The 69,594-nt window shown below is 36.4% G+C and overlaps 3 protein-coding genes, 4 long non-coding RNA genes and 2 pseudogenes across 8 annotated transcripts; 3 read left to right on the top strand and 6 right to left on the bottom strand.

The window, feature by feature from the left end:
• Positions 1-12,163: 12,163 nt before the first annotated feature.
• LOC147292951 (uncharacterized) lies at positions 12,164-13,009 on the bottom strand. The gene is made up of 3 exons (XR_015120836.1): positions 12,946-13,009; positions 12,498-12,580; positions 12,164-12,382 (listed from the first exon to the last, which is right to left on the bottom strand). It is a non-coding gene; the product is annotated as an uncharacterized LOC147292951 (long non-coding RNA).
• Positions 13,010-17,388: 4,379 nt separating this feature from the next.
• LOC147292948 (uncharacterized) lies at positions 17,389-51,655 on the bottom strand. Of its 2 annotated transcripts, XR_015120805.1 has the most exons (6): positions 51,493-51,655; positions 51,175-51,385; positions 50,069-50,175; positions 18,019-18,212; positions 17,699-17,834; positions 17,389-17,587 (listed from the first exon to the last, which is right to left on the bottom strand). It is a non-coding gene; the product is annotated as an uncharacterized LOC147292948 (long non-coding RNA). The 2 variants fall into 2 exon arrangements; XR_015120806.1 differs by lacking the exons at positions 17,389-17,587; positions 17,699-17,834; positions 18,019-18,212 and adding an exon at positions 49,335-49,369.
• On the bottom strand, positions 23,474-24,267 carry LOC147292950 (uncharacterized). The gene is made up of 3 exons (XR_015120807.1): positions 24,178-24,267; positions 23,954-24,096; positions 23,474-23,686 (listed from the first exon to the last, which is right to left on the bottom strand). It is a non-coding gene; the product is annotated as an uncharacterized LOC147292950 (long non-coding RNA).
• LOC147292949 (uncharacterized) lies at positions 30,515-36,064 on the bottom strand. Its single transcript, XM_086233758.1, has 10 exons — positions 36,012-36,064; positions 35,261-35,914; positions 35,003-35,164; positions 34,275-34,799; positions 33,954-34,139; positions 33,380-33,866; positions 32,707-32,800; positions 31,988-32,123; positions 31,726-31,771; positions 30,515-30,840 (listed from the first exon to the last, which is right to left on the bottom strand). The coding sequence occupies exons 1-6, from the start codon at positions 36,012-36,014 to the stop codon at positions 33,402-33,404; spliced, it is 1,995 nt and encodes a 664-aa protein (XP_086089884.1). The 5' UTR covers positions 36,015-36,064; the 3' UTR covers positions 30,515-30,840; positions 31,726-31,771; positions 31,988-32,123; positions 32,707-32,800; positions 33,380-33,401.
• A 3,287-nt stretch (positions 51,656-54,942) lies between the features above and the next one.
• Positions 54,943-57,144, bottom strand: LOC147292947 (uncharacterized). The gene is made up of 3 exons (XR_015120728.1): positions 56,977-57,144; positions 56,130-56,184; positions 54,943-55,542 (listed from the first exon to the last, which is right to left on the bottom strand). It is a non-coding gene; the product is annotated as an uncharacterized LOC147292947 (long non-coding RNA).
• Positions 57,145-57,395: 251 nt separating this feature from the next.
• LOC147292946 (putative disease resistance protein At5g63020 pseudogene) lies at positions 57,396-60,355 on the top strand (annotated as a pseudogene).
• A 1,263-nt stretch (positions 60,356-61,618) lies between these two features.
• On the top strand, positions 61,619-63,187 carry LOC147292945 (uncharacterized). Its single transcript, XM_086230974.1, has 2 exons — positions 61,619-61,749; positions 62,170-63,187. Exons 1-2 carry the CDS (start codon positions 61,619-61,621, stop codon positions 63,185-63,187), a joined length of 1,149 nt encoding a protein of 382 aa, XP_086087100.1.
• A 1,000-nt stretch (positions 63,188-64,187) lies between these two features.
• On the top strand, positions 64,188-67,171 carry LOC147292944 (bifunctional riboflavin kinase/FMN phosphatase-like). Its single transcript, XM_086230973.1, has 10 exons — positions 64,188-64,328; positions 64,425-64,611; positions 65,037-65,167; positions 65,303-65,372; positions 65,479-65,544; positions 65,981-66,135; positions 66,231-66,326; positions 66,622-66,773; positions 66,850-66,933; positions 67,028-67,171. Exons 1-10 carry the CDS (start codon positions 64,241-64,243, stop codon positions 67,169-67,171), a joined length of 1,173 nt encoding a protein of 390 aa, XP_086087099.1. The 5' UTR covers positions 64,188-64,240.
• A 6-nt stretch (positions 67,172-67,177) lies between these two features.
• LOC147292943 (uncharacterized) lies at positions 67,178-68,911 on the bottom strand (annotated as a pseudogene).
• Between the last annotated feature and the right edge of the window lie 683 nt (positions 68,912-69,594).

The raw sequence follows: 69,594 nt of genomic DNA, 5'->3' as shown, positions 1-69,594 counted from the left end.
ATTCGTTAACAATATATGTGGCCCACATTGCTAAGTGCTAACCCAATTTAGAGGACAGGACCTCTACGTGTAAATGAACAATACATCTAGAGGCTTAGTAAAGGATTTGTTATCATCTTCGAACCAGTCCCTGGCAACTTAAATAATTGGGAAGGTGGTAGATCTGTCATTAATTTGTTAGGTAAATTTTAACCACCATCACAACATTAATAATCATGCAGTTAGCAAGCTGTGCATGGTTGTCATGAAAGCTCACGAAATTTATTATACTGGCAGTGATGGGATTGGTAGGAGAAAAGTCATATAAGGAGGCGATGGTATTGTATTACTATATATATGCACTTATACAGTACTGTAGAATAGAAGAAAGATTTTTAATCTTTCATTTAACTTTTCTTTTCTGTACCAGAGAAAAACTTTTTCTTTTCAATATGAATAAGGATAAATTTTCACATAATTGGATAAAAACTCAAATACAATTATTGATTTTGAATTAAACCCATCATTTTTAGTTATCAAATTCGGCCTTTTTTTTTTTACTTTGACACGTTGAATTTCTATTTGTTATATTTTATTTATTTATTTTGAATGCTCATTTTACTTTTTAGTTGATAAATGACTAATTTTAATACTATATCAATTAATTTTTTATATTAAATAATATTTAATTATAGTTTTTCTAATAATTATATTATATTTTAAGTTAATTTCGTATATCATGTAATTGATAATTAATTTATTATTATAAATATTGATTAACTAGTCTTTATCCTTAATAGATGAGAGGGACTAGTAATAGCTACTCTACAACTCTGTATTCATGTCATCAAACTTTTGGAAATAAAAACATTGAAATTCAAAATTATGAGTAATAAATGTCTAAAATTAGGGATTTTTAATTTATTTCCATTGTTATATCAAGGGGCTAAATGGACATCTAAAAATAAAAAATGGGTTAAAATTCAAAGATAAAAATATATCCTTGGGTTATTGCCCAAATGGGCTTTATCTAAAACCCTCATAAATTTTTACAGATTTGGATTTTTTGCTTTTTTTTTTTTTTAATTAATATCATATAAATTTTAAGATTTATGTAATCTAAATACATAAAAAAACAAACTACTAACAAATTTATTTCATTTTGCAAACTGACTGAATTACAGCCTCAAAATTAAAGTCGGGACAAGTTTCCGGGTGAGCCCCACCACCTTTATTTTTGTGCAGTGTTTCATTTTATTTTTTGTTTACTTTTATATCAATTGGCAATTGCTCATTGATCATAAGTTCATAACAATATAATACTGTAATATGAAATTTTCTAGGTTGAAAATTTGAAATATGATAATATATCAAAAAAATCACAAAAAGAAAAATTAGTATGAGTATGTGAAAAAAATGGCTCTATTTTAAATTTTGACATATGGCACCTTAAATCTGTACTGGCTGTGGGGCTCATGAGTTGGATGAATCTCATAAGCTTAGGGTAGTACTGGCAGTAGTGGTTAGAACTCAGAAAAAGTAACTTGATTGAAACATTTGAAGCAAAATAAAAACAGAATCCTCAACTAAAATTAAGAATAGCGTTATAGTTTTTTTACTAAATTTTTTTTATAAATTAATTAAGTTTAAATAACAACACCCATTTATTTTATTATAGAGGGTGGCGTTATATATACCGTGAGAAACGTTAATTAGGTTCCAGCACTGAAGAAGCTGGCACCAAATTAAATTTATCACTATTATTGTTGTGCACCTCTTCATCTATTTTTTTAATGGAAAAACGTTAATGTTATAGAACTCAACTCTTGGGTAGATGGTCCGCATCAAACTTCGTTAACAATATATGTGGCCCACATTGCTAAGTGCTAACCCAATTCAGAGGACAAGACCTGTACGTGTAAATGAACAATACATCTAGGCTCCGTTTGTTTCACCGTGCTAGCTAGTGCTAGCTAGGATTGTGTTAAATAACACCCTTATACTGTGTTTGGTATCACCCGTGCTAATTTAAGTGGGATTGCATAGCACCAGTTTTTCTTAAAACACTGGCTTAGACATCCTTACATAGCACGGTCTGTTGAGACCTCGTTGCATAGCACGGCCTGCCTTAGAGCAGCATGAAAGCCAAGATACTATACCCATCCATATTAATTCCTGATTTCCTGCCATCTACACAGTGAATAAACAGCCCATGGTTTGCAGGAAGAACAAACATCCATATTTCATACTGCATAAATATTAAATTCATTTCAATCAAACTTTGTAATCCAAACAAAAAAGAACACATCAAAAAAAGGAAGGAAAAGAACCCCCACTAATAGAACATGTTATTGCAGGAAGCCAAAAACACGATCGCCGGCGAGGTGACTTTCAAATTTCTCATCCTTTTTCCACCGTCGGTGACTGGATGGACAATCGGAGTCCATGGTTGGACTCGCCAAGGTGAGGAGGTGAGGAACCAGGTGGTCCGGAGCGGCGATGTGGCCGGAAAACACAGATCGCCGGCGGAGTGGCTCGGCTCTGTTCTGCGTCGGCAATGATGAGATGGGTCAACAAAGACCAGAGGAAGAGAGAGAGGGGGAGGAGGCGAGCAAAGCCCGGCAAGAACCACCGACGTTGACCTCCCGACGGCGCCACACGCGCCGGTGCAGGCGAGCGGTGGAGAGAGTGCAGAGAGGGGTGTCGTGGAGAGAGGGAGAGAGTGTGCGTGAGTTGTTAATGAAAAAAAAAAATTTTGGTCCAATTTAATGAAATCAAAATGATAAATCTGACTTTATGTGTGTTTTTTTTTTTTTTTTGTGAAAATCTGATTTTGGGTTTGGGTTTTAAAATTTGTGAAAATTTAATGAAATGGCAAAATTAAAAACTCATGATTTTATGAAAATTTAATGGAATGGCAAAATTTTTAAAATTGTTTATTAATTTAAAAATTAAAATAATTATAGCTTAGTCCGATCATGCACCAAACACAGAACAGTGTTATTTAGCTTATCCAGCTTCATAGTCCGACACAGCACCAAACACAGAATAACATTAGTCCAGCTTACTCCAGTCCAACACAATCCAACATAATCCATAAAAATAGTCCAGTCCAACACAATCCAGCATGTCAAACGCAGCCCTAGAGGCTTAGTAAAGGATTTGTTATCAGCTTCGAACCAGTCCCTGGCAACTTAAATAATTGTGAAGGTTGTAGATCTGTCATTAATTTGTTAGGCAAATTTTTAGCTAGCCCCAATCTCATTTTTAATCAATTTCAACCCATCAACTAAAGAAATTTTTTGTTCAGCCCACCTTAAATCCTACACATGCATTCTTTCTTTTTTAGACCCAATTAATGCTCCAATCCACCCAATTTTTTTAGGTTGAAGACATTCTTAAGTTTAATCTGCAGACAAAATAATATTTAAGGCCTATTTGTAGTCTGAATAGATACGTCAGCAGGCATGCTATTAGCCTATTCCCTATTTGTAAGAGGTCTTCCAAGAAGCTGTGGCACTTAGGGCTGCAGGTCATTTGCTGCTTTTATGGTTGCATATCTTGCTTATATGCTTCTAGACTACATAAATAACTAGCTTCTAACTTTATAATTGTCATTGCTGAAACAGAGTTTGATCGGCTTTGAGCACTTGGAAGGCCTAATTAATTATATCAGGGACTCATGGGTTAGTAATAGTATTGTTCATTACAAGATCTTTTTAATTGCATGATTAATTAGTATTAGAGTTAATAAAATTTGAAGTTGCAGATGGGTCTTTTAAGTATTTGTAAATATAAAAAAAAGAAAAAGGAAAAGTATAAACTTGCCCAGTGCGGAGAATATAGATAGAATTAGGATAGTGTTATTGGGATTTTCAAAAGTTATTCTGACTCCAGTATATACAAATTTATTTATATATATATTTTTTTAAATTGAAGTGCAAGATAACTGTTTTGAAGTGCCAATAATATTATCCTAGTATTATTGCATGTTATAAAAGTTTTAGTAATGTTGGGGTGAGTCATGAGCCCAATCACCAACATAAGAGATTTTTTGGTGTAATCGATATCCAACACATAATAAAATTAATATATGTATCATAATATGAGTTAATGTTATTAATATTAGAGATAATTAGTTTAGATCCTTTAGAAAAATAGTTTTAAAATAAAAATCAGAAGTGTTTTAAAATTTCTAAAATTTTTTTTTTAATTCATAATAAAGTTCTTTTAATTTATAAGAAATTTTTTTTAATTTATAATAAAGTCTTTCTCCAATTTGAAGGATATTTTCTCCTATTTGAAAAGTATTTCCCCTCCTAAAGTATAGAATGAGCTTTATAATTAAAATTTTGGAGTTAAAACCTAACATAAAGCCGTAAAAAAAAAATAAAAGGACTTAATTAAAAACCTTAAATTATTACTAGTCTTAATATAAAAAAGACTCGTAAAATAACTTAGACTTTAAGTCTCTCTTAATATTATATCGTATAAAAATATAGAAAGGACCTCTACGTGTAAATGAACAATACATCTAGAGGCTTAGTAAAGGATTTGTTATCATCTTCGAACCAGTCCCTGGCAACTTAAATAATTGGGAAGGTGGTAGATCTGTCATTAATTTGTTAGGTAAATTTTAACCACCATCACAACATTAATAATCATGCAGTTAGCAAGCTGTGCATGGTTGTCATAAAAGCTCACGAAATTTATTATACTGGCAGTGATGGGATTGGTAGGAGAAAAGTCATATAAAGGAGGCGATGGTACTGTATTACTATATATATACACTTGTACAGTACTGAAGAATAGAAGAAAGATTTTTAATCTTTCATTTAACTTTTCTTTTCTGTACCAGAAAAAAACTTTTTCTTTTCAATATGAATAAGGATAAATTTTCACATAATTTGACAAAAACTCAAATACAATTGTTGATTTTGAATTAAACCCATCATTTTTTAGTTATCAAATTTGGCCTTTTTTTTTACTTTGACACGTTAAATTTCTATTTTTGTTATATTTTATTTATTTATTTTGAATGTTCATTTTGTCCTTTAGTTGACAAATAACTAGTTTTAATGTTGTGTCAATTAATTCCTTATATTAAACAATCTTTAATTATCATTTTTCTAATAATTATATTCCATTTTAAATTAATTTCATATATCATGTAATTAATAATTAATTTATTATTATAAATATTGATTAACTAGTCTTTATCCTTAATAGATGAGAGGGACTAGTAATAGCTACTCTACAACTCTGTATTCATGTCATCAAACTTTTGGAAATAAAAACATTAAAATTCAAAATTATGAGTAATAAATATCAAAAATTAGGGATTTTTAATTTATTTAGAAAATTAGGATTAAATATCAAATCCTAATAATTTTTTGGTATAGCATGAAGACCATATAATATTTCAATTGAACTACTAAATTTAAATATAGTTTTTTAGATTGGGTCACAAACATATTAGCCCTTTGATTTGAGCCTTTTCCATTTGACATTTTTGTCCTTTGCCCCACATATGATGAATGTTAGTTAAAATTTATAAAGTTTTGACAAAATTGCCCTTGAGGCTTTTATATTATCTTGAAAATTTGCTAATGTAGTCTCAAATTCACATTTAGTTGTGACTGTACGACACTCAACTTCAAATCTAAGTTGTAAGACAGTCACAATTAAGTTGTGACTTAATTAAATTTTTTTTAGAGAAATTATACTATAATATAGTATAAATAAAGGTCAAAACAATATTTTTACTCAAAATAATACATAGTATAATGGTGTGAGTTGTCTCTTTCAATTTACCAAGACAGTCACAGTTAAGTTGTGACTTAATTGATTTTTTTTTTAAATACAATATAGTATAAATTAATGTAATATTTATGATGTAATATTTTATTTTTTTTATTGTAGTGGCATGTGATGTAATATTTGTAAATTATAATACTTTTTACTTTATTTATTTGTTTGACTTTTCAACTAGTACTTAATCTAAAATGCTATTTAATTTTGGTACCTAAACTAAAAAATTATTGAAATTTAGTAGTTAAAATCAATGAACCTTAATTTATTTCCATTGTTATATCAAGGAGCTAAATCGACATCCAAAAATAAAAAATAGGTTAAAATTCAAAGATAAAAATATATCCTTGGGTTATTGCCCAAATGGGCTTTATCTAAAAACCTCATAAATTTTTACAGATTTGGACTTTTTGCTCTTTTTTTTTTAATTAATATCATATAAATTTTAAGATTTATGTAATCTAAATACATAAAAAAAAACAAACTACTAACAAATTTATTTCATTTTGCAAACTGACTGAATTACAGCCTCAAAATTAAAGTCGGGTCAAATTTCCGGGTGAGCCCCACCACCCACCAGCTCCTCACTCCACAGTGCACCAAGGAGAATCCAAGGAGGGCCAATATTACCTCTCAGTGCATCAATCCTTTCTCCACATTATTACTTCTCTCTCTCTCTCTCTCTCTCTCTCTCCCCTGTATGTGTGTGTGCTTGCCTTGCCTAGCTACGCACACTAATTCCTCTATCTCAAAAATATTTAGAAATCTTTTATTTCTTTCGATCCATTTTCGATCCATCTGCAAGCAATGGGCAACATCTTCTCAGTCTCATGTTTAGGCGATGGCATTGTTTCTCGCTGCTGGGATTCCATTAAGCGACGAGCAGAATATGTTCATAAGCTCCAAGAAAACCATGAAGCTCTGCAAACTTCTCTGCGAGAATTAACAACTATAAAGAATGGTGTGAAGAGAAGGGTTGAGGTCGAGGAGCAGCAGCCATTCATGAAGCGGTCAGAGCATGTAGAGTGGTGGATTTCAAGTGTGGAAACTATGGAGGCTCAAACCCGAGCTTTCAGCCCACACCCACATCGAACAGTTGATTCCCCCTTCATACACTGATTCGAGTAACTTTGGTTGCTCCGGTAGCTTCGGTTGCTCATCTTCAACCACTTTGACAACAGATTTAGTAAAGCTTTGAGTTTTATGGTGGAATGGGTTTTATGGGTCAGGTTTTTATACACTGGGAAATGGAGAGAACTAACATAGCAGGAGGAGAATGGAGGGAAAATCAAGAAAAAAGGAGGGAAATGCTTGGATTGGCTCATCCATGGCCAACTGGACGCCAACGTGGCACTTTGGGGCCCATAATGGATGAGTAGACCCTCATGCAGTACTAATGTGGCTGAAAAGACGATATTACCCACGCCACCTCAGCATTTCAGACGGAGATAAGGATGAAGTTGACGGAATAGGGCAATTTGGGACACGAACTTAACGTTTAGGTGGTCATGTGAGACAAAAACATGGAAGAGGGTAAATTGAGACAAAACCTTAAAGTCAGGTGTCAAATGTGCAAATAAGCCTATATTAAATTTGAGAAGGTTTCATCTAAAGATTTGTGTTGCCTCTGTCATGTATGTGCATGACTACCTACAAAATTGTATAATACATTAATGCATCTTTTATTTGGCTTTTTTACATTTTACCCACTTGAACTTTAGGCTCAATTTCAATTCACCACCTAAAAAAAAAATTTGTCTCAATTTACCATCTGAATTAAAAATTTGTTATAATGTACCGCCTCTAGCTAATTTTGTCTAAATTTTTGTTAAAAATAAGAGTGTTTTAGTATTTTTGTTAAATTATCTCAATTTGTTTTTTAGGTGGTGAAGTGAGATTGAACTCAAAATTTAGGTGGATAAAATGTAATAAAGCCCTTTTGTTTTAGTGGTAGCAGAGTAGCTAGTCCATAAAAATTAAAATTGAGTTTGTATATATTTTTAGATCAGGAATAGGTCTAATAATGCAACTCCAAAACAATTCAAAAGATAAAAATATTATGCAAATACGACTAGTATATGAAAATGACAAAACAATATATTACGTATGATTAATAATTAGGTAGGTCTTAAACTGTGATTAAAGCTTCAGCTTAATAAGGAGGAATGGTTACTTATATAGGATAAGGAGCCCAAGCAATTTTCTTCTCAATTACCACCTTTCCAAAAGTCAATTACAATTAAATCAATTTGTATAAATGATCTTCTTTTCCAATTATTGTGGAAACATATTATTATGATATAGCATTATTGTTTAGCATTTAAAAGTGTTATGCTCCTGTTCATGCTGTCCATTGTAACAAAATGTTCTAAACAAAATTGTATAATACTATATCTTTTGTTTTAGTGGTAGGCTAGCAGAGTAGCAGAAGAAGCTGAGGAGCTTCTAGCTACTTGCTGCCAAATCTTGATGTGTGACATGTGTCTCTACTTTAAGAGTTTTCTAAATTTATTTTTTCTAACTAAATTTTGATCAAATACACGGGGTTTGAACCCCGGTGATTTTAAAGCCTACTTCTCATTGTTGAAACAGAGCTTAACCTTGAACAGTGGAGGGCCTAAATTCAATTATGTCATGGATTACAGGATTCGTAGTTTTCTATATTCTCTGATCCTTTTAAAAGATTAGTATTTTGTGGATGCAAATGGATCTTTATTTGTAACCACATTACTCCATTGAGGATGACACACTAAACAAGTTGTGGCGGTCATGACAATGAAACCTCCACCATACTTATTGTACCACAACTGATGGGACCCACACCAGCTCCATTACAGCCTTTAAATAAAAGTCGGATCAATCCTATATGCGTGTGTGCTTGCCTTGCCTAGCTACTCTATCTCAAAAATATTTACAAATCTTTTTGTTCTTTCGATCCATCTGCAAGCAATGGGCAACATCTTCTCAGTCTCATTTTCAGGCGATGGCATTGTTTCTCGCTGCTGGGATTCCATTAAGCGACGAGCAGAATATGTTCATAAGCTCCAAGAAAACCATGAAGCTCTGCAAACTTCTCTGCGATAATTAACAGCTATAAACAATGGGGGAGCTTCTATAATGACTGCAGGCATAGAATGCCTGCACCAAAAAAAAAAAAAAAAAAAATATAGAACCTGCTGAACTGGTAAACAAGTTTTACCATTTTTTTGATGCATCCCTCAAGATAATGGTAACTCTTGATCAAGATGTGGTAACTTACCATATTCTTGATCCAAGTTACCATTTTCTTGAACCAAACATCAAGAAAATGGTAACCAAAACCTTGCCTCAAACCAAGTTACCACTTTTTTGATCGTTCGATCAAGAAAATGGTAACTTGGTTCAAGAATGTGGTAACCAAGCCCAATCATGACCAAAATTACCATTTTTTTGATTTTTTTCCTCAAGAAATGGTTACTTGTTCTCAAGAAATGGTAAGTTACCATTTTCTTGATCAAAGTTACCATATTCTTGAACCAAACATCAAGAAAATGGTAACAAATTAGTGAGGCAAAAAACGTTACCACTTTCTTGATCGTTCGATCAAGAAAATGGTAACTTGGTTCAAGAATATGGTAACCAAGCCCAATCTTGACCAAATTTACCATTTTCTTGATTTTTTTCCTCAAGAAATGGTAACTTTTTCTCAAGAAATGGTAAGTTACCATTTTCTTGATCCAAGTTACCATTTTCTTGAACCAATCCTCAAGAAATGGTAACCAAATCAGTGGGGCAAAAAACGTTACCACTTTCTTGATCATTCGATCAAGAAAATGGTAACTTGGTTCAAGAATGTGGTAACGAAGCCCAATCTTGACCAAAGTTACCACTTTCATGATTTTTTTCCTCAAAAAATGGTAAATTTTTCTCAAGAAATGGTAAGTTACCATTTTCTTGATTCAAGTTACCATTTTCTTGAACCAATCCTCAAGAAAATGGTAACCAAATCAGCCAAGCAAAAAACGTTACCACTTTCTTGATCGTTTGATCAAGAAAATGGTAACTTGGTTCAAGAATGTGGTAACCAATCCCAACCTTGACCAAAGTTACCATTTTCTTGATTTTTTTCCTCAAGAAATGGTAATTTTTTCTCAAGAAATGGTAAGTTACCATTTTCTTGGTCCAAGTTACCATTTTCTTGAACCAATCCTCAAGAAAATGGTAACCAAATCAGCCAAGAAAAAATCGTTACCACTTTCTTGATTGTTCGATCAAGAAAATGGTAACTTTGATCAAGAAAGTGGTAACCAAGCCCAACCTTGACCAAAGTTACCATTTTCTTGATTTTTTTTCTCAAGAAATGGTAACTTTTTCTCAAGAAATGGTAAGTTACCATTTTCTTGATCCAAGTTACCATTTTCTTGAACCAAACATCAAGAAAATGGTAACCAAATCAGTGGGGCAAAAAATGTTACCACTTTCTTGATCATTCGATCAAGAAAATGGTAACCTCAGTCAAGAATATGGTAACGAAGCCAAATCTTGACCAAAGTTATCATTTTCTTGATTATTTTTCTCAAGAAATGGTAACTTTTTCTCAAGAAATGGTAAGTTACTATTTTGTTGATCCAAGTTACCATTTTCTTGAACCAAACATCAAGAGAATGGTAACTTCATCACTGGGCCAAAAATCGTTTCGCACTGCAACTGTGTATAGACGAAAGGGCAATTGCATTCGTAGACTACTAAATACAAGCTCATGTTTGACAATCAGGTTTTGACATGCAATCCAAAATTCTGAACAAAATTGCTTCTATAGTTATATACCAAATTACCAACTATGAAATATAGTCTTAAGGTATAGGGTATTGGGTAAGTTATAGGATTTAAAATTTTAAAAAAACACAATAGGATTTAGGATATATAATATAGGGTTTAAGTTTAAGTTTCTAATTTAACCAAAACCCAAACCACTCATATTTATACATTTAGACAGTAACTGTGGTTCCTACTAATATATTTTGGCGGAAGCCTTTTAGCTCATTTCTCTTACAATTTGATTCCCTACATGTACTTAACTTTTTCGTGGAGATGTGAGTTTGTCTAGTTTCATAAAGACTATAAATTTAATTGATCCCCTTGTAATAGTTTTGACTTAATAAACAAGCAATGTTAGAATCAAGCATTTACATGTTGCTGAATATCACTGGGCCAAAAAAAGGTTTCGTACTGCAACTGTGTATACACGAAAGGACAATTGCATTCTCAGAGTGCGAAATACGAGCTCCTGTTTGACAATCAGGTTTTGACATGCAATCCCAAATTACACAGTTTGACTAGTCTGGAAACGCGCCAGAGGCAGCATCTGTTGAAGAATCTGCCTCCTTCTTGGACACATGGAACTCTGCATGGGATTGAATGATAGGTCTACTGCATCCTCGTGCACAACTAGGGTTCCTATAAGGCATATTATTACAGAGGCAAGCCCCTGCCCATGACATTATGTTTTTCAGCATCTCTTCTTAAATGAATGTATTTGTCTAGTCTAACATACCCAATTATCCTCTGCTAGTTTAAATTGGAGTGCCTGAATATTTACTAACGAACATGAACTTATTAACGTCTCAATAACTTAATTGTCATAATTTTCAGGATGCACACCGATACGTCATTTATTTACCAAACAATGTAGCCACATATTCATATATACACAGTCACATTACTCACATCCATAAACAACAGAACGAACAAAATGCATAAAATAAAATGGCCAAGCATACACTTCATCCATAGTACTTAGATTGAGTCTTAGTACAACAATAACCAAGCAGATACCCAAGAAGCAATTCTCACAACATGAAAACTGCTAAATTAATCAAGAGTAACAGCAATCTTCCTGATTGTAGCCTGCCAAGTTTAGTGACGTCACAACCAGTTTTGCACATTATAATTACATTTGTTAATACGGGGAGTAAATTTCATCAGGATCAGGTGACCACGATGAGTCAGATGGCCACCATGGACGCTAATTGGCAGGGGTACAGTCTGGCGATGACTCTGAATGATAGTCGTTCCCAGGTTCTTCATCCACCAAATCCAGGGGTCTGGACTGTTGAGATAAATCAGGGGCAGCTGACCCTTGTGATGAATCTGCGACATTTGACACTCCGGTATCTTTGGGTGGTTGTGATGCCGAAACATTGGTGAATCCACAGTTCTTGTACTCATCTACCCATATCCAGCCATGGCAGTCAGCCTTACCCTAATACAAAACACATGCATTATGACATTTCAATGTTTTGGTTGCACAAATGGTCGGCCAAACTTAACAAAAACGTTCACTTACATTAGTCCCTTTCCATCCCCAAGCTGGGCGTTGATTTACCTTCAAAATTGGCAATATATTGCATCGAACCATTGTTGTCACAGTACAAAAACATGACTTTAATTTCTGAACTTGAGCTATTTAGACATCAATGCATTACTAGATTTATTTCCTATTACAGTGAAATTGAAAAACAACAACAAAAAATACCAAGACGTTAATTTCTCTTACCTTCACAACTTTTGACACCATCACCTTTAAACCCAGCAGGACACTTGTATTTGACCTCTCCATCATCATGTTTAGAGAAATAATAGGAATTTAAAATAAATATATTTTCCAAGAGCAGAATGTTTTGTTTAAAAAAAAAAAAAAAAAAAGGGAACACATAAAGATCACTTACCGTACAAGCAGAATATGCATGTCCATCTTGAGCTTCATGCCAACCACCTCCATTGTTTACCTTGCACCTCCCAGGCCCACTCGCTGGAAGCCAATGGTAATATTAATATATTGAAATACAATGTGCAACAAAAGGAAAACTTTTGCAAAGTGGAAGTATTCTAGCTATAATTTGATTAACATGAAGAAGAATATAAGAATTGAAATTTCAGTGTAGATTTCCATTGATCTGTAACCCATACATATTTATTTTTAGAACTAAGTCTGCAATATGTAGATATAAACAACTAGGATCATTAAATCTTGATCAAACCTTTTGACCATCTTGAATGCAAAACCAGGAGCATTAAAAAAATCCACAATTTTTTTTAACCACACTTTTGCCTTCTCTATTTAATTTTCATGTCTTTTTTGACATAAACAAAAAATATATAGTTTTTTCGTTTTACCTTCACAGCTAGTGTAACCATCTCCTTTGAACTACACACCATCAACTAGGGGGCACTCAAAAACCCTCCCACGAAATGTATCCTGAGTGTGCGAGCTGAAGTCCCAAAGAAGAGGAGTTAAAATACACGATTTTCTGATTTGTCAAAAAGCATGTGATGAGCTAGTAAGTTATGATCTATACCTTGCAGGCTGTGAGGTTGGCTGCTTTATTTTGCCAGCAACCACCATTGTTATCTAAGCACGCATTCGTCTCAACATCTACCATGAATAAATAGTGAACACAACATTCAAGCCCAGAATGAAAAAATAACAAACAGATAATAAAACACCATACTAACAAGAGGGGCTTACCAGTACTCAAACAAACAGCTGGCTCAGTTGTCACAGTACAAAAGCAGCAATAAAAGTTATCAATTTTTCCTTCTTATGATGACATTTACATAGAAAACAAATTAAACAAAATAGATAAGAAAGTAAACATACCAGTATTCTCATCCTCAAATGCTCCTTCAACTGCAGAGTATGTTAATCAAAATATCAATCTTCCTAGCTTTGTGGAACTCATTATAGTCCAATATGTATTAACACAATTCCTTGTAACTCATTACAGGCCAATCTGCATGACATGTTTGAAAATCTTTCCAATAATTCACACGCAACTACAAAAAAACTAATAAACCCCAATGCAGAGTACGTACTAACTACCCTTGACATACAAACCTACAAAAGAAAACCATAACAAGTGATAAATTTAGTTGAAAGCTACAAATTGATCTGAACCAGCATCATCTAAGGAAAAGAAAAGGCTAAACATTTCTCAAGTATTATTCATATAAATTTCATCAAGTGTCCAATTACATCTGCTCTATTGCAAGTCAAAACCAACATATTCCCTTACTCATTGCAGTTCACTTAAAACATGCATCAAGACCTTACATAGCTTTATTAATTTCCAACTCCACAATTTACAATGATCCCAACCCAAAACATGTTCCTAAAAAAGAAAAATAGAAAATACTTCAACCATTAAAAGGAAAACCGCCAAAGTGATACAAGAGGTTCATACAAACAAGAAAAGTAGAAAGAAATACAACAAACCAAAACAACTACAAAGTAGAAACCCAATCCAGTAGACTTCTCATGTGAATTGGGTAGCCTAGGTAAACAAACACTTCAAAATTCCAAAAGCAAGCTAGTAACTCATTACCATACCTGCATATTCTCAGGAGAAGCCAACTGACAAAGAAATTCAGGGTTTTGCATCATTCCTCTTAAATGAGAAATGCAATCATTGATGCTATTTAATTGGGGGTTGGAGGCAAAAATCTGTTGTTGGCCGGGTAATGTTAAGAACAAGAATTTCACCATCAAGAGCCCATGTAAACAAAGTTCGAGTATCCTGTTTCAAAATCTCACCTCAATATATACACTTGGATATCTAATTATATTAGGAAAAAGGGAAGAAATAATTTTAGAACTAAGGATTAAGGAAGCATATCAAAAACTGGAACTTCAGGCCAGATTTTTTTGATTTTATTCTTGCCTCAGAACATCCAGCGGAATTAAGTGTTGATCTATAATACCAAATCATAAAGAAATTTATAAAACCAACACCAGATTCACATAGATACAGAGAACTACCAAAAACCTACAACAAAATTCAACCAAATATACTTTGATTGACAACATAAATAGATTTAAAAAAGAAAAAAATACAAAAACAAAAACAAAGATTGAATTGAGAGAGAAAGGCCGAGCACTTGATAGCGCCAGTGAGATCTACAAATTCAGTAGTACATAAAAGAACTGTTTTAGGGCTACGGTTTCTCACTCATATGTCCATAAATTTGCTGGAGGAGTTGGATATAGCAGCAACCAACCCATATCTCAATATTTGAGGATGCGAGTGGGTACGTCGATGATGGTGAGGTAAACAGGGCCACTGCCAGTAGGTAAGGACAAGGCTATTTCCTTGTCTTAGTCTTTTTTTGCACTCTCTGTGAGATGCAAAACCCAAATGCAGAGCCGAACATGCCCAAAAACCAAACTTGTAACTATCCCAAATGCAGAAGGAAAATAAAAACCTCAAAATGAAAAAAATCCTTGATAAGCAGAAAATGGGAGACTCCAGTGTCGGACGAAGGTGTAGTTAATTTGAAGAAACAAACAAACCTAAGAAAACCCCTAATTTGAAGAAAAACATAAACCCCAAAAAACCCCTAATTTGAAACCCTATTTCATAAAGAAGAAACCCAAGAGGATGAGGTAGAGAGAATGCTACAAAGCGAAAGAGAGGAGGCCGGGATAGCTTACCGAGAGAGTGAGAGACTGAGAGGGCGAGGGCGGCGAGAGAGGGTCTGGGTGAGGCTAGGTTATTTATTTTGAATGGAGAGTGAGATGAGCGGAAATTCTATGTGATTTGGGTTTTACCATTTTTTTTATGCATCCCTCAAGAAAGTGGTAACTCAGTCAAGATTTGGTAACTTATCAAATCTTGACTAAGAGTTACCACTTTCTTGAGGGATGCATCAAAAAAGTGGTAACTTCAGAAAACTTTCTAAAACCCAAGTTACTAGTTTCTTGATCTTATATTCAAGAATATGGTAACTTCAAATCAAGAATGTGGTAACCACCTACGCATGCAACTGTCTATAGATGAAAAGGCAATTGCATTCTCAGAGTATTAAATACAAGCTCCTGTTTGTCAATCAGGTTTGAACATACAATCACAAAATTATATCTTGACCAAACTTACTATTTTCTTGATTTTTTTCTCAAGAAATGGTAAGTTACCATTTTCTTAATTGAAATTACCATTTTCTTCAACCAAACATCAAGAAAATGGTAACCAAATCAGTGGGGTAAACAACGTTACCACTTTCTTGATCGTTCAACCAAGAAAATGGTAACTTGATTCAAGAATGTGGTAACCATGCCCAATCTTGACCAAACTTACCATTTTCTTGATCTTTTTTCTCAAGAAATGGTAAAATTTTCTCAAGAAATGGTAAGTTACCACATTCTTGATCAAAGTTACCATTTTCTTGAACCAATCATGAAGAAAATGGTAACCAAATCAGTCAAGCAAAACACGTTACCACTTTCTTGATCGTTCGATCAAGAAAATGGTAACTTGGTTCAAGTATGTGGTAACCAAGGCCAATCTTGACCAAATTTACCAATTTCTTGATTTTTTTCCTCAAGAAATGGTAACATTTTCTCAAGAAATGGTAAGTTACCACATTCTTAATCGAAGTTACCATTTTGTTGAACCAAACATCAAGAAAATAGTAACCAAATCAGCCAAGCAAAACACGTTACCACTTTCTTGATCGATCGATCAAGAAAATGGTAATTTGGTTCAAGAATGTGGTAACCCAGCCCAAGCTTCACCAAACTTACCATTTTCTTGATTTCTTCCCTCAAGAAATGTTAACATTGGCTCAAGAAATGGTAAGTTACCATTTTGTTGATCCAAGTTACCATTTTCTTGATCCAATCCTCAAGAAAATGGTAACCAAATCAGCCAAGCAAAAAACGTTACCACTTTCTTGATTGTTCAATCAAGAAAATGGTAACTTTGATCAAAAAAGTGGTAACCAAGCCCAACCTTGTCCAAAGTTACCATTTTTTTGATTTTTTTTCTCAAGAAATGGTAACTTTTTTTCAAAAAATGGTAAGTTATCATTTTCTTGATCCAAGTTACCATTTTCTTGAACCAAACATCAAGAAAATGGTAACATCATCAGTGGGCCAAAAATTGTTTCACACTGCAACTGTGTATAGACGAAAGAGCAATTGCAGTATCAGACTACTAAACATAAGCTCGTGTTTGACAATCAGGTTTTGACATGCAATCCCAAATTCTCAACAAAATTGCTTCTATAGTTATATACCAAGTTACCAACTATGAATTATAGTCTTAAGGTATAGTGTATTGGGTAAGTTATAGGATTTACAATTTGAAAAAAACACAGTAGGATTTAGGATATAGAATATAGGGTTTAAGTTTAAGTTTCTAAATTGACCGAAACCCAAACCAAGTGACTAAAGCCTATTAGTGAGGAACAAAAAATATTCATCACTAAAACCTATACTTTTTAGTGACCAAAGTCTTTCCTCACTAAAAAAATTGATTTATTGATGAACTATTCCATCCCAAAAATACCAAAATTTTGGTCACTAAAGGCCTATGTTTCATCACCATAGATGATGGTTTAGTGAGGAACATAAATATATTCATCCCTAAAATATGATGAGGTGGATCTGGTGGTTACATGAAATAGTGACCAAAATCTTCATTACTAAAACCTACCATTCCTTCACTAAAATATTGTAGATACATTTAGTGATAGAATTTGGTCACAAATTCGATTTTAATTACTATTTTAAACTCATTTTTTCAAAATTACAACATTAAATACATCCTGCTTTGTTTTCAATATAAGTAGCAACAGTAGATGTTAATACATTTCATTTCAAAATGACAAGTGACTAGTATTCGGATATCAAAGTTTATCCATCAAAACATGTACATCTCTCTCACAACTTAGATTTTAATAAAAAACCCAACAATGCAAATCTCTAGATACAAGATGTCCATTCCGAAGGCTTGTAATCTGTCCTTGAAATCTCAACAGCCTGCAAAGACGACAAATTTCAAATTGAATAACAAGGGTATATTATACAGATACATATCACCCATGTCACCACAAATAAGTCCTCAAGTCAAAGATCATTTCTGAAGCTTACCTGCATTCCTTCCATGCCATTGATTCCTACTCCAATATCAGCCTCTTGAATCATGCCAACATCATTTGCCCCATCTCCAATTGCCAAGGTTGTCCTTCCTGTATGTTTTTTTTTTTTTTTAAACCAAACGAGTAATCTGCAAAAATATAAGATTGATTTCAGGACACTCGTACGTATTTTGAAATGAAAAGATGGAATCGGCTTGTTTTTCTTAATTACAGAAGTTGGTAAGATGATAAAATTCAGTACAGAATATAAAAGAAGAAGAAGCCTTCTGTTTGCCTAACTTCTGAAATGAAGATTATATATAATAGACCTACCAAATCCTTCTGTTTTGGAGAGACCCTGCAGCATATAACAGAGGCACAATTAACAGCCAAAGGAAAGCACTGGTTCTTCACATCACTTCTCAGAGCAATTTGAAGGCCAGGGGTGCATCTTTACTGCCTTCTTCAAACTTGAATTTGTGAAAACTTTCGAGTTGGTTTAAATGTCTTCTTTCATATCCTGGAAACTAGAATAAACAAAATATGTGATTACCAACTCAACTTTTATTGAAGTTGGATGTTTAAGAAAATTGAAACTTACTATAGTCTCCTTAAAACTCAAAGTCAATTAATCCCATAACACATCTAAGTTTAAATGTTAAGTGTCTTAGAAACAAGTTCAAAAGGCCATTGCAAAATAGTTTTTACTTGTGTGCAAGTTAGTTACTGGGATGCATGTGAAAGGAAACAAGAATCCATAGCGCATATTTGCACAGCAGAACATGATTATGTTTCTTTGTTCCATTGAAACCTATGGGTATTCTCAAGCACACAACAGTAGAACGAAAACAAACCAAGAAACTAGAAGAGTACCATCGACAACTACTGATTTGAGCATGTTCTTTCTACTTTTCTCTGTTGTGCAAAAGAGATGACCACTAAAATGACATTAGGTGTGGATTGCCTCTTACAAGGAGAGAATCGATGAGAAGGAAACAGCGAAAGAGATCGAGCAGGAAATTAAGGGAGAAAGAGATTCAGTGAGAGTTTCGGACTGGGGATCTATACAAGAAATTTGACTATTTGAGTTTCTGAAACAATAATATATTAATTCATTTTCCTGCTCTCAACAAACAAACAAATTGTTGGCCAAAAACCAATAACAAAAGGAACTAAACAAAACTTTATGGACTTCTACAAAGCACAGAGGTCCAGCTATATGAAACTGATTCATTCCTAGCTACAAAGAAAGTATCATGCTACAATGAGTCCCTGCAGAGTTTTCAAAAGCCAATCTACTTCCCAGTGAAGCATCTCATTAATTCCCCCACAGTAACTTACCACCCATACTTGGAAGGTTGTCCATTGCTCACTCTCCACTACCATTGTTATTGCTGGCAGCTTTGTTTTTCCTTAGACCTTTCCTCTTCTCTTCCCTGCAGAAGTTGAAAGAGATCAAGTTGTTGCCCATAACAAGACCCATGTCATTCGACTCATTCCAAACAAGACAAGGACAAGAAAGAACCATAGTTATATCAACTTGTTGGATGTGGCCTCATCAATATTAACTTACAAGCTACATTGGTTTTTAGGAAAGGCAAAGATGCATTTAATTTATTCTAATGATGAAAAGAGAATGGTCAACCATGGTGATAAATGAGAATGCATAATAAGTAAAAAAAATTAATGGAGATGTACCAGCAAGGAAACCCCTGATAGATTAATGGCCTTCAAGGAAAGAAGACCAAGAGTATTATAATAGCGTAGTTTTGCACAATACCAACTACATTTAAATTTTTGAGATCTCCAAAAGTGTCAATAACAAGAAAACCAAAGCATAGAGAGAAACAAGACCAAGAGTTAAAAAACTGGAGCTCAGTTCTGACGGTTTCTTTTACTGTCGCACTAACCTTGAAAGTCCCACAAAAAATCTTCAAAAAAATGGAAGGTAGAGAACCAGGTGAAGCTACTTCGCCATCGGTTAGTCTAAAAACTATTGATAGCAGGTCTCTTTAACCCCATTAATATACTATGCCCTCCCCCTAGTGTGTAGATGAATCCATGTACTCCTATTTCTGGGTTTCTAGGTTTCGAAACTCAGTGAGAGAGAGGGTCTGAGTTTTCTGGGATGCTGGGCGATGGACGTGCTAGGATGGGTTTCTGAGTTTTCTGCGTTTTTGGTGAGAGGATGGCGATAGGGTGGCGAGAGGGCGATGATTCAACTAGAGGGCGAGGATTCAACGAGAGGGCGAGGACGGCGAGAGAGAGTCTGATCTTTCTGGGATGGGTTTCTGAGTTTTTGGTGAGAGGATGGCGAGATCGAGGATGGCGAGAGGGCGAGGATTCAGTGAGAGAGTGAGAGACCAAGAGGGCGAGGATTCAGTGAGAAAGTGAGAGACTGAGAGGGCGAGGGCGGCGAGAGAGAGTCTGGGTGAGGCTACGTTATTTATTTTGAATGGAGAGTGAAATGAGAGTGTGATTTGGGTTTTACCACTTTTTTGATGCATGCCTCAAGAAAGTGGTAACTCTCAGTCTTACCAAATCTTGACTAAGAGTTACCACTTTCTTGAGAGTTGTTTCAATGAGTGGTAACTTCACAAATGCTTAAAACCCAAGTTATCACTTTCTTGATCTTTTATTCAAGAAAATGGTAACTTCACATCAAGAATGTGGTAACCACCTACGCATGCAACTGTATATAGACGAAAAGGCAACTGCATTCTCCGAGTATTATATACAAGCTCCTGTTTGGCAATCGGGTTTGGACATGCAATCACAAAATTACATCTTGAACAAACTTACCATTTTTTTGATTTTGTTTTCAAGAATTGGTAACTTAATCTCAAGAAATGGTAAGTTACTAGTTTCTTGATCGAAGTTACCATTTTCTTGAACCAAACATCAAGAAAATGGTAACCAAATCAGTGGGGCAAAAAACGTTACCACTTTCTTGATCATTCGTTTTTAAAATGGTAACTTGGTTCAAGAATGTGGTAACCAAGCCCAATGTTGACCAAAGTTACCATTTTCTTGATGTTTTTCCTTAAGAATTGGTTACATTTTCTCAATAAATGGTCAGTTACCACATTCTTGATTGAAGTTACCATTTTCTTGAACCAAACATCAAGAAAATGGTAACCAAATCAGCCAACCAAAACACGTTACAACTTTCGTGATGGTTTGATCAAAAAAATGGTAACTTGGTTCAAGAATGTGGTAACCAAGCCTAAAATGTTATGATAATTGGTAACTTATACTAATTAATAGATTAAGCATAAAGATCAGCAGTCAAAAGCAATTTTGCACAGTAGTACAAATTTACTGATTTGTAAAAATGTTTTTAAATGCAAATTTTGAGAACAAAGGAAGAACCTCTAACTTACTGAGCAATACAGAAGTATCATCTACTAATTCAAAATGATCAGAATATTTTAATCAAAGTGTTTGATTAATCAGAGTGTTTTAATCATGAATCGATACCTACTAAAATCATAATCTATATAAGAAGGCAAAAAAGTGGAACCACTTTTCCACAGCACCCCTCGCCAAAGAAAAAAAAGAAAACCAGAAAGCCTAATCTCTTTTTTAAGAGACTCACAGTCGTGGCCCAAATGACTGCATGTCCATTTTACGTTGGACAATTGAATTGAGAAACCTCATGAATTAGCTTTCAAAATCAATTAAGCGACGTCTGTAGCCAGCTAAGTAGCTATATCTATACATAGTCAATATTCACCATTAAACCATCTTATTCTTGGGCATGTCATCAACTATTTAAGAAACCTGAAGATAAAATAAATGATTTCACAACATGTTTATGTGTTTATTAACATTATTGTTTAGGTAGAAACTTGCCAAAAGCAGACATAATATACAATGGATTTATAAAATTTTGGGGTCCTAAATATTCGACGGCCTGAGATATGTAAGTATCTCATTCATTTGCCTACTTTCAAGACCAGCCTTAGACATAACCAACCTTTCAAGGGTTGCAAACGAAATGAAATCAAGTCCATAACGAAAATCAAAGACTGCCATCTTTGCCAACATAAAGGGAAAAAATTAGCAGGCTTAAATTCACATGCATTAAGTGGGGGGAATTTGATAACAATGCCACCCCCAAAACAAACTCACAGGCTCGAGGACCTTGCAGGTCAATGCAGACGACCAAGCAAACGAAACCCAGGAAGAAAAACAGAAGGCAAGCAAGCAAACGCAAAGAAAAGGCAAACAAAAAATATTTGATGCCGCGGACAAATATTGTAATGGATGAAAAGGTAAAATGTTATAATATTGTAATTAGATGAAAATGATGACATAAAATAGGCTGTGATTAAAATTGAAAAAATTAAACGAGCAAGTTAAAGTATTGAAACGTTATATCTAAAATATTATTTGGGATGCTTCAATAAAGATGACTTTGTTATCAAATTGCATACAATAAAAAACTGCATTTATGAATCACGTTTTTCATATCATTAAGAAAAGAGAGTGGTTGAGATTTGAATATATGCATAAATTAAATTTGAAATTTGAAGTGGAATAAAAGAACATAGCAATTATTTTCTTAATCCAGAAACATAATTGCAACAATACCTTGTCTTGCAGATCAAACACCTTCAGATTTACTTCTTTGAATGTGAATGTTGGTTTGCTTAACCCAGGAGTCCTTCATGGAAAAAAATAAATAAATAAATAAAAGGGTCAAGCGAATGGGGAGCAGAGTCATAAACTTGTGGGCATACTTGTAATGAATTAATTAAGGAGACCGGGGTAAAAATGAGTGGGTATCCAAATATAATTAGCAGCAAATCAAGAACTGAGTGAAATTATGCACTTAAGCTACTGCTGACTTGAGGTTTCGTAATGGAAATATCTCAAAAATACCTTCTAGCTCGAGAGAAGCCCATAGTTTCACCTTTGAGAGAAAATATAAAAAACATTCATTTTCACCATTAGTATCCCTGTTTCTTTTTTCCATAACTTGTACAAAATTGAAGTCATGCTAAGTTTCAAAAAATTATTGAGAACAAAAAAAAAAAAAAAAACAATATACTAAGCTATAATCCTCTAGCTACAACTTTAGGTTGAATATACATTCACATCCAAAAGAAAAAAGGTGGAGCATCAAAAGAACAACTGAAGGCTTACTGCATCATGAATGAATGTAGTTGCACAACATATGGATAGCTACAAATTTCTGCCTGCAGTATCCATTGTTTGAACATGACAGAAAATAAAGAATACACCTGCTCCTCCTCAACATATAAAACACTCATACAAAAATTATAAATAAATAAAAGAAAAAAGCAACATTACCTCTGGGTGAGGAATCAAGAATTAAATAACCAATACCCACTTATTACAAACACTAAAAAATAACAGAAAACTACAATGAGAGAAACTAAAAGTATATTGAAAGTAAATTAGAATGACCTGTAGGCTTCTATGCCAAGTAAATTAACAATTAAGGGTACTTTCTTCTTTAAGAAAAGTTGAGACTATATTCTTCTTGTTGAATTGTTGAATCCTTGTTTTTCTTTCTTTAATAACTATTTTCTAGAGGGGAGGGGTAAACTGATAATGGATTCCCAATATTGCTTTAAGACATGTAGTTGATTTGATAATGGAGTCATGATTGTGTTAAGACATCTAGATGCTCCTTGCAAAAAAAATTTCCGTTTTTTATCTCCAACATTCTGATACTAGTGATAATGAAGCAAAATGAATCAATTATCACCATTCGGATTGCATAAATCACATACAGTAAGGCTTCATAAAATTGCCCTTCACTTACGCCATCCCTGATCAGAAATATTTGCCATTCAAATAAGAACAGAGCAACCTAGTTGAAGGGTAACCCAAGTATTTTTTACAAACATGCAGTGCCAATGTTAATTTTTGTTGCACAGACTGACCTAGGAATACAAACATGTACCTGTAAAATATAATCCTTAGTGGCTTCTGCCCTGTTACCTTCCTACACGAAACCAGAAGATCCCTGGACAAAATAGAATATGATATTGAGATAGAATATTAACACCTTACAAACAGATAAAATGGCAACAATTTCTATCAGGGAGTAGCATTATAGGCAAGCAGAATATCGAGGGAACAAATTGAAGGGTCTGTATGAGTTTAGACTTTGGGGAATATTGGTGTGCTTGCCTATGGGCAAGAGAAGGTTGGTACAAGCAAATGGGAGTGAACCAATGAAGTACTGACTATTTGAGAAAGTTCAAAAGAAGTGATTCTAGAGCTCTCATACCTCCTCATGCCACCACTGACTGTGCCACGAACAGGGTCTTCCCATGTTTTATATAAATCTTGAATGAGTTCCTGTCTTTGAGCTTCAGCACAAACTAATCCAACATATTTGGTCACTTCAGACCAATCCTGGGAAGCTACTACCTACAGTAGTACAAACATCCATTAGCAACAAGGTCTCAACTTACATTGCCGAAAGAAGTTCCTGATGGTAAAGAATTTTACAGCAGCAATGGAGGGGCTGGAAGCTTCTCCATTCTCAGGGTGAGTCAAATCTGCTCCGATGGGACTTGGGGGACGAGTGTGCTATTTTTCAAAACAAGAAAAAGCTAACCTGTGTAACAGAGATTTACAGGTTAACAGCTAAATATCTATAAAAAAAAGACATGTGCAACGCACATGTGACAGCAGGCAACCCTTTGGCTTAGCTTATAAGCTTCCTCTGTCTTTCTCTCTCCCTTATCTTTCAATTTCTGAAGTTTTCAAACAACTTCAACGTACCACAGACACTCTCTTCGCGCGCACTCTCCCTCCCACTCTCTCTTCGCGCGCACTCTCTCTTCAGCTTCCTCCTTTGCCGTTGTCGTCTTCTCAGCGCCCAAAGTTGGCAGGCATCTTCACCCACACTGAAGCGTACCTCATCCCTCGCCCTCCTTTGCCGTCGTCGTGGTCATCCTCTGTTCTGCCTTCTGCAATCAACATTTCAAGGTAATGGTCTTGTGCTATTCGCTGATTGTCTTGTGGGCTTGTGGTATTGCTTGATTGTCTTGTGGTCTTGTGGTATTGCTTGATTGTCTTGTGGGATCACTTATGCACATACATGAAACCCTGTGAATATCATTTTTGTTGGGTTAGCTCATTTGCGATGGTTTTGTCTGAAGTCTTGATTGGAGGTTACAATTTTGTTAGGATAGAAATGCAATTGCAATATTAAAATGGCAGAAAGGACCTACTGTTTGACAATTACGAATGAACTGCAACTATGAAGTTAAATTTTGCAAAACCTACTTTGTTCAACTGTTATGCTCATTAATTTGCCTAGAAGGCCTGTGTCTTGCCAACTGATATTTTTTTTTTTCACATGAACATAAAGCCACATAGAACTTGATATGACCTTAAATATTAATGCCATTGTTTCCATGGTCATTGTGTGAAATTATTTGTTCACTAATTATATTCGCATATAGCTAGCTAGACTAAGCATGCACTTCAATTACCAATAAATTATTGTTTTCAAATTTTTGGTTGTAACAGTGTTCTTATCTTATTTGAAGGAACGCATCTCCAATTCGATGTCCAACGAAATACCAATCCCCTCCAATCAAATCCCCGTACTAACGGGAGACAAGGACACCACCATGCCATCGGTTGCGCATGGTGTCTTTTTCCGATATCTGTATGTGATCATGTATTTTTCGTTTTAAATGACATTTGAAATACAGTGTGACTGGTAAATGATTGTTGTTTCATTGGTCAATGGTTTAGGCAAGTCCAGTCGGAGAGACTTAAACAAGCTGGCAAGCTATTCAAGAACGACAAAAAGGTTGTTTTATTTAATTTTTTGTTGAGTTTATGGCCTATTGAATTTAAATGAACTGCCTATTTTCTATTATATTTGATGACTTAGCACTCAATTTTGACAGTGGAAGCAAGAAATGTCCACTCAATGGAAGGCACTGGATGCGAAGACCAAAGCAGAGTATTGTTTGAAGCCAAAGTTTAGTGAGGTTATTGGGGAAGCGAGCGGCGCCACAATCAAGACTAGATGCGCCCCGGATCGGTTTGCCCAAGTTGTGGGTCGGTTTAATAATGATAAAATCACAGCTATAAATGAGATGGGGTTCGGTGTGCTTGCCCGGATGAAGTGCCATAGCTTGCGTCGCCGTCTATGTCGATTTCTCGTGGATCGCTTTCAACCAGACACATGTTCTATTGAGATACATGGCAAGACTTCCATCATCACGCCTCAAGATTTCATGGTCTTAATGGGTGTTCCGGAGGGTGGAATGGAAATTTCGACTGCGGACTCCGTGAACAAGACCGAAGTCCAGACGTTGGCCAGTATCCATTGCACCAGTGATGGGAAGATCAAGATTGGTGACTTACAAAAAAGGCTTGGTGAGGCAGATATAATTGACGACAACTTTCGAGTGACTTTTATGTTGTTCGCCTTGGGCACTATTCTTTGCCCAACTTCTAGCCTACTAGTAAGTAGAAAATTTCTGGAAGCACTCAAAGAACCGAATACCATACGACTTGGTAAATGGGCAAGTTATTCCCTAAAGCATCTGGTTGATGGAATCAAGGCCTTCAAGTCTAACGAAGGAAGCTACCTATGCGGCTGTGTTCTGTTCTTACAATTGTACTATATGGATGCTCTTCAACATGGCAGAACAATGGTAGACCGTTCTTTGCCAGCTGTGGTTTCATGGGATGACCAAAAGATTAGTAGGCTGCTCAAATGGGTGAAAGAGAGAGGGGGATTTGTAAGCACAGAAATTGAACTAGGCGATCGTTGTTTCCCAGTTCACCAACATACGGATGTGACTTCCTTGAAGGGAGAGGTGGCCACATTGTCCCATACTGTGTATGTCCTCCAGAAGTCTGTGGCTGATGCTTGCTCATCAATTTCTGCCTTCCAGAAATCCCAAGTTGAAATGAATGCAAATGTTTCTGCTATCCAGAAATGCATCGCCGACGGCAATGAAGTAATGTCGCACAGATTTATGCAATTTCAAGAAGAATTTTTTAACAAAGTGAGCGGAAAAATTGCTAGTATGGTGGCGGTTTCGCAAAATGCACATGTCCATAATGTGCCTAAGGAGGGTGAAACAACTCGACACCGATTACCTCCAATTAATGAAGTGCAACCCCCGCCACGAATTGAACCCATAATAACCCGGCAGAAATCTTTGTCTTTGGAGGAGCTACCCCGCAAAGAGGTATGAATGAGCTTTGAATAACGAGTATTGACCATATTTCATGAGTGTTCAAGTATAATTAATGTTTAATGTAGAACAAATTGTCTAGATTTGTAATATTAAATAATAAGTGTTTCCCATGTTTTTTGAAACAAGTATAGGTACCATTAAAATGTAATGGTTGATTGGTTGGCTTTAATTTGCATGTGTTATTGTTTCTAATCTTGAATAGCAAGTATTCATGTGTTGATTGGCTTTTGTGCATATTGTTGTTTTTTTGGTCGGAATATTGAATTAGCAAGTATTGATGTGTTGCTTGGTTTTTTTTCATGCATGTTATGTTCGTGTTGGTTGATTGGTTTATTATTCAAAGCACAATGAGTCCACCAGCATGACCAGCACCAGCAATGTGGCCATGGGTCTTAAGAGACCATTTGTTCCTGATAAAGTGATGAAATCCTCTATATTGGAAAAAAAATTTGATAAAATCTGCGAGAGGCAAGGATGCGGACCTTTCAAGGGTCCTCTTCCCGGCCATCTATCCCATGATGATATCTCAATGTGTGCCTTCATTTTTATGGCGGATAGGTTTGACAGGTAAGATTGTTACTTAATAAAAGTTTATGAATGTACAGTACATAATCAATGTTCCAGAGTTACTTATATGACATCCCCTCAAATCATGTAGATATGCCATTGTGACTCTTGACAAAGGATACGGACTTACATTGTATCGGCAGAATTTTGAAACTTTGTGGCCTGAACAGCACATCAGCACGGACCTGATAGATGTGGTAGGAAAATACCAAAGGCATCCGGGTTCTACGGATTGGTTCTTCCCCTTTTTCTTCTCGGTACCTTACCCTAATAACCTTACTATAGTGACAAATATTGATGTTGAATGCAACTATTTATGATTTTTCTAAATGTTTGTAGGAAAAGGCACACATGCTACCTCCCGATAAGGCCAAGTGTGAAAAGCAAGTGAAAGGGTGGAAGGAGAATGCACTCGTCGAGGCAACAGATACTTGCCCTTTCAAGAACTGTGAGCGGGTATATTTCATTCTCTACTTTCTTAGTCAATAAATCAATAAATTTGTGAATCGATCAATTTGTGAATAAACAAAGTTACTTAATATATGTGCAAGCATGACACCATGGGTATATTGTTGCAGATGTTTTTCACTATACGGGATGCCGAAACACCCCATCTATTTTTATTAGTTGTTAAGCCTAAAAAAAAAGAGGCTGAGATATGGGATTCACTGAGGACGCCTAATCGTGAGTTACACCGTCAAGGGATGGTTTCCGGTTTGGTGAGTTTACTTGTCTGACGTATACAACATGCATGTATCTTATTTCTAGTTTAGTTGTACTAATTGTTAATATTTTCGTTTCAATTGAATTTACCTCAGTTGCATCTACTCGATTTTTTGTTTTGTAACAAGCGGGTAGAAGAAATGTTGGAATTCAGGAGTTTCAAACTCATTTACCCCAAGGGCGTCCCGCAACAACCTAATGGCTACGACTGTGGGTTATTTGTGATGAGGTGGATGATGGATTTTGAAAATGCCTTAGATTTTGGCAAAGATGTGAGTTTTTTTAATATCTTATGCATTATTGGTTGTTTGAGTGTTTGTGTTTCAGTATTGTGAATATTATTGGGTTTCATGCAGCCTTTTGATTCTGTGGGTGAGCGGATGAAAATCGCCCTTGAAATTGTCAGACATCCACGAAACCTTAGGCTTCATGCGATTTTGAAGGACATTGAGACAGGATCGCAGCCCAACTCCGAGGCGCCGAAGGACTCATTTGATGAATTGATGTCAGGAGTGCCTCCATCTACCAAAGTGCCAAAGCAAAAAGGAAAAGAGACCAAAAGAGGAAGGGGTCGAACGAAAAAGATTATCAACCTTATTTAGGCGACTCGGTTGTTTTTGTACATGGTTCGGACTCCATTTTTTTGTACATGGTTCGGATTCCTTTTTTTTTTTTTGTACATGGTTTGGCTTCCTTTTGTACATAGTTGGGATTCTTTTTTAACATTGTTCAGATTCCTTTTGTACATGATGCGGAGTCCTTTTGTACATGGTTCTGATTTATTTTGTACATGGTTCGAATTCTTTTTGTAAAGTGCACATGACATACTAAAATATTTTCAGAATATTTTGCATAATCGAAGCACTAATTTCTGAAATTTCTTTTTTGGCCACTGCACCCATTTCTTAACTTCCCTTCATTTATATAACACAATCTTTAATGTTGAAAAAAATTAAAATGTCTATACGTGTTTCATATACCACGCATGCAACTGTATGCAGACAAAGACGTAATTGCATTATCGGGCTATTACAAACAAGCTCCTGTGTACCAATCCGGTTTGGAAATGCAATCACAATATTAAATTTTGCAGAACAACTAAAAAAATTACCCATGTTGTAAGTGACCATTTTCTTGATCCACAGTTACCATTTTCTTGAGATTTGGATCAAGAAAATGATAACCAAATCCATGCCTCAAACCAAGTTATCACTTTCTTGATCATTATAATTGGTTCAAGAAAATGGTAAATTGGACCAAGAAAGTGGTAACCAAGCCCAAGATTGACCAAAGTTACCATGTTCGTGATTTTTTCCCTCAAGAAATCATAACTGTTTCTCTAGTAATGGTAAGTTCCCATTTTCTTTCTTCAAGTTACCATTTGCTTGAACCAATTCTCAAGAAAATGGTAACCAAATAAGTGGGGCAAAAAACGTTACCACTTTCTTGGTCCAATTATCAAGAAAATTGTAACTTGAATCAACAAAGTGGTAAACAATCTCAAGCTTGACCAATGTTACCATTTTCTTGATGTTGTTCGTCAAGAAATGGTAACTTTTTCTCAAGAATAGGTAAGTTAAGATTTTCTTGATCCAAGTTACCATTTTATTTAACCAATCCTCAAGAGAATGGTAACTTCATCACTGGGCCAAAAAACGATTCGCACTGCAATTGGGTACAAACGAAAGGGCAATTGCATTCTCAGAGTACTCAATACAAGCTCCTGTTTGCCAATCACGTTTTGACATGCAATCCAAAATTACACAGTTTGACTAGTCTTGAAACGCGCCAGAGGCAGCATCTGTTCAACAATCTGCCTCCTTCTTGGACACATTTACTCTGCATGGGATTGAATGAAAGGTCTACTGCATCCTCGTGCACAACTCGGGTTCCTATTAGGCATATTTTTACGGAGGCAAGCCCCTGACCAAGTCATTATGTTTTCAGCATATCTTCTTCGTAGAATGTAGATGTTTAGTTTCATACCTCATTTTTGGGAGGGGAAGCAAATTTGGTTTCAATTTCAATATTTTTTTAGGGGGTGGGAATGAATTTTGATTTCCATTTCAACAAACTAGGGTGGGAAAAAGTAAATTTCATTGGAAGCCTCAGTCATCGCACTATCTACCATATCAAGTAGCTCTTACGAAAAATAACTGAGACAATGTATTAGAGGTCAATATTGGTACTGCATAACACTGAAGTTGGAACATTTTTTCGTCTATCACAAAAGCTTTCACTAGTAAAACAAATTAGCCCTGTAATGGATATGGACTTGTTGCAATCATTTAATTTAAAATACAAGAAACAGCAGTAGATACAGTAACACTCGTTTAAAACAAAAAACTGGGAAACAAGGGAGCCAACTATAATTACTTTCTTGCTGAAGGCCATTACTCACATTTGTATTCAGCATTCACTATACCCGTACACTTCGGAACTTAAACTCACCCCAGACAGTATCAAAGAGGTTTCAGACTTGACTCAATAATTGACAACAGCACAAATCAATTGACATCAATTCACATGAAACATAATTCAATGAAAACAAAAGAAATTATAAAAGCAACAACGTTTCTCTCCAATATAATCCTATGCAAAAGGATTCCCTCCAATAGATGCAACAGGTCCATGCGTTGGGACACTCCTGCAAAATAAGCAACTCCACATTGGTTTCAGGAAAAGTTACAAGCATAAAAAATAACAGAATGCAACAGCAGTATGTCAAGCATCAATCTCTTCTCTAACACCAGGCAACTTGAGTTGCCAAACTCTATGTAGCATCTTCATAATGTAGTTCCAGATATTCAGATTGTCCATAATCAATCTTATCCAGTACCACCAATACACTAACATAAGTATTTAGTGAAAAAGTATTTAGTGAAAAGTATTTAGTGAAAAACTTAATTAAGGTCTTGTAGGTCTTGTGTCCGCATGCTGGAAAAGACAGATGCATAGATAATTTAGGTTAAGTATTTTACTGAATTTAGCTTCCTAAATCAATTGGGAGTGAAATTTTTAACAAGTTTAACTGTAAAAGAAAATTATTTAAGAAATCATAAATGAAGAGAAAGATAAATTTATACTATTATATCTCAGAGTTTAGTTCTACAAAATACTATTATGCAATAAGTAATTGCACAACAACTAATTATTTTGAACTAATGTGGTATAATAAACTAATACATGATCTTGCAAGTTTATTTATGTTGGTTCCATTTTAGAGAGAACTTTATAGTTGAATTCTTCTTTCTTGATCTTCTAAAAAGTAAGAACAATCTATTATAACTATAAATACCCTTATCATTTTAATCATAATCTCATCATTTAGTGAAATTGAGATTGAAACTATTATTTGATTAAATGGTATTTGCAAAAGCCAACTTTTACCAAATTCAAACTGTAGGATCTGAAGCCATGTCTACTATCATCTTACATATTAGGATTCCTAAACCCTAATCACCGGAAACTGATATAATACTAATGATGAGAAAAGAACAGAATCCAGAACATGAGTAGAAAAACAACTTACGGAATTTGAGAACTCTGTGCTTGCCCAGCCATGTATTGCAAGGGACCTACACAATCAAATCAAAATCTCATTGAATGAAAAGGATAAGATTGTTATGACTAGACATGTTTTAATGGACGACAAATTTCTTCATAGCATCTAATATGATGCTTCAAGCACCATTGGATTAACAAATATACCGCTCTGGAACAAGTGGCAGGAAAAGGCAGAAAACAAAACCAAAACAAAATAATGTAGCTTCAGCTAGGACTAAAAAACTTACTTTCTGCTGCAGCTGGAATATAAGGCATGTTTGTCACCGGATTTTGGGGAAACCATGACTGAGAAACACCACCCATGAATGAGGATTGCAACTGGGCATTTCGGAGAGAAGTTTGTAAGGAACTCATGTCCAAAAACTGAAATAGATAACACAGACAATTAGAAACGATAAACCTAAAAAGTGTACCATGTTTATGTTTTTGGACTCAAAGTTGCTGTCAGTATTCCTGAAATTATGGAAGAAGAGCGGGGGAATAAAAAAACAGTCTTGGTGTTCTTAATCATTGAGAAAATGAACAAAGGAGTTTTAGCTTCATGGCACCGTTAGGTTTGAGAAACCTCATGTTAAATTGTAGACCAATTATATATGCCAAGGATGATTGAACTATAATAGTATATACATGTAAATTGGTCCTTGTACAGTCCAAATCCTTCTTTAATTTGACTAATCCCCATTTACAGTCCAAGCAAGACATGGTATACATTGATTAAAACCAATATGTTACAGTCTATAAATCACATCACTTGCAGACTTGGTCAGGAGATTAAAACCACAACAATGAAATAACAAGCAATTGAACAATGGCAATCTCTATGTTTACATCTTTCATTTTTCTTTATTGTTTGTCACTCTGTTTTCTTACAAAGCCTTTTCTATGATTGATTGCAACACAAATTCAATTTCTATCATACAGTACAAATCAGCATAACAGAGGCAACCTGACGAAGTTACCAATGGCACGCCCAAAACCACACGGAACTGCTGCAGCATCGACATCCCAATGCACATGAGTCGTGGCCATCAGTTCTCACCCTGAAAGAGAAAAATTGAACTACCTTAATAAGAGGCTCAGCAAGGGAAAAAGCCATAAATTGAAAATAAAAATAAAAAAAATTAAAATAAAAATGATGCCTAGATACTTCAACAGAAGTGGGGAAAATCAAGGCTGAAAAAAAGGTGCTTTTAAAGGATTTTTTTTGTGTGGTACATAACACTAGCCAATGCCTCTAAACAAAGCATGCCTCTCAACCCCAGTAGAAACCAAAGAGTTTTAAAATATAAATTGATTGCATGTCGAACTGTGATTGTCAAACAGGAGAGTCAAACTGCCACTTTCATATAGCAATTGCACATTGGGCTGGAATGGATTGACATTGCAGTAATATATACTCCAAATGTTCATGTATCACCATATGTAACACATACTCATACAAAATCCATATTGAAAAATAATGAGAAATAAACAAAATGAACGCACACATACATCATCATTTCAATAACTCCCGAGTACCACCAAGAAACCAATTAATCCAATTAATCCAATTTCAAAGAGAGCAGCAAACCAATCCAATTAAACCAATTTGAAAGACGTACACAAGAGACAAGACATACCTAACCAATTTGCAATGGAGCATCACCTGCCCTTGATTCTATTGCTTCGTCTTACAGCTGGTCTTTCGTCGGGGGCAGTTCTTTCCTTCCGCTTCTTCGAAACAGTCGATGCAGCAGGGCAGGTGGGAATGGGATGTGATTGTTCTTGCGCGTCCTCGTGGTCATCATCCACTGCCTCTTCATCGCTATCTTCCTCCGGATCGGCCTCCCCGCCTTGGTCATTGTTAGGACTGTCAGGTTCGTCCGCTTCCTCATCCTCAGCCATGTCATCATCTGGCCCCTCCCCATCCTCATCTTCCTCCTCTTCATTTGCCTCTTCCTCTTCTTCATCATCTGTGTTGTCTACATCTGCCTCCTCATGCTCCTCTTGCTCCCCCGAATCCGCTCCATCGTCACTTTCAGCATCATCATCTTCTTGGGTATTCGATGGTAACCTAGAACTCCCCACGTCAGTTCTGCTGCCCTGCACCTTGGCTTCTAGTCCCCTCTGCATGAGTGAATGATAGGTTAAAATATCAAAAACAATTTTAACTTTAAAGGGAAACCAAAATTCATCAAAAGATGCAATACTCACTATCTGCGACTGTAACGTGTGCACAAGCCGGTCAGATATACCCTTGGAAGTTTCCAGCTCGACAATCTTCTTCCGAGCTGTCGCAAGTTCCCGGCAAGCCTTGCTCAAAGAATGGCACTTAGCAAACAGCAGGGATGTTACCCCCGCATGCATATCAAGAAGCTCCGCCACTGTTTCAGCACTCACCTGCAATGTTTGCATTAATTAGTCGACCATATTTACAAAGCATAATTGTTCAAACATACAATATGCACCATATAGCATTTCCCTAAGCATACTTGATCGTACACTATACATTAACCATAAAGACAACACACTTACACTTTTGCAATCACTGGGAAGCGGAAGGCATGCAGTGTGTTTACCCCGAGGAATGACAAGCTCCTCACAGTCTCCTTCTTCTCCCACACCTGGAACCGTGATGGACCTACTTGGCATCGGGATTTGACTGCTGACACCCTTGTCTGCCCGAGGTTGAGTACTTGGCATCACACCATCCCCCTCGTCCGTAGACGGCCGGGAGGTATGTTTGTACACCAAGTACTCCCTCCGAAACGTGTTGTAGTCAGGGCGGTCCGGATGCAATAAGTCTTTTGCATCCTTGCCTATCAATCCCTCGAGTTTTTCCTCCACCGTCAAACGAACGTCGTCCAACATGGTGGGCGGAGGACTGATGGGAACACATGGCTCCGGGGTCCCCAAGCTTTGCACACTCACTCTCTCGCCCAAGAACCAGGCAAACCCAGCAGGCCCTTCCAGAAGTATTCGCAGCCTGGTGACCGGAATACTGGCAGAGACATAGCTTGGCAGATCCGAGACATTGCTTCCCCAAGGGTGCCATTCAACCTAAAAATGAGAAGAGAAGGAAAATCAAACCAAGTATTCTTGTTCTAATTAGCAGTTATAAAATTGAGGACAGAAATGGAAACACAAACCAAAAGTCATACAACGTACAACGGGTAAAAGGAATTGAACAAGTGTGTTATTTTTTTCCATTCTTCCTACTCATACACCTTAAATGGTTTAATCACACGTGGTTCCGAGGGTACCTGATCAGCCGTTAGGTTTGCGAGGGACTCAATCAGTCCAGCTGTGTCATGTGAGTTGGCTCGCACCCCCGGTGTAGCCAACCACCTCAAGCCTCGAGGCCATGTGTCCTTTGGCTTGGGATCACGTAAAGACACGGGCATCAAGTATTCGCACGCCCATATCTATCAAACAGTAACAAACAGCGGGAGTTAGTGTATATAAAAAAAACACAGCCAACATGGTGCAAACTTTCAAAAAGAATTTAACAGTTACGTTACCTCCCATGCGCGCCAAAAGCCTCCCATGGTCCTGTTCTTCTTCCTTGAGATGGCGTCCATGTTCCGATACAAGCACGAAAGAGAGGGTGCGCCCCAATTGTATAAACCAATGTCTTCAACCTTCTCAAGACTTGGTACATACCACAGCCACACAAACTTGCTCTTGTCGTTGAGCAGGGTGGCGCCGAGTAGGTGGAGGATGAAAAGTCTGACCATCCGATCTTCTAACTCGGGGGTACTGGTTTCGAACTGCCCGTACTTGGTATACAGGTCCTCGCACACCATCTTCTTATCCGCAGCCCGAGCAAACTCTTTACCAAATAACCTGGTAAGTCTCTTCTTATCTTTGTGGGCGTCCTCTTCATACTTCACCGGATGCCCACTAAACCTTATCCCGGTGATTGCGGCAAAGTCCAGCGGGGTCATGGTCAGCTCCCCAACTGTGTCAAAATGAAAGGTGTGGGTCGTGTCCCACCACCGAGTTGCCAGGGCAACGAGCAACCTTCTGTCCCGCTGGCCTTTTGAAGTTGCCATTTGGACAATGCCCCCAAAGCCCGCTGCATTAACCTTCTCCTTGCAGCTAGAGCTCAGTTTTTTCCACCAAGATCTCAGGGTCAACTGTTCGCCACAGCCACGAACAGATTTGATGTCGCACTGCAAGTTTAAATGGAGTATTTAAGATAAACTGCATTATGACTAACAACTCACTAAAAACTAACAAAAATCAATTTTAAAGGTAGCTGAAAATCACCATGGACGAGAGATGGACATCCGTATCCAAGTGGAGCTCCTTGCTGTAAGGATTCCGACTTTGGGGCTTGTGGCCCTTGACACCAAAGCTTGGGCACCATGGACGAGAGATGGACATCCGTATCCAAGTGGAGCTCCTTGCTGTAAGGATTCCGACTTTGGGGCTTGTGGCCCTTGACACCAAAGCTTGGGCAGTCAGCAGGACTCCAAGCCTTGACTGTGGTCATTGACGATGCTCGTTGAACAACCACGTTCTCGCCAACACTTGACGACGGCATTCCTCCTGCCACATGACCTTGGCCCGTGGCTTCTGGGTTTGCAGCACTTGAAGTGGAAGCTTGGAGGTGATCTATACCAGAACCGCTGGTGATGTCGGAGCCCCTACCCATATTTTTACTGGCAAGCTTTGTTTGTGCCATAATTTACTGTCAAGCAAACAAACAAACAAACTTAATTTACTGGACATATCATTACACATAAAGAAAATTGTCCACATCTCTTAAGGATGACAACTGCTCTCTCTCTCTACCCTCCATCCGAAAAACCCATTACACAGTTATTCATAAACTAAGAAAAACAATTTCTAGCAACCTATAAACAATCAAACAACAGCCAAGAACCTGAAACCAGTACCCAAACCAGCAAATCAGTATACCATGACTCACAAAACCTGAAACCCCAACCCAACCCATAACCCATCATTGACAAAGTCACAGAACCCCAATTCCCAAATACAGATAAATGAATAAGCTAAAATCAGTAATTGAAAACCTAAATCAAACCCCTAATCCGAGAGTCACTCAATCACCAAATAAAAATCCTAAACCTAAATCCCTTATTTGAAATTTCGGAGATGAGAGTGAGAGAGATGAGACATACCTTTTGATTTTGGGAGAGATGCTAGTGAGAGTGAGATGCGACAGAGCCTGGGTGAGATCGAGATTTTGATCGAGCCTTTGCCCAAGTTGTGGGTGGGCTGGAGACTGGGAGAGAGGCGAGATCGAGAGAGTTCTCACCGGAGAATATATCGGCCGCCGGACGAGACAGTTCTCACCCAAGAAGATGATCGGCGCAGGGAGAGGGAAGAGAGAGAAGAGAGCGATCGCAGAGAGAGAAATGTAAGCGGGAATTTAGTTGAAATGAACATCTGAAATTCTAACTCATTATTCAGGGTTTGGGTGGACACTGGGCACGAAAAAAAATAAATAAAAAAACCGGGTTTGGGGTTCTAATGGGGTTTCAATGGGGATTGGTTTGGGATTTAGTAGGGTTGGTTAATAATCTGTTATTAAAAAAAAAATTATTAAAAAATTATATATATATATATAAAACTTTAGTTAATAATTTGTAAAAAACAAATTTAGTTCATCATTTGACTTTTTCATTTTGAGTTTTTACAGTTTCCGTAATTTTTAGGTTATTAAAACATTAACAAATATAGTTTAGTTTAATTAAAACATTAACATAAACAAATATGGCTGGGTTTATGAAAACATTAACATTAACAATATGTTTAGGGTATTAAAACCAAGGAGTGAAATTTCGAAAATTTCGCCGAAATTTCGCCGAAATTTTCGTTTTTTTGAGATCCCGAAATTTTATCACATAACCACGAAATTTCGGTAATATTTCGGCGAAATTTTCGAAATTTCGCGAAATTTCGGTAAGGTTTCAAGTGCAATTTTGTAAAATGTCGGCGAAATTTCGCGACTATATCTCTGCCAAAACTTTGTCTCCAAACCCCAGATGGGTTTCGAGCTCTGAACAGACCTTAGAAACCAAGGAAAGGTACTCGAGCTTCTTCAATCCATCGTCAGTGTCCGCCATCGTTGAAGATCGATGGATTCAACGAATAATGACCATAATCTGAGCCAAAACCGACTTGGCACAGTCTGCCCTTCGGTCGTCCACATCACCTTGGCGCCGAGAAAGTCGTCTTCGATGGTCTGGCTGTTGGGGTCGAGCTTGAGGACGATCTCGTTGTGCTTTTTGCCGGTGATGAGGTGGGGGAGGAGGCGAGCGACGGCGCGAGGCTGGCTGAGGAAGGAGGGATGAGGCGAGCGGTCTGGCTGGGGAAGGAGGGAGGAGCAAGCCGCAGGCGCGGGCGGCGCAAGGAGGTGGGCGCAGATCACTGGGCGTCTGGGCAAGGAGGGAGAAGGAAAGGAAGAGTGGGCGTCTGGGCGCTGGGGGAAGAAGAGGAAAATGAAAGAAAAAGGAGGAAGGTCACGGGGGATTGGGGGAACTGGGGAAGAAGAGGAAAAGGAAAAAAAAAATAAGAGAAAAGAAAGGAAAAGGAAAAAAAAAAAAAAAAGAGAAGAGAAAAGAAAGGAAAAGGAAAAAAAAAAAAAACAAAAAAGGAAAGAAAAAAAAAAGGAAAAAAAAAAAAAGAAGAGAAAAAAGGAAAGAAATTTTTTTTTTTTTTTTTTTTTTTTTTAAGGTAGATTGAGATTTAGAGTCTTTAGGCAATTGGAAAGAAAAAAAAAGGTTTGAAATTTTATTTGGGGTTTGATCTGGTCATTTTGGTGTTTCGTTTAGTTGTAACTTGTAAACATAAATTATGGAAAAAAAAATTAGTCCCCTTATCATAATGTTTCATTTTCTTAATGTTTTGGTTTTCCAATTTTGATAATTTGTAAAATTGAAATTTTAGATAAACAGTTGTCGCCGCTGCTCCCATCGGATTGGTTCTATTTTAACCCAATTCGACTTAATTTAACTATTGAAAACCATTTTCAAGTCCCTTTGAGTAAACTTGCTACTTTCCGTTGCCACATTGGTGATTTATTCGTGTAATTTTATTATGTAATTATTAATTAGTGACCCAATTTTTTAACAGTATTTGTCTTCAGCGCACATTATATTCATCTTATATCACATGAAACCTACTATATAATTTGGTTTCTTTAATGTTTTTTATCAATGTAGTAGATAATATGTTAAATAAGCATATGGTCAAATTTCATTCAAAATTTCCGTATTTTGATAATAATTTCCGTCGTTTTTGTCTAATTTTGTCGAAATCGAAATTTTAATCGAAATTTCCTCGAAAATTTCCGTCGAAATTTCCATCGAAAATTTCCTCGAAACCGAAATTTTACTCCTTGATTAAAACATTAAAGTCATCAGTAAATATGTTTATTATATAAATATGTTACTTTATGTGATCTATTTAATAAACCCTAAACCCCATAAAAACACCCTATACCCTAATAAAAAGTATACATCATATCCTAGACCTTAGGGTATAGGGTATAGGGTATAGTATCTACCATATCCTAAAAATTTCTATAATTATATACCAAGTTACCAACTATGAATTATAGTCTTAGGGTATAGGGTATAGGGTAAGGTATAGGATTACAAATTTTAAAAGAACACACTAGGGTTTAGGGTATTATGGTATGGGATATTAGGGTATTAGGGTATAGGGTAAAAGATTTAGGGTTTAGGGTTTATGATATACTACAACAAAAACCTTGATAAACATCACTTGTTTAATATCAATTATTGTAAAAAATAGATTAAAACATTTTAGATATCATTTGATTTGTTCAACAATATCTTAATTTATTAAGATATCACCTAATAATTTTTAATAATTTTTACGATATCTTAATTTTTTCCTACTTTCATTAAAAATTGATATCTAAACCCTTAGGCCTTCCACTATGCCACATGAAAATATAATCTAAAACCCATTTTGGGTCACAAATGGCTCACATCCAAGCACTATGAGCCGGAAAATGTGACCGAAAAGAGGGAGTAACCCAAATATGGGTCTCAATGTGAGCCAAAATAGCTGTGACCCAATTGCGAAAGTGGCCCACCCACGTGAGGAGAGAGAGTGTGCTATAGCCGAAAATTTGGTGGGCCCCGCCTGCAACAATTGTCAGCCACTTGCTTTGGTGTGACGTGTGCGACAGTGATGGGTGATCACCAACGGTCCATATTAAATGACCGTTGGTGATATGAGGCTGCCATTTTTTGTCATTTTTTTTATTTGAAGTGGCCGGTTTGAAATTAAAGGGTTTAGATTAATGGACCGTTGATAATCAACGGTCTAGATCGCCCAAGCTTTTTTTGTTAAAACAAATAATTAATAAATCATTTAAAATTGAAATAATAACCAAAAAATTGCCAGAAAATTTCAAAAAAATTAATTGAAATTCCCCAAACCCTCCAACAGCTATATAGATAAATCAGGGTCTATATATATTATACAACACTCATAGTTTTTCAACACAAACTACAACCTTTGTTTACTAAATTTGCACAAAATTTTGTTTTTTTTGTCATGGCTCCTACAAGAAATGCTTGGGAGGTAGCTAAAGATGAAGCCCTAGTGATGACATACCTGTAGAATTTTCTTATTCTTAATATATTCAATATTGACCTTATTTTAAATATCTCATTAAAATAAGACTAATAGAATAATTTTTCTTATAATTTAAATTATAAATTATAAATTAAACATCACTTAATTAATATTAGCCATATTTTAAATATGTATAAAACACTGTGACTCATTTTAGATCACAGTACCATTGCAGTGAGAATTGGGTCACAGCAAGGCCAGTTGGCCAAGCAGTTGTGCTGCCCCCCACCTCACCGGGTTTCGATCCCCCCCTCCCCCCTCTAGGCCTCCCTTTGTAACCAAAAAAAGAATTGGGTCACAGCACTATTTGTGACCCAAAATGGTTTTAGTCACCAAAAATGGGTTTTACCATACTGGAAGGCCTTAACTGACATCTTTGTTGGAGCAAAAAAAAAAATGGAAACAAAATTTTTGGACAAACTTAAAAATTTTGACTATGTTTTCCAACACATCCAAACACAAACAGAACACACAATCACACGAGCTCTCTCTCACCCTCAGTGAGACACACACTCACTGCCATTCTCTCCTCTCTGCTTGGGGTTCTCGTTCTCACTGAGACCTTGTCGTCGAAGTCCAAGTCGAAGTCGAAGTTGCCGCCGGTTGACCTTGGCGTCGGTGGTGAAGCACGAACTATCTGATCCTCCTGGGTTGCAACGTCTAAAGGTAAGCTCAGTCTCATCTCTCCTGGGTTCTCTCTTTCTCTCTGTCCTCTTCTCGTGAGTTTTGAAATGGAACCATGAATGCCCACCAAACAACAGCCTATTTGACTTGAGTTTGGATGAAGGTGTTGATTAATTTATATGAATATATATATATATATATATATATATATATATAATGACAGCTTTTACAAGGGTGGTATGTATGAGTGTCCATATTCCTCTATCCTTTGTTATTTTTTAAAAAGTTCTCTTCGTATTTAGTTTGATGCTTTATGTGACTTTTCAGGTTATGTTGTATGTTGACATGGAAGTTAATGTCGTCCCATTGAAGATAACTGGAACATAATAGCTAGGGATGTGTACATTACTCTTCTTTCATGTACTCAATTCAATGTATCTGAGATGACTAAATGCTTGAATGCTTTGTGCCATGTTTGTTGCCTTCCGTGAGATATCTTACTTAATTTGACTGCCCTTTATGCTTTCATCACAATTCGAACGAGATTATGACCTTTAGGTCATACCCATTATTAATTACAACTAAAATCTAGTGTTCAATAGTTCCCAAAGTTATTAACACAGCAATATGAACTCTAAATCCATAATTAGCTCAAATAAACAAATTCATTTTCTTTCATGAAATAAGTAGAAGCATATGTAAGACATAGTAACTGCAGCAATATATACTATACTTTCAATCAATCAATTGAAAATTGACTTGGTCCATTTGTTTTTTTTATGATTATATAGCCTTTATGAGAAATAGGTGTGAACTTCAAGGTGAATCTAAGTTCAACGCTTATTAAGTTTATTATATATTATTGTTTATATTAGTCGTTAATTGAGTTATTTAGCTTATCTCCTATCCAGTCATTTGTTTTGTCCCGAATTACTATAGGTCTTAGTTGACCTCTCTTATTACATGAATCTTTATAACAGTTTGAAGATTATGAAAGGTTTCTTAATTAACCGACCAAAGATCATGTAAGAATTAAAGCATTCTTATCAATAATTAACAATATTAATCATTTCCCAAGTGACTTCTCTTTCTTCGTTTGGTTCTACTGTCAAGGCCTTATGCATTCTCTTTACACACACAGATGAGCATAGTGGTGACTTTAAACAGGTTGATTTTCATGTTCACTAGTCTGTAAGGAATTGATGTCATGATTGTCATCCTCCACAAATTAAAGTTTTGTTACACCTTTTCTTTCTATTTAATTATGTTGGATTTAGAGTACTGTTTTCAATGGTAAATATTGATCGACTTCATGGCATTGTATGATTTCTTTTGGTTGGTTATAAATTAGTACCGGTATTTTTATTTCTATGACCAGCTGTTGTTGTCAAGGTTTCTGCTTGCCATGAATTAAATTAGCTTCCTATCCTGTCATAATCATTTTGTTTTTTTTTTTTTTTTGGTAAGGGTTAGTCTAATAATAGGAAAACTTCATACTTGGCTCAAAGTAATTTTTTTTTTTTTTCTGGTTGTGTTATTTAAGTGAAGCCAAGATTCTCATGTCTTTTACAATATTTATTTAATATCTCGTGGGGGAGGGGGTTATCTAGGGATGATATGTTATAGACTTATAGTAGATATAGTTGGCAGGGGTATGCGGTGTATGAGTTTTGCTGTCATTTATAAGCCAATTTTACTTTCACCTTTTAGCATGTCTTGTTCTTTTTTGTTCTAATATCTGTTCATGCTCCTCTGGAAATTTAGGCTTATGAGTTTTCTTTATTGATGAACCAAATGTAACAGAATGAGGAGTCATTACTGCAATGCCTACAAAAGTTTCAAATTGATTAACACAGGTTATATTTACAACAGTCCTAATTTATGTCAGTTATATTTACACCATATATTTTTTATGAAAAGAAAAGTTCATATCACCGTTTAGAAACCTCAATCAGTTCTTAATGTGCATATTTTATAGTGCAGGATAGTATCATAAAGGAATTGAAAGATTGCAGGAACATGAATTCTAAATTGATTATGTATTTTTCCAAATCATATGCCATGCCTTATGCCTAATGCATGCTTTATTTAAGTAGTTACCACAACAAATTGCTAGAGAAATTTTTTTTGTTGGCATGTTTCTTGTAGTGTAGGATTGGGTGATACTCTGTTGAGTTTGAATGCAATCAATAAAAAACATTGAAAGCTTTGTGGTTTGAGAGCAATAGTTAAACTACACAAACAACTGATATTGTAGTATATAATTAAGCTGCAATAGTTATAGTCACCTAGCACTATTTAAACTATAAGCTTGATTAATAATGTGGTTAATTCAGTGGTATAGAAATTTATTAGTTATTTTTCTGTACAGCTTGTTTAAATGGTTTGTGGATATAATGTTTGTGGAGCAAAAAGATCTGCTGTCTCCATTTTTCATGCCCCCTAAGCTATTTTTTTGACACATGTCCCTCTTCTTAATAGCTACTTTAACTTTGTTAACAACTTTTAGATTGACTGTTAACTTATAATTAAAAGAATAAAATCAAGAAATAGCAATGTCTTTAGTTCGTTACTCACTCATCCCTGTCTTTTGATCAACTTTTTATTCTCTGAGCATTAAACATTATCTCCAAGTTCCCAACCTTTTCAGCCAAGCAAAACTGGATGATTGCACTTTCTTTATCTACTTTTATTTTTCCTTTTATTCATTAGCTTCACTCATCTTCTTTTCCCTTTAACACTTCCTGGCATATCTTACAGAAATTGAAAATACATTTTGATTCCTCTGTTTGAGATTGGACATTGGAGCGGGTTAGATGAAAAAAAAAAAACAAAAAAATAAAAAACAAGAAAAAGAACAATATAGCATTGTAGGAAAACAGAAGATCTACATGTGTTAATTGAAGCTATTAAATTAGAGAAAAAAATGGGGTTGGAGAGATTCATGGAAGAATAAATAGAGCTTGCCTATATTAGTCATGGTTTTGATGAGGTAGTGTGTTTCATAATTTTTTTTTTTTTTTTTTTTTCTTTTGGAGTAAATTATATTTTGTAAGCGACATATGTCCATTTGTTACTTTATGTAGCTAAGCTTGCAAAGTACATATTTAGAAGTAATCAATGATGAGCAGTGTGATATCAGACCATATACATTGCTTCTTAGCTAACTTGTTGAAATGGTTGTTGATCAAATTCAGTAAATGATGAACAAGGTTATGATTGATTGTTTTTATTAGACTATTTAGTTCATGCCCTGTTACTATATAATAACTTACATTCGATTCATCCATTCATCCATTGTTTTCCTAGTTTTTCAGTTGCTTAGAGCTTATTGACAAGTTTATCTGGTATTATTAGTTGCATCACTCACAATTTCCTGTTTCACAAAACCAGTGGGTGATGGTGGCTGTGATATGTTTGCATGTCTTTGCGTTGGGAAATTGAATAAGGATGAATCATAAGAAGTCCCAAAACCATTTGCATCTTGTTTGGCATGAATTCCTGTTGACTGTTGGAGATGTTTATTTTTATTGTTTATTTGAGTTTGACTGTTAAATTGCAAATCTTTGAGTTTGTTTCATGTCTGAAATAACAGTTGAGGTTTTCTTTTGTGACCAACTATGAATTATAACAGGTGTTCGCATTTTTTTGTGAAGGAAGGTAACAAGTGCTGCCAATTAATATTTTGTAAATGAAGGCAGCCTTTAGAAGCGGTGAATCATGCACCTATTTTTGTGCAAATGCATGCGCTGATTATTGATTTTTGTAAAGGGAGGCTACCTTAATTTAGATATTAGGATGGGATGGGGTAATTAATTATAGATATATGCTCTATATTTTGGTGCAATGTGTAATCTTTTTTCGGAAGGTCTTGAAATACTTGTATTGGATGTTGGAATTAATGGTAATGGAATGGATTGAGATTGCACCAATTTCAGGCTTGAATGTCAGTTTCTTTTATATCAGGATTGTAGTACAAAATGGATAATGACAGTGATATTATCGTACAAATTTCATATCAGTTTATTTAGACACAGATATATAAAATAGTATGCACAGTAGTTTATCAAAAACAACCAATATCTAAGTAACATTACCATATCAATAAATATAAAAAAACATGATGTCCAACATTGTCTTTTATATCAGTTATAGATTAAATACAGATGTTTTAGATACATTCAAACATCTTTTAATAGAAAAAACGCAATATGTAACATAGCATGTAGATCAGTTCTGGGCGCATAAAACGATATCTAAGGTAGTTTACATATCCAAAATAACATTAAATATGATGTAGAAAGCATACAAAAATACATTTAATGGATTTACCATATCGATAAATATAACAGAACTAATGTCTTAATAAGAATTTAGATCATTTCCATAGTAATTAACGATGTGTGTCCTATCTTTAATATCATATTCAGAATTTTAATTCACTAGAAAATTTGAAAACTGATATCAAAAGGGCCTATTAGATATTAGAATTAAAATAAAAAAGATGTCTAACCTCAAAATGGATATCAGTGTCAAAACGATATCTTGACCAAAGTACATTAGATATCGTCTACCTAGACATCGTCATAAAACATGAATAGACATCAGTTATTCACTGATATATAAGGGGGGTATTTGTAGTAGTGGTATTAGGGTTGAGGGTTTAGGATTGCATGTCCAACTATGATTGTCAAACAGGGGCGTCAATAGAATACTTTAATAAAGCAATTGCACATCGGGCTATAATGGATTGACATTACATAACATTGTATCATACTTGGGTGGGCTATAATTTATGACTAAGTTTCTAATTTCACCAAAACCCAAACCGCTCATGTTTATACATTTAGACAGTAAGTGTGTCCTACTAACATATTTTGGCAGAATCCTTTTATCTCATTTCCTTTACAATTTGATTCCCTACATGTACTTAGCTAGATTGTGGAGATGTGAGTTTGTCTAGTTTCGTAAAGACTATAAATTTAATTGGTCCTTGTAATAGTTTTTACTTAATAAACAAGCAATGTCAGAATCAAGCATTTACATTCAATAACAGTTACAATCTAAATTAATTTCACATTAAAAATTAAATAATAGCTCTACATACTAATTGTTTGTTATGGGACGTAAAAGTGTTCCAAACGACACTGAGGCTCAACCTGCTACAAATAAATAATAGCAATACATAATAATTTTTTGTTATGGGACTTTCAAGTGTTCAAGACGAAACTTTGCATCTGCGGCTCAACCTGTTGCTACTCCGCATCGCTGTCACTTTCAATCTTCCTGCTGCCATTTCCGTTCTTATTTCCTCTACGGTGTCCCTTACTCTTGGGACAGTTGCGCTTGTCATGACCAAATGCATCACATGTACCGCATTTTCTTCCATTGCCTCCCCGTCTGCCTCCTGTGTCTTGGGTTCCCTTGGTCCTCACGATGTTTGGATCTCTAACAATGTTGTTTCGTCGAGCAGCATTTCGACGGAAGCGAAGGTGGGTATCTCCTGCTTGCTTCCCAAACCCATCCAACAATGGTGCTAACCTACTTAATTCATTATTCAACAAATTGAAACCTTCCTCTGTTCTGGAAGCCAGGAAACACAGTTTGTTGCAACTTGTACTCAAATAACTGTACCTCGCTAATTCTCGTGCTTCGTCGGGAACAATGTTGTCGGGCAGTGGGATACCAGAAGCTGATTCCTTCGCTGACTTTGTCCATCTCTTAAGAATGAGAGATTCCGGAAACTCTTTCAAATTCTCATACTTCATGACATTAATAACATGGCAACATGGGAAGCCCTGTGATTTAAGGAGATTGCAAGTGCAATTTATTTCTAAGATACCTTTGATATGGTGGAATAAAACTTTGAACTGAACATGTTCTTCACCGTATGTATGAATTACATACATGCGACTTTTCCCAAATTGTACAGGCTGCGCGGTCACAAGTGAAGCAACCTTATTTATCTCCTCCCTTACTAACTTGAACACTTTGTCGGTGTACAAGTTTGCTGCATGCCGCTCCAATGCATTAAGATGAGTTGTCAGCACCTGTTTCGAATTCTTCATCTGAAAATCTTCAATCACATGTGAATTCCTCAGGCGTGCCAGACCCCTGTCAATAGCTGGGATAACTTCAAACAACTTCGGACCACTCTTGAGAAAGTCCTTGACAAATCTGTTCATGCCCTCACACCGTTGCGTGCTACGCATTCTACCCCAAAAATGCTGTCTACAATATCCTTCGGCCCATTTGTGACGAATCTCATACATATTCTTCAACCACTCTGATTCACCAAATTCTTCAACCATGCTCGTCCACCGCATTTCAAACTCAGGGGGGCTTGAGGTGGCCCACAGACATCGCTTGAAAGCCTGAATCAAGTTTGGGTCTTTCAAGTTTTGTGCTAAATTCTTCGTGATGTGCCATCCACATAGACGATGTGGAACTCCAGGAAGAACTGCATCTATGGCATTGCGCATAGCAAGGTCTCCATCGGTAATTACCGATTCAGGCCGCTTGTCCCTCATGGAAGATACGAAGGTCTCCAACAACCATGTGTATGTCTCCTTGGTCTCGTCCCCAAGGATCGCACATCCAAAAATAGTACTTGATAGATGGTTATTTGCACCGACAAACAACACTAGAGGCTTCTCATAGTAATTTGTCTTGTAAGTGCTATCAAACAGCACAACATCTCCAAAACAAGTGTAATCCACTAGAGATTGTGAGTCTCTCCAAAACAAGTTTACCAACTTGTTTTCCTCGTCCACACTAAACTTACAATATAATTCGGGGTCACTGTCGACTTTCCCACTCAAGTATGCAAGTGTAGCTTCAATGTCACCCTCAAAAAGGATTTCTCGGCGTCTACAATTCACCTTATTGTACAAATCCTTGATCGTGTAACCAACATTACGGTACCCTTCTGCTCGGTCGACCATGTACTCGTATATTTGGCACGTCCTAATTGATACACCTCGCATTGAAGTGGCCTGGAAAAGATCATCGTTCGGGATAGAGCGGTGTGATCGGATTAGAGGAGCCTCGCGTGACATTGCTAATGGGTGGTTGTGTTCCACACAGAATTTCTTCACAACATAACAATCACTTTTCCTACATAAGCCAATGCGGAATGCTGCTGGACAATTAACTCTTGTGATGCCCCTGGGACATCGCTTCTTATTCGGTGAGTTTATGTACTTCTCGGCTCTTTCGCCTTCCTTGTCACAAACCCATAATCTACTACAGAATTTATCGGTCACCACGGACCGTCTCCCATCACGTACCCTAACACCAAATCCCATCGCCGAGGCATAATCTCTGTAAAACTTGTCTGCTTCTTCCAGTGTCAAAAATTCGGAGTCTATAAGGTCATTTTCAGTTAGCTACTCATAACTTATCCCGTTGTGCTGCAGAATATCACCAAACCGAAACATGTTGCGAGTAGGGGTTGAAGGACCGGGAACATTCTGAGCTTCGTGGGGTGCAGATGTTGAAGCAAATCTGTTACAAGCGGTACCCATGTCTCCCTACTGCAAAATAGATATATTTTTTAAGTAAGCAATTCATGAACTGTCCATTCACATGCAATTCTGTGTAGACGAAAGTGCAATTGCATTCTCAGACCAGTCAATACAATCTACTGTTTGCCAATCATGTTTTGACATGCAATCAAATAACATTTTGCACAACTAACAATAAAAAAAAAATTGAAATTCCAGTTTCAAGCCAATTATTCAGACAAAATACTACCCATAATTGTAAACCCTACCAAATTCTACCCAACTCACTCAATCGAAACAATTTGAAGTCAAATTGTCAAGCTCAATGGGAAATGTCAAGAGTAATTTTAACCCAAATTCTTAAATCCCTAAATATATCCATACCTTGAAATCGAACAATTATCAAAACTATCCACATGAACCCATACCCAATAACAATCTTAAGCCAAATCCTCAAATTAAATGGGAAAACGTCAAGACCATACCAACCTCATGCTATCATCATCGATTTCAGATTCTCAAAAGGAACCCACAACAAATTACTCATAATTTCATTGAACAAAAGCCACAATCATGGAGGATGATTTAAACCAAAAAACAAAAGCCCCTCATGACTTAACCCATTAATTAAGCCACAACTATGAAGGATGATTTAACCCAAAAGCCCGTCCTGAGTAGCCAATTTATTCTACCCAACGAATTAAAAAACAAAAAATACAGAAATAATTACAAAAATGATGGAGAAAAAAAAACCCATTCTGAAAATGAAAAGCTCAAGCACCTTAATGGGATCAACCTTCTCACCCTGCACAACCACCTTGTGAGTCTTGCAATTTGTGCTCACATCTTCAACCCCTAAAATTAAACACAAACAACCCATTAACATAAATCTCAAAACATAAATTACTTGTTCCTTAAATATAAGATGCAAGAATAGAAGCTAGGGGAATTTTCCTTGACAAACATATTTGTTTCAATATTCAGTTCAGGCATATGCATTGCACTCATCACTGTATTATTCAATGGCACCAACAAAAAAAACTCAGAAAAACAGCACGTAACGAGTTCATAAAATCATAAGCTAAAAGGCGACCATGTGATGTAGATTATTATACATATAAATTATATACACATATCTGTGATAACCTAGATTTTAATTAAATTGTAGAAGTTAACATAGGTAATATATATTGATAAGAATGTGAAGTTGTAGTTAATAAGAATCAAATATATATTATATAAAGTCACTTCATTTAATCTAAATCTAAATCTCTCGTTTCAAGTCCACAATCACAAAGCAAGCGTGGTTCTTGATTGCATATGATAGTTCTGTTTTTTTTTTTTTTTTTTTTTTATTTTTTTAAGTACAACATAGACACTTCTTGGACAGATATTTTGTTGCTTTTAATTTCTCTTTTTGGACTTGGTATTTACTTTTGTTTTTCAAAAAAATAAAAATAAAAATAAAAATGGGTTATACTAAGACTAAATTCTAGCTTTAGTAGGACAAAAAAAGAAACTAAATATTGAATACTATAATCAGTAGTAAATTACCTCCTACTGGGGGCTTTCGTGAGTAATCCCCCGGTATGCTCAGTGGGCCTGTAGCTGAAACCACTTCAGAGTTTCTTCGTTTAGAAGCTTTTTCAGAGGAAGGGAATCTACAATGTAATTAAGATGTGAGGATCAAAAGTACTGCGTGTATTTCCATAGAGCAAAAAAGTAATATAATTTACAAATTTTGATTAAGAGATGCATAAAAGTAAAAACATTTAGTGAAAACAAGATTACTTTTTACGTAAAAAGATTAGGTAGACACAATATAGTAACAGGATAATTTCAATAAGAACATATACATCTCACTTGACTGTCTACCATGGCTTCAAAATGTACCATGGGCTTTAAAGTTAAGTTAAAGTAAAACTTTCAATTTGTTCTCCCTAAAGCAATACTGTCTTTCAACTAGTGCAAAGTTTAGTTAATGAATATTGACACCCAAAAAAAAGTGGAAAAGCTAAACAGTGCATGCATTTCCAGTTTATGGATGTCATCATATGAATTGTAGACCCAGCCTACAAGGGTGCTCAACAAACCCATCCTACGCATGATCTCATACCTTCCAGTTATTTAGAAATATTGCTCTCCACCTGATCAAGTTTCTGAATAATTTCAACGGAACCTCATCATCGTAAAGTATATCTAATTTTAAACCTTCATGGAAAATAAAATAGCCTGACAAATCAGCCCCACTTACGTACTCCTCCTCCCACCCCCCCCCCTTTCCAAGATTTTGAAAAGAAAAAGAGCATAAAAACAAACCCCACTTTTCTTTTTCCTTGCACAAATTAAAAAGAAAAAAGGGAAAGCTATAACTATTCACTACAAATGAAAAAACTCTTATTGCCACACGAAAAAATAGTACGCAATCAATTAATTGGAAAGGTAGTAATCCTTCATATATGAGGTCAAAGAAAAGATGATATTCAGAATCAATAGTAAAGAAATAAAGGTGTGCACTGTGATAATCCTTCATATATTCCTAAACTGTCCACTCTTTAATAAAACTAATGCATGTAATTGTCCCCTGTGCATAGTCATAGTCAAACTTATTCCTAACAAAAACAAACACACAGAGGAGAACCTTAGAAAAATGAATATACCGATTCTCCTTTTGATTTAGCAGTGCCAATTTGTTTTCATACTCTGCTTCCCAGATGTCAGTGGTGCACAGGGATAAAAGGGATTTGGGATTGAAGTTGACAAATCACATAATTCAACCTGCATAAACACAGGTCATCCCTGCGCAGAAATATTTGTCATTCAACGTGTCTTGGCTTCAGATTAAATTGCTGCAAGTGCCTGTTTCTGAGCCTGCATAAATTAGTTCAAAATCCAAATATTAAATTCATGAAAGAGATAGAGAGTTTGACATATGAATAAATCTACAAAATCAAATGTAAACAAATCGAAGCCCTAACCTGGGTGAGAGAGACAGAGTCGGAGTTTTATAGTTTCTGAGAGATCGAAACTCGGTGAGAGAGAGAGTCTGAGTGAGTTTTCTGGGTTTCTAGGTTTCGAAACTCAGTGAGAGAGGGTCTGAGTTTTCTGGTATGATGGGCGATGGACGTGCTAGGATGGGTTTCTGAGTTTACTTTGTTTTTGGTGGGAGGATGGCGAAAGGGTGGCGACAGCGAGGATTGAACGACAGTGCCAGGACGGCGAGAGAGAGTCTGATCTTTCTGGGATGGGTTTCTGAGTTTTCGGTGAGAGGATGGCGAGATCGAGGGTGGCGAGAGGGCGAGGATTCAGGGAGAGAGTGAGAGACTGAGAGGGCGAGGATTCAGTGAGAAAGTGAGAGACTGAGAGGGCGAGGGCGGCGCGAGAGGGTCTGGGTGAGGCTACGTTATTTATTTTGAATGGAGAGTGAAATGAGCGGAAGTTCTGTGTGATTTGGGTAATTGGGTTTTACCACTTTTTTGATGCATCCCTCAAGAAAGTGGTAACTCTGTCAAGATTTGGTAACTTACCAAATTTTGACTATGAGTTACCACTTTCTTGAGGGATGCATCAAAAAAGTGGTAACTTCACAAAACTGCCTAAAACCCAAGTTACCACTTTCTTGATCTTAAATTCAAGAAAATGGTAAATTCACATCAAGAATGTGGTAACCACCTACGCATGCAACTGTATATAGATGAAAATGTAATTACATTCTCTGAGTATTAAAAACTAGCTCCTGTTTGCCAATCAGGTTTGAACATGCAATCACAAAATTATATCTTGACCAAACTTACCATTTTCTTGATTTTTTTTCTCAAAAAATGGTAATATTAGCTCAAGAAATGGTAAGTTACCACATTGTTGATCAAAGTTACCATTTTCTTGAACCAACCATCAAGAAAATGGTAACTAAATCAGCCAAGCAAAACATGTTACCAAATTCTTGATCGTTCGATCAAGAAAATAGTAACTTGGTTCAAGAATGTGGTAACTAAGGCCAATCTTGACCAAAGTTACAATTTTCTTGATTTTTTTCCTCAAGAAATGGTAACATTTTCTCAAGAAATGGTAAGTTACCACATTCTTGATCAAAGTTACCATTTTCTTAAACCAAACATCAAGAAAATGGTAACCAAATCAGCCAAGCAAAACACGTTACTACTTTCTTGATCAATCGATCAAGAAAATGGTAACTTGGTTCAAGAAAGTGGTAACTCAGCCTAAGCTTGACCAAACTTACCATTTTCTTGATTTTTTTCCTCAAGAAATGGTAACTTTAGATCAAGAAATGGTAAGTTACCATTTTCTTTATCCAAGTTACCATTTTCTTGAACCAATCCTCAAGAAAATGGTAACCAAATCAGCCAAGCAAAAAACGTTACCACTTTCTTGATCATTCGATCAAGAAAATGGTAACTTGGTTCAAGAATGTGGTAACCAATCTCAACCTTGATCAAAGTTACAATTTTCTTGATTTTTTTCCTCAAGAAATGGTAACTTTTTCTCAAGAAATGGTAAGTTATCATTTTCTTGATCCAAGTTACCATTTTCTTGAACCAATCCTCAAGAAAATGGTAACCAAATTAGCCAAGCAAAAAACGTTACCACTTTCTTGATTGTTCGATCAAGAAAATGGTAACTTTGATCAAGAAAGTGGTAACCAAGCCCAAGCTTGACGAAAGTTACCATTTTCTTGATTTATTTCCTCAAGAAATGGTAACTTTTTCTCAAGAAATGGTAAGTTACCATTTTCTTGATCCAAGTTACCATTTTCTTAAACCAATCCTCAAGAAAATGGTAACTAAATCAGTGGGGCAGAAAACGTTACCACTTTCTTGATCGTTCGATCAAGAAAATGGTAACTTCGATCAAGAAAGTGGTAACCAAGCCCAAGCTTGACCAAAGCTACCATTTTCTTGATTTTTTTTCTCAAGAAATGGTAACTTTTTGTTAAGAAATGGTAAGTTACCATTTTCTTGATCCAAGTTACCATTTTCTTGAACCAAACATCAAGAAAATGGTAACCAAATCAGCCAAGCAAAACACGTTACCACTTTCTTGATCGTTCGATTAAGAAAATGGTAACTTAGTTCAAGAATGTGGTAACTAAGGCCAATCTTGACCAAAGTTACAATTCTCTTGATTTTTTTCCTCAAGAAATGGTAACATTTTCTTAAAAAATGGTAAGTTACCACATTCTTGATCGAAGTTACCATTTTCTTGAACCAAATATCAAGAAAATGGTAACGGAATCAGTGAAGCAAAACACGTTACCACTTTCTTGATCAATTGATCAAGAAAATGGTAACTTCATTCAAAAAAGTGGTAATCCAGCCCCAGCGTGACCAAACTTACCATTTTCTTGATTTTTTTTCTCAAGAAATGGTAACTTTTTCTCAATGAATTGTAAGTTACCATTTTCTTAATCCAAGTTACCATTTTCTTGAACCAAATCTCAAGAAAATGGTAACTTCATCACTGGGCCAAAAAAACGTTTCGCACTGCAACTGTGTATACACGAAAGAGCAATTGCATTCTCAGAGTGCTAAATACAAGCTCCTGTTTAACAATCAGGTTTTGACATGCAATTCAAAATTACACTATTTGACAAGTCTGGAGACGCGCCAGAGGTTCATTTTTTTTTTTCAACTTGGGTGGGTTAATTTTATATTTTGGGCGAGGATGGAATTTTTTTGGTTTCAATTTCAATATTTTGTGTTTTAATTTTTTTGTTTTAGTGATTTTCAGTTTTAGTTTTTTGAATTTTAAATTTTGTAGGGGTTTTTTTTTAGATCAATTTTTTTAAGGTATTAAGTATTAACAAGTTTAATTAAAAACCTTATACTAAAAGTCTAAAACTATATACATTACACATTTACATGTGTTTAACATTTTTAATCAATATTGTATCAAAATGTTTAGGCATTCTTGAGTTGGGTAAAATTTGTTGAATATCAAGTACCCAAAAGTGCCAATACATATTTTGCCAATACACATGCTTGTATTTTGCTGCCCCTTTATGTATTAACCAAAATCTTTTTCTGTTTTTTAATCATTGAATAATGCTGTTATAATTGGGATCCTGAGCAGTCCCTGTCGAATCGTTTAAAATCATTTAAACAGATCAAACGCAATGGATGAATTGTCAAAAGAACAAAGCAAATGCCATTTGTTTTTTCAGCCCAACTGATATCCAAAACAAGATTGGAAATCGTAATCAAGTTTTTTCGATGTATAAAACCTCCTGAAACTGATATAAATAAACAAGATTATACATGTCAATTTTTAATGGGATTTGGATGTTATAAATGTTATTTATATTCCATTCTCTCATAAAAATCCATCCATTCAACAAAAATCCATCCATTCATAAAAAATTTCATCCATTCATTTAACTAATCAATATTTGTTCAAATTCATGTTCCAAAAGCACGGAGAGTTTCAGAGACCAATTTTGATCCTTGGAGAACATAATGGGACCATTGGAAGTGGTTTGGAAAATATCAGCAACTAGCTTGAACACACTTGGTATGAAATACTAGTCAATCTTCATGTGTTGATTGCTGAGACGTTGCAGACCACACAATGGCAAGATACTCTGCCCCTGCAATAGGTCTGGAGGCAAGGTTGCTTCTTCACACAATTTTAACATGAAGATATACATTGAGCGAACAGAACTACCAACCCAATCTGCATTCATTAGTTTGTTTTCAATAATAGAGCCTTTTAGATCCCAATTCAAAAACTTCATGAGATAGCAAAGAAATACATAAGATAGCACAAGATACATGATTATTCAATTATAACTGCTAATTATAACTGCTGAAAATGGCAACAAAACAAGTAAGAAAGTACTGTGTGACATTTACTAACGAAATCGGAATATTAATGTGTGATTTAACTTCTCAGTGTTATCTGCTATATGATACTTAGGTTATACCAGACAGAAGGATAAAAGAGTAGTACTTATCTCGGTGGTATAAGCTTCTGTGCTTCTTTTCCTCAGTTTGTCATGCTGGTCAATAATTCTGAAAAACAGAGAAAAGAAAAGTGGTAAGCATGCTAAATACTTGCTAAAGAAAAGTGGTAAGCATGCATATACTTGCTAAAGTGGGAGACTTGAATTTATTGTGCCCTGGAAGAATTTCATGCTCATATATTGTCTGAACACCCATGCCCAAAATTTATAACCATGGAATAGATTTAGTCTCTAGTTGTTAAAGCCAAAAGCGGCTGCCAAGTCCATGCAAAAAGTCTGAATTACTAGTGACCTTCCCATTTCTTAGAAAAAACTCAGATGAAGGGCCTTCGTTTTCTCTTCTCTACCTCTATACTCCAATTTTTAGTCATGAATTTGACCCGTGCAGCTGATACCATATCTCCATCACAATTCATCATAGAATGTTTTTGCAGCATTCTTGTAACAATCTCATAAGAATAAATTCAGTATCACATACAATCATTTACTTCAAAAAAAAAATTATTTAAAATCTTGTAAAGAAACATGAGCTGACAAACATAAAGGGAGCATTAACACAGGAGCTCTGCATTTCATGAAACCTAGACGTGTGGAGGTCAATTGTTGAACTCTCAGAGATTAAAATAAATGAATTACCATGAATCTGTTCCTTATGCTCAGTTGCAGTTTGAAACAATCCCGCATTGAATATCTGAACATATTTTGATGAGTTAAAGATGATGCTATACATAATGCTTCAAAATATGAATTAAAATTGAACCACGTATGCAATTCAAACAGGTCGATAACATGTCATGCTATCACAGAATAAAAGAAGAGGTCCAGTGGCATGTTTTTGTATCAAGCACAAAGGTACAAAAACCATTTAAGCAATTACATGTAAGGTCCTATAGCATGTAGTTTTCACTACTTGCAGTGATCTACAGTACCCGAGTACAGGACCCAAAAGCACGTATCTAAGCATTGTAAAATACTACAGTGCTTAGATGGGAAAGAAATCTTTAATGCAAATTTATTATTTAAGAAATAACCAATCAGAAATGGAGCCAATAAAGTAAGCCAGAAATTGTAATGCCCTACTAAGAATTGGTTGATTACAGGCACTGATCCAATCTACCATTTTCTTCTATTAAAACCTTCAACTAACATATAAAATTGGTCTTTCAATAACAATAGAAAAAAGCATCAACATCAGCAGATTAGAGAAGAGCAAGCACAAGGACATAGGAAATATGCTATCTACACAAATAATAGGAAAAATAAGATGCGGGATTACCCTTGAACTCCAGAACAAACATACACAACACTAAAACTTCAGACAATTTTTATCTCCCTGATAACATTACATTCAGAGAACGTAACAGTACAGGTAATGCAGGTACACATAGTTGCACATATCATATATTCCTGCATCAAGGCAGCATACAAAACTGTACCCATACATACCAACATGTATCCGGTTTAAGGATAGAAAAAAACATACCAACAGATCTTCCTCCTGGACTCTGTGCTGCTATATGTGAAAACCCAAATCGGGGAAAAAACCAATTACATTTTCTGGCATAGCAAGAAAAACCAATTCCTCTGAAATCCATACAAGTAAGAGAATTTAAATACACAAATTTCAGAAAGCCATTGCAAGGTAATTGACAAGATTGACAATCTCTCTATGAGAACGCAATTATACCTCTATAATGATCCGGTAGCGACCATGACCTGATCCCCGAGAGAGACCTCGAAGCCGCTAGAAACTCAGATCGCCGGCGAAGGGGTTGGATCTGTTCTCCTTTGATTCTCCTCCATGATTGAATTTCGGGACTAAAGGAGGACACCCAGACGATCAGTGTGTCGAGAGGACGATGTCTTGGGTGGTCGGTGTCGCAACTCCGCTGGAGAAGGCGGATGGCTGTCACGAAGTTCAATCGATTCGTCGATTTCGGCATGGTAACTGGTAGATGAATATTTGGGGCCGATTTTGCCAACGTTGCCGCCGGACGGCTGGGATTTGATTGGAGAAAGGATGCGGGAGAGAGAGGGTAAAGATTAAGAAGCAAAACTACGTAATATTTTGAAATTAACTTGGTACCTGCTGGCCCATAAGTTTTTTTCTTAACCGTTAGATCAACATTCACTAATCTAACGGTCAAAAGCTTGAAGGCATCTAATGCCTGCAGTTATGTTAGAATTCCCGAAAGAGTGGTGTGAAGAGAAGGGTTGAGGTCGAGGAGCAGCAGCCATTCATGAAGCGGTCAGAGCATGTAGAGTGGTGGATTTCAAGTGTGGAAAGTACAGAGGCCAAGTCAATCAAGTTGTAACCGATGGCAGCCAAGAAATTGGGAAATTATGTTGTGGAGGTTACTGTTCAACAAACTACGCGTCCAGCTACAAGTATGGAAAACACGTGGCCAAGAAGTTGCTGGAAGTCGCTGATTTAAAGAGCAAGGGAGTTTTTGCAGAGGTCACAGAAAGAGTAGCTGCACCTGTAGTCAATCAAGTAGCTGTTGAGCCTACTGTGGGCATGGAATCCATGCTTGAAAAGGTTTGGAGACTCATTGAAGGTGACCAAGTGCGCATAATTGGCTTATATGGGACGGGAGGAGTGGGCAAGACCACCCTTCTAAAACAAATCAATAACAAGTTCGTCCACGCTCTTCATGATTTCAATCTTGTGATCTGGGTAGTGGTTTCTCAGAACCACAAACTTGAAACTATTCAAGATGAGATTGGTGAAAAGATTGGGCTTTCCAGTGATGAATGGAAGAAAAAAGAGCGGCATGGAAAGGCCCAAGACATCTTCAACGTCTTGAACAAAAAGAAGTTTGTGTTATTGTTGGATGATATATGGGAGCCAGTTGAAATAATCCAAGTAGGGGTTCCTATTCCTGATGATCAAAACAAGTCCAAGATAATCTTCACAACTCGATCCGAAGATGTATGTGGTCAAATGAATGCTCATAAGATTAAAGTGGATTATTTAGCATGGAACAAAGCATGGGAATTGTTTCAGAAGAATGTTGGGACAGAAACACTTCTTCTTCATCCAGAAATCCTCAAACTTGCTGAAATAGTGGCAAAAAAGTGTGACGGTTTGCCACTTGCACTAATTACAATGGGTAAGGCCATGGCTAGCAAGAAGACCCCTGAAGAATGGAAATATGCAATTGATGTTTTGAAGAATTCTGTCTCGGAGTTTACAGGTATGGAAAAGGTGCTGCACCTATTAGAGTATAGTTATAATAATCTACCAAGCGAGAAAGTTAAATCCTGCTTCTTATACTGTGCTTTATTTCCAGAAGATTTTCCCATAGATAAAGTTGATTTGTTATATTGTTGGATGTGTGAGGGAATACTTGAGAAATATGGTAATGTCGACAAAGCAAAATATGAGAGTTATGATATCATAGGCACTCTTCTCAATGCATGTTTGTTGGAAGCGTATGATGAAAGTCAGGTAAAAATGCATGATGTGGTTCGCGAGATGGCATTGTGGCTGTCTCGTAATCCAGAGAAAACAAACAAGAATTTCCTTGTGGAATCAGGTGCCAATTTGAGTGAAGCACCGAATGTTGAAGAATGGAAAGGCGTAGAAAGGGTATCACTAATGAACAATCATATTGAAAATTTAGTTGAAAGACCAGAATCCCCCAATTTGTTGACCTTGTTTCTTCAACAAACTAAATTGAAGAAGATTGGCGAAACCTTCTTTGATTCTATGTGTTCTCTTCAAGTTCTGGATTTGTCTAACAATTGGGGTTTACCCCAACTACCATCCGGAGTTTCAAAACTTGCTTGTTTACAACATTTGAATTTGTCACATACTGGTATAAGAGAGTTGCCGATGGAGTTAAAGGCCTTGGTAAGGCTAAAATACTTGAACTTGCAGCATACGCAGAAGCTTGAATTTGTTCCACTGCATATAATATCAAGTTTTTCCATGCTAAAAGTTTTGAGAATGCGGAAGTGTGGTGATGATGACAAATGTCCTTTTGACAGTGAAAAAGCAATGTTGGATGAATTGCAGTGTTTGAAACACCTAGAGGTCTTGACTTTGACCATAAGAAGTACCTCTTGTTTCAAACAGTTATTTAGCTACAAGAACTTAGTGACCTGCACTCGAGATCTCAACCTCCAACTTTCCGACAATACGAGGTTTCTTGATATATCATCATCTCTGGCCAATATGAAACATCTTGATTTCCTTGGAATTGTCGCTTGCACTGATTTGGAAGAATTGAAGGTTAATTGGGAAGCACAAGGTCCTAATGATCCTCGCGAATCGATGACCATAAACCAAAGTTGCTTCGTTGGCCTTCAAACAGTATTTTTATTTGGATGCCCAAAACTGAAGGATCTGACATGGCTCATTTCGGCTCCAAATCTCATCTATTTAGATGTACGGCACTGCCCAAAAATGGAAAAGATAATGAATTTGGAAAGATTGGGTGGAGTGGCAAATGTGGTAAAAGAATTGAACCCATTTGCAAAACTTATACGCTTGCAGTTGAGGTATCTACCAAAGTTGCAGAGCATATATGAAGGTGCCTTACCCTTTCCAGATCTGAAGGAAGTCTACATACGCGATTGTCGAGCACTTAAGAAGTTGCCACTGGACTCAAGGAGTGCCCAAGGATGCAATCTCATCATCGAAGGACAGGAATGGTGGTGGACTGGGTTAGAGTGGGATGACCAAGATGCTCCAAATGTTTTCCTTCCGACCTTCAAACCTATTGAGTAAAGGCAGGCAGCTGAGCTGGTGGATTTGACTTGCAGTTGCAGACTTGCAGGTAGCCACTTAATTGTCTGAATTGGGTCACTTCCCATGCTACCAAATGAAATTCATCATATATGTATTATTCTTCTGCACGAACACCTCTTTTCATTATTTTTTTTAATTATTCTTTTTTTATGTTAAAAAACAACGTTAATGTTTTTGAACTCAACCAACTCTTTATCCCTATTGGATCATGGAAAATGCAAAGAGAAAAAATTGGTCCAATGAAGAAGAGGTAGCGCTTGTTGAAGCTTGGATGGAAAATTCGGAAGATTGTGAAATCGGATCCAATCAAAGAAACATGGAATTTTGGAATAAAGTGTACGATCAATTTATTCGGAAATCTCCTCTCGCCGTGAGGAATGGGCGACAAATTGGGGCGGTCATGGCTCACTTCAAGAAAATAGGGCAAGCCACCTCGAAATATCATAAATGTATCTTGGCGGCCGAACGATCACGCACTAGCGGGCAAAATCAAATTGATACGGTGAGTTTTGCTAATTAAACTCAAATATTTTTGTTAATTAAATTCACATATTTATGTTTGATTAATATGTGTGTACTCTATTTTAAATTGTGTATACTTTATTTTTGCTAGTTAAACTAAAATATTTTTATTAATTAAATTCACATATTTATGTTTGATTAATATGTGTGTACTCTATTTTAAATTGTGTATACTTTATTTTTGCTAGTTAAACTCAAATATTTTTGTTAATTAAATTCACATATTTATGTTTGATCAATATGTGTGTACTATATTTGAGATTGTGTATACTTTATTTTTGCTAGTTAAACTCAAATATTTTTGTTAATTAAATTCACATATTTATGTTTGATCAATATGTGTGTACTATATTTCAGATTGTGTATACTTTATTTTTGCTAGTTAAACTCAAATATTTGTGATAATTAAATTCAAATATTTGAGTACCATTTATAATTCATTAATTTGTTTTCATATTACTAGGTGACCTTTGCCAACGCACGATACCAAGCAACAAACTCGAAAAACCGTCCTTTTGCTTGGCACCATTGTTTTGCTAAGATGCAACACTTTGTGAAGTGGCAACATGCACAAACCGACACCCCCACTGATGCCGATACCGAAGCTGAAGCGGTTCAATTGAGCGCGGATGAGGATGCCCCGGCCTTTCAACCACTTAGCGGTAGTCGCCCGAGGCCACCTGGTAGAAACAACTCCAAGAGGGCCAAACAAGTTGATACTAATGATGATGACCTTGCCGATAGTATCAGGTTTCTTTGCCAAGGGCAGAAGGACATAGCTGCTTCACTCGACCGATTGATCAAACAGCACAACGATTTCAAACAAAAGCAGCAAGATTATGAGGTCATGGGCAAGGACCTCACCAACATGCACGGAGAACAACGAGCGTTTTGGGAGGCACAACAGCGTGAAATTTTGGCGAGGTGGAATGCAAGTGCTGCTAACGAGGCCAATCAGGGCACGTCAAGCTCGGGAGGGTACTTCCCCAACACTGACTTTTCACAATATGACTGACGTGTCATTGTTTTTCCAACTATTTCTGTCGTGTACTTTATGTATGCATTTTATTATGAATTAAAATAAAATACCCTATTATTAAATATGTCTCGGATTCCTTTACTTTTCCAAGATGATAAGATAGCATGTTATGACTGATGATAAGATTTTGATTCGTTTAACTTTCCAAGATGATAAGATAGCCTATTATGAGTGATGATAAGATTCTGATTCGTTTAACTTTCCAAGATGATAAGATTCTGATTCGTTTAATTTTCCTAGATGATAAGATTTTGATTCGTTTACATTATCACACCTAGTCTATAAATTTCACCATGTCGTGCCTTCACCAATTCACCCTGCTTAGTAATTGCAGAAAATTCGTTTACACTCTGCTTCAGGATGTCTACCCCCCACGATTATGATTCAGATGAAGAGATGTTTCAGGCACAACTAGACATGTACGATGACCAGCTCGCAAATATCACGGCGTGTGCCATGGCTGCTTACCGACGACATACACAACGAAGTGAAAGAAGGCCAATACATGGAGGCACATCCCAACCACGACGATATATCCCTCGAGACCGACAACTAGGCCATGGTCTTATTATGAGCAACTATTTCGACCCTGGAGCAAGATATACTGAAGAGATGTTCCGACGACGCTATCGGATGAAGAAATCACTATTCTTAAAGATGATGCAAGATGTGTGCAACAAAGATGTCTACTTCCAACAAAGACAAGACGCTACTGGAAGATGGGGCTGCACGCCAGAGCAAAAGCTGACTTCGGTCATGAGAATGCTCTCCGCTGGGTACTCGGCTGATGCCCCAGACGAGGGCTTCCAAATTGCCCAAACCACAGTGCTGGAGTCATTCAAGAAGTTCATAAGAGTTATTCCGGAGGTGTACGGAGCGGAATACCTCCGCACACCAACAGTGGCTGATCTCCAACGGCTATTGCGTAAGGCTAAAAAAAGAGGATTCCCAGGTATGCTAGGGAGTCTAGATTGCATGCATTGGGAATGGAAAAATTGCCCAGTAGGACAACAAGGGGCATATCAAGGCCATTATCACACCCCAACTGTGATATTAGAGGCCGTTGCCGGGTACGACACGTGGATTTGGCATGCCAATTTTGGTTTTCCAGGGAGCAACAATGACATCAACGTATTGGATGGCTCACACCTTTTTGATGATGAGGAGCAAATGCGAAACCATCAGATCAAGTATAAGGTTAATGGCAATGACTACACAATGGGGTATTATCTAGTGGATCGGATCTATCCCAAATGGGCCACGCTTATACAAACAATAACGAATCCGGTAGGAGAGGCAAGTCAGCTATTTGCAAGATATCAAGAGTCCTACCGGAAAGATGTCGAGATGGCGTTCGGGATTCTGAGGGCTAGATGAGAGATTCTAAAAAAGCCCGCCAGAGGATGGAAAGCCAATGATCTGGGCTATATTATGAAGACATGCATAATTTTGCACAACATGATCATTGAGGACGAGCGTCCAGAGAACGAGGACGATGAATCGGACGATGACATTGACCACGTTCAGGAAAGAATCTCCCGGGCTGTGGCACGGTATGACACTGAACCATATGATGGAGGCCAAAGTTATCAGCCAATTCTTTTAGAGCAATGGCTTTCTCGGGTTAGGTTGATACGGTCAACAACACTCCACCAGCAACTGAAGAATGATTTGGTCCAGCACCTTTGGACGCGAGAAGGAAGTCGTGGCCAAGCACGACGCCGACGCCGGCGATGAACGCCGAAATGTTGAAGATGTCTCCAATACCATTGTGTGTTGTTTGTGTTTGTGTTTGTGGCTGTCGTTTTGTGTTTGTTTGTGTTTGTTTGTGATTGTTTTATGTTTTATTTGTTTATGTTTATTTATGTTTGTCTTAAATTTTCTTGTTTTATGTTGGTGAAATGAAATAAAGGTATTGGTGGAGACAAAATATAGAATTTATATTTTAGGTAATAAAATTATAAATTCAAATATAGTCAATATTGACCTTATATTAAAGATCTCTTTAAAATAAAACTAATGGTATAATTTTTATAAATATTTAAATTATAAATTATAACTTAACTATAACTTAATTTAACTTAGGCTTAATTTAATTATATACAATTACATTACTCTCAGCTCTTACTCTCAGCACCACTGTAGCTTCAGCACATATCACTCTCACTCTCAGGACAAAAAATCACTTTTCAGGCCAAAAAATCACTTTTCAGGCTATGTCTTACTCTCACTCTCACTCTCACCACCGTGGATGGCCTAAGACGGTTAGAGAAAGTCACATACTGATATTAATAATTGGTTGATCAGTATTTGACTGTGAGATTTGGATAAGTTTTTATCATACTCAGTCGTTGAATTGAAAAAATCTGTGTCTTTGTTTCAGATATATTCCATTGATCGGAGTGTAATTCCTAACTGTGAGATTTATGCATGGTTGTGAAGATGTCAATCACAGAGCCTTTAAAGAAATTAGTGTCATGTGTTATCCTTGATTTGGATGGTACACTACTTAACACAGGTCAGCTTGTACTCTGGGTAGCATTTTCTTATAAGTAGCTGTTTTCTTTCTACCAGTTTTAGTGACTCCTTTTTCTTATTCTTAATTTAATCACAGATGGCATTGTAAATGATGTTTTAAGAGTTTATTTGGGCAAGTATGGAAAGCAATGGGATGTGCGGGAAGTTCAAAAAATCGTTGGAAAAACACCACTGGAAGCTGCAACTTCTGTTGCAGAAGATTATGGGCTATCTTGCACAACGAGTGAATTACTTTCAGAGATTACCCCGATGTTCTCCCATCAGTAATTAACTACTACACTTACTTATATGTCTATAAATATATATCAATCAGAATTTGCTCACTTCTCTTTTTAGCAGTTTCTCGAAATGGGTTTTTTTCCTTCTTTTCTTGATTCCAATCTGAAAAGCAACCCTGACATTGCAGTGAAAAGAATTTCCGTAGTAACTCTACCAGACCATGTAATCATGGTCAATATATCAAAAAATTATGTCAAATGTGTTACTTAAAGACTTTTTCTATAAGTGGACATTTAGGTGGGTGTGTGTGTGTGTACATATTTATACTTGACTAAATGGAACTACATCACATGTTTTTTAGCATACTAACAAATAATAATAATCAGCTCAAATTATTCACTCACTTTTATGTGTTCAGGCCTTACTTTTATGGCACACTGTTGATTGGCTTTTGAAATTGTCACTCTAGGTGGTGCAACATCAAAGCACTCCCAGGTGCCAATCGGTTAATTAAACATTTGAGTGGTCATAGAGTGCCATTGGTATTGGCTTCAAACTCTCCAAGGGAAAACATAGAAACCAAAATTTCTTTTCATCAGGGTATACTTCTTCAGAAACAATTTTGCTCATTTGTCTTAGATGGAGGCTTGCATACTATGGACATGCATTGAGGATGTTATGATTTGTTTTATCATACTAAGCAATTACTTATTTTCTTATTATTTTTATATGTAGGCTGGAAGGAATCCTTCTTTGTCATCATTGGTTGTGATGAAATAGGATCAGGGAAGCCATCTCCTGAAATGTGAGATGCAACAACATGTTGTTTGATCTTAACTTCTTTGAGTATTTCCTATTAAGGATTAAATATTCATGTTCTGAAACTCGAAATATATGGTTTTACATTATAGATTCCTTGAAGCTGCTAAAAGGCTAAACATTGAACCTTCCAGCTGCCTTGTCATTGAAGATTCTCTGTAAGTAACCTATCAAGAGCAAAAGCTGTTAGATAAACATTTTCTGTTTGAGTGCCGTAGTTTTTGTTTATTTTCTTTACGTAACCTTGGTTAATTTAAAACTTCAGTACAAGAATGAACCTATAACTTGAATGAAAACCTTGGGTTCTGCTTTTTTGTTCTATTTTATATGCAACCCTTCCTCAAACAAGTTATATGCAAATTAACTTTCATAAGGATTGGCATTTTTTGTATTGGAATATAAATTATATTATTAAGATTATTAATTTCAGTTTAATTGGCAAATAACTACAAACAGATATTGATGTGCTCTTCTTCATGGGCATTTTTACCATGGATTTGAAAACTGGATCTGTAGCGACCCAACGCCTCCACTGGAAGTAAATTAAATTAATTGAATTTCTTGATTGAACATTTCTGTATTGGGTTTTGTTAGACCAGGTGTTACAGCTGGTAAGGCTGCTGGAATGGAGGTGGTTGCTGTACCCTCCCTCCCAAAGCAATCCCATCTTTATACTTCAGCAGATGAGGTGATCAACTCTCTTCTTGATTTGAGACCTGAAAAGTGGGGCCTTCCTCCTTTCGAAGATTGTAAACGCCAGGATCCTTCTCTTTGTTTCAATCATGTGTGACTGATTTCTTTCTGCATAATCCATTTCATTAGCACCATTGATTTGTTGTTGCAGGGATAAAAAATACTTTACCAATAGAACCATGGCACATTGGTGGTCCTGTCATTAAAGGATTTGGTCGGGGCTCAAAAGTACTTGGGATCCCTACAGGTTTGTCTGAATAAAGCTATTCACTTAGATCCTTTATCGAACTCTCTATGTCTTTGGATGAAACAGTGATAACCGATGTTCTTAGTTTGAGATAATATATACAAGTCATTTAGCTTTATTTCATATGCAGCTAATACTGTGCATGCTCCTGATGTCCTTAGGTTAGGTCCCACTTTGCTTGACTGAGCTTGAGATTATTTATTTGTTGCTTATGATTAGTTGTTTCTCTTCCTGTTATGCTTGATAAATTGTTTCATTTTGTTATCCTAACAAGTGGACTACATCTTTTCTCCAGCTAATTTATCCACCGAACAATATGCACCTCTCCTTTCAGAACATCCCTCGGGTGTATATTTTGGTTGGGCTGGATTATCAAACCGAGGTGTCTTTAAAATGGTCATGAGTATTGGTTGGAATCCTTATTTCAACAACACCGAAAAGACTATAGTGAGTCTTTCAAGACACATAAGGTAGCCTTTGCAAGTATTTTTCTTCTTTTTGCTAAGTTTAGTTTCTAATGCAGGAGCCATGGCTGCTTCATGACTTTGTTGAGGATTTCTATGGGGAGGAATTGCATCTTATTATAGTCGGCTACATACGGCCTGAGGTATGGTTAAAATTGATCAATCTCGTCTGTGAAATATCCATTGCTCCTCGTCCTGTTAGTTCCAGTTTTGCTAATGTTTGTGTGTGGCAAAAAGGCCAATTTCCCATCACTGGAGAGCCTGATAGCAAAGATTCATGAGGACAGAAGAATTGCAGAAGAAGCTCTTGATCTTCCAATGTACTCAAAAAGTGAGGAAAGGGTGTGCAAAAAGAAAAAAAAAAAAAGAGTGTGCAAATAGCAGCTCTCAAGAAGTAACTTTTGATTCATGTGCAGAGAGTGTTCTGACGAGCTTAAAATCTCGAGCTGACCATATCTTTGCTGTCATATCATACGAAGCAATTACCAAGAAATATCCTTCTTGAGGCTCAAATTTGACTTGTTATATGAGATTGGTGTGTGCTGGAATGATGTATATGGATTTCTTTTTTCTTAAATCCCATATCCTACAAGTGTTGTCTTCGCTCGCGGTGGCTAAATAATAGCCATTTGGTGAAAAACTGAGTCCAAGAACTTGCTTGACATGGCCTTCCAAGGCAAGAATACTTCTACCAGTACGGAGGTCCCAAACACGAGCAAGTGCATCCTGGCCAGAAGAAGCCACCAAGGATCCATCAGGGTACGTGGAAGGTTATCCCATAGACAATTGTACTGTGACCTTCTTGAAGAAGCAACTTGTCACCAGTTTCTACATCCCATAACCTCCATGTCTTGTCAAAGCTAGTTGTACCCAAGTACTTTCCTGATGGATGAAAGGCAATACGTGCAAGACGGTCCAAATGGCCCTCAAATGTTTTCAGGTGAGTTCCTTCAGTATTCCACAACCTTGCAGTCCAGTCAACAGAGGCAGTTGCCAAGAGGTTGTGCACAGGAGAAAACATAACATCAGTCAGGCGCTTCGTGTGTCCGTTTAAGGTGGAAACCTTCTTTGCTAATTCAGGCATACTCCACAACTTGGCAACTCCACTTACAGCACAAGTGGCAAGCAGGTTGCCATCGTGCGAAACAAACAACCCGAAAGCGATCTGTCATCCCCAATCTCACTGCATTCAAGTCCCAAACTTGCAGCCTACCTCAAAGCTCAATCCATCTCTGCATCCACATCCTCATCTGGGTCATCCCTCTTCCTCCGAGCCCGTTCGAGCCGTGACGATGCCCTCTTAACAGAATACCTGGCAATATCAATTCTAGCCCCTAACAAAGCTTTGGACCCTTCAGTGTAAAAAGGTTACTGCACCATTTGGTCGTCGTCACCATCCTCCATTGCAGCAGCAGAAGCAGAAGCTGCAGCCTCCTCCTCCTCATGAGCCTTCATCAGCTTCTCCAACTGGCCTTGCGAATCCAACTTCGCCATTATCATCCTCAACCTGTCTCGTCTCTCCATCTCTCTCTCCCCAAACAGAGTGATGGGCTCGCCGAGCCGCCGAAGATGGTTACTCACCGCCATGTCGTTGGTGGGGACGGCGAGGGCTGAAGCGCACCGCTTCATCAGAAGTTCTTGCTTTGCCTTCTCCTGCCGCTCCCTCACTCATCTGCTCTCCTTCGATATCTCGTATTTCGGATCCGAAATGCCGGTACCCCAGGTGGGGCCCGGTTCGTTCGAGTCCGAGTCGCTCGTGCTCGGCCTCGCTTCGCCATTTTGGGTCGCCGGCGGTCTGAGTACGGGAGCAGCGGCAGGTGGGTCTGCTATGGTTGATGAGGGTTTCTCGTCCACCATCGCCATGTTAGCTAACCGAGGGAGTTGCGGACACAATTTTGTTCTCAGTAAAACATATAAACAAACACTTCCTGGCCAATATAGGAAATGAGTCATAATATAAACCCTTGCCCTCATTGAGCTTCTCTCTTCTTCTCGTCCTCTTAGGATTTCACAGACTCCCTTACCAATTATGGGCTTCGTTTGGGTTGGGTTTTGCAAATGCATTATATTTTGAGCTAACTTTTGAGTTGCCTATGTAATTTCTAGTAAATAGGTTTAACACTTTGCACCCTTAAGTATACGTAGTTTTTTACTTTGATATGCGATATTCAAAACGTTTTAATTAATATGAAACTTAAACTTAAAGTTTATGAAAATTACATTGTGCCAATTTCGTTAACTTTTATATTAATTTTAATTGCATATAAAATGTGTGAGATTCATTTACACTGATATGGATAGTAAATTTACGCCAGGACAAATAAAATAAATCATATAAACAAAAAAGAAATTAAGAAAAGACAGTTAAATTATTATATATTAAAAAAAATTAAAAGATAACATTTAAATTAAATATAAAAAATTATCTTGTTCATCCTTACCTCTCCCTCCTCCCTCCTCCCTCATCTCTTTTGTTCCCAGTTTTTTTTTTTTTTTTTTAATTGATTTTTATTTTTTTAATCTATAAAATTTTATCTGGCTTTTTTAATTTGTTTTTTCTTTTCACTTGGCGAAATTTAATGTCCTTATCAGTGTAAATGAATCTCACATATGCTATATACAGTCAAAATTAATAGAAAAGTTAACGGAATACTCACATTGCAATTTTTATAAACTTTAAGTTCCATATTAAAACGTTTTGAGTATCAGATACCAAAGTGAAAAATAACTTATACTTAGGGGTGTAAAGTATAAATGACCCTTAAACAAATTATTAATAATTGATTTGAGAGAAACCACAACCT

This window comes from Dryas octopetala, chromosome 2 (assembly GCF_963921425.1).
Source record: "Dryas octopetala chromosome 2, drDryOcto1.1, whole genome shotgun sequence".
In the NCBI taxonomy this organism is placed as follows: Eukaryota; Viridiplantae; Streptophyta; class Magnoliopsida; order Rosales; family Rosaceae; genus Dryas; species Dryas octopetala.
Note: the sequence above shows the minus strand (reverse complement) of the source record. Positions and strands in the feature narration are given on the sequence as shown.

What these genes read in the sequence shown, in the direction of transcription:
- LOC147292949 (XM_086233758.1), bottom strand. An exon ending in GCTTTTGGCGCGCATGGGAG is followed by an intron (nt 35,165 to 35,260) that starts GTAACGTAACTG and finishes ACTGTTTGATAG; the next exon opens with ATATGGGCGTGCGAATACTT. An exon ending in ACACGTTACAGTCGCAGATA is followed by an intron (nt 33,867 to 33,953) that starts GTGAGTATTGCA and finishes TCACTCATGCAG; the next exon opens with AGGGGACTAGAAGCCAAGGT.
- LOC147292944 (XM_086230973.1), top strand. Translation starts at nt 64,241, where the DNA reads ATGGTTGTGAAGATGTCAATCACAGAGCCTTTAAAGAAATTAGTGTCA. An exon ending in ACCCCGATGTTCTCCCATCA is followed by an intron (nt 64,612 to 65,036) that starts GTAATTAACTAC and finishes TTGTCACTCTAG; the next exon opens with GTGGTGCAACATCAAAGCAC. An exon ending in CTTGTCATTGAAGATTCTCT is followed by an intron (nt 65,545 to 65,980) that starts GTAAGTAACCTA and finishes GGGTTTTGTTAG; the next exon opens with ACCAGGTGTTACAGCTGGTA.
- LOC147292945 (XM_086230974.1), top strand. Translation starts at nt 61,619, where the DNA reads ATGGGCAAGGACCTCACCAACATGCACGGAGAACAACGAGCGTTTTGG. An exon ending in GGCACGTCAAGCTCGGGAGG is followed by an intron (nt 61,750 to 62,169) that starts GTACTTCCCCAA and finishes ACTCTGCTTCAG; the next exon opens with GATGTCTACCCCCCACGATT.